The sequence below is a fragment of the Ambystoma mexicanum genome, chromosome 4q, assembly GCF_040938575.1.
Source record: "Ambystoma mexicanum isolate Mex_15411 chromosome 4q, UKY_AmexF1_1, whole genome shotgun sequence".
Classification (NCBI taxonomy): Eukaryota; Metazoa; Chordata; class Amphibia; order Caudata; family Ambystomatidae; genus Ambystoma; species Ambystoma mexicanum.
The window spans coordinates 419,636,932-419,709,020 of record NC_090928.1 but is presented as its reverse complement, the minus strand read 5'-3'; positions in this window follow the sequence as shown (position 1 = coordinate 419,709,020).

The following is a 72,089-nucleotide window of genomic DNA, read 5'->3' as shown; positions in this document are numbered from 1 at the left end:
GAACAAGGATTATTTTTTTGCGATATGGAGTAAAATGATGTGCCCCTTTAGCCAGTGAGTGCTCCCAAGCTTGATTGCCTTTTTACCTTCCACCAAGCCCAATCATTTCCTACTGGAAATTTCGAGTTTTTTCAGTTTCTGCCTTGGTTCCCTTTTCCAGGCTTGAATCAGCGGGTCCGAGGGTTTTACATGTTTCAGTGAAAAGGGGTTTAGAGGAGTCACCCTTTGATCAGGGCCCTTACTCACTAGTTTGGCCAAAATAGATGCGAAATTCGTTGTAAGGGTGAATTCACTCCTTAGGTTTTCCGACAAAAGAGACCACCATATATTCAGTTTATAGTTAGCTTTATGGACTTTCCCAGGACTGCACAGTGTTCGTTTTCTGCTTGAAATCATCAAGTTGATGGGGCCTGCAGAGCTGATTGAAGTCACCAGTCCTGCTCTCAACCAGAGGCATGACATGGCATGATCGCTTCTGGGAGATTGCACAATCTTGAATGCTTCAATTTATCCTTGTCAACGTTTTTAAGAAAGATGTCATCGATTATGGATTCAGTTCCAAAATGTTGCCACGTTTTTGACCAGGTCACACCAAACAATAAATTGGTCTGGGTAAAACCCTACCAAGACAGAAATAGAGACCATTTTAATCCTTGAGCTGCGTTCTTTCCAAAGCTCTCAGCGTCGTTGGAAGTGATTGACAGGTCCACTTCGGCGTTTGCCGCTCATTCTTTATCCACTCTGCACTCACAGTTAAAATCACCTGCGATAATTATGCCTGCACCTAAATACAAATCGTTCCACTTAATCAGAAGATTGCACTATTGCTCCAAGACCTCCTCCACTGGAGGATAAAGACATATTCATGGTTTTAACGCCAGAATAGAGAACAATGGCTTGTTTTAAACTTTCATTTAAGGGCACAATTATCGAAAAAATAGGTTATACAACAGTAATAAATGCTTTTCAGCAGCATCATTTAGCAAAGTTGACTTTAGACAATGAGAATAATAATAATTACATTGAATGCTTCTAAAATGCCTAAATTGCTGGGTCTGCTTAATATTTGTAAGTACTTTAATTATAAGTTAATAAAACCAGCTTTTGCTATATTGCTATGATTTTATAATGTTGAGGTGGGGTTTGCAACATGGTTCTAATGAGCAATGGACGTATTGTCCAGAAATTGCTTGCTCCCACTTGTCTTTTTACCTTTTGTCATTCTATTGATTTGTCATTGTGCCATTCAGGCAGCCGAGTAGTTCTTCAGACACACAACACTGAAATGTGTCATTAAAACAAATGTGCAGGAATAAAGTTGTCACAACAGCTGAACACAAGAAAAATAGTTCTGCAAAATTGAGAACTGTGTCTTTGTGGGTCTTCCATCACTGAAGTCAAGGTTATATCAACAATCATCGTCATTTAAGTGGTATGTCTTCTCAGGTTAAGGCGACATAAATAGTAGCCCCGGAAAACTGACGAACGGAGCCAAGAACAACCAACCAATCTCAGTCAAGGAAGTGATTTGACAAGTCACATTCTACTATTCATTCAAAATCACTTACATAGCAGATTTAAGAAAACAGCAGCGTGTGTGGTAGTATTATTTGGTGAACTGACCCATGTGATTTGCAAGCTACTAGGATGCCTAGAAATAATAGTTTTTAGTCGAGCAGATGGTTTACATCCAAAACACCACGACTGCCAGCATTTCATGACATAAAGACCCCCAGTTTTGTACACGTAAAATGGCCGCTGCAGCAAAGTAATGAAATGTGGCTTTCTATAGGACATTTGAAACATTATTGGAAAATAATATACCTGACATATAACGCTCTTTGAAATCATTCAATTTCCACAAGCGTTTCGTTCCTTCCACTTAATACCGAGGAAAACAAATGCAAAAACAAAATAACACGTATTTGCATTTGTGACGAATTGGCTTCATCAGGGCATGGCCCAAAAAATTGCCAAAAGAGAAAACCAGCACAATCCCATCAGAGAAGCCATACTGTATGTCAATTCTTCCATGCGTCATCCCCCACTCCTGCTGGTAATAGCACAGCAACGCTCATTCTGGTTCATTGCACACACTTCATCGTTTTTTTTTCTGAAATGGAGCTCCGAGCCTCCCATGTCTTTTACTTTGAGCTGATTAAATAATCTTTTGTCAACTCTCAGACAATGACTAAGACAGGCTCTCGGAAGACCATGACACCAGTACCAAAAACCACGAAGTTCTGTAAGATCACACAGTGACACAAATGACAGTGTGTAACAGCAGCCAAACCTCAAAATCACAAGTCTGCATTGTGTGCCTGACATCACCGCGGGTACCTTGTCTCTATAATGCCATTCTAACTCAAAAATCAATGAATACTTTTGCGGTGGTGACCAGTGGAGCAGGGATCAGCTCTAATAGAAAGTGCTGGGAGAAAGTCGATTGTGCTCGGACAGAGGTCATGCAGAGACCATAACTTTCAACGGGGGCTGTTATGGGGCGCTTAAGCATCTTCAGCAGAGCATGGCGGAAGCAAAGCCTTTCTCCTTATTGATTCCTGGTGGGGCAATCAATATGACAGTGGTCATCATGAACTCTGACTCGCGAGATAGATGTGTTGGCGCCTTCAGGTTAACAGGCCACAAATAATAAGGTAGAAAAAAACGGGTACTTCCCAAATAATGTTAAATGTAATGCATTTGTGAAAGCCAAAATAATATGTTCGTCACTCATTCGTGTTTCGCTGCAACCCTCCTTATGTGATGCTGTCGTTTAGACCACTGGTTTACAGGCACTGGTTTGGATCAGGCCCATAATCAGTTCAAAATAGTGAAGTAAACTCGTGATGTGCGGCCATTTTAAGAAAACCTGCGTTGGTAGAAGTGCCATTAGCACTAATTATCTTACTGCAAAAAAACGCATCATTTCAAGCCATTTCAGCAGCAGGACAATGCCGTATTTCTAGCAGTGCGGTGGAATTTGCCCTGCTGCAAAAATGCATTGAAAGAATACATTTTTTGGGCAGGTTGCACTGGCACCAATGCAAAGTCACTTAAGTCCGACCCCACCAATCCCACACTGGGCTGTCAGTGCACTGGTGCAAAATCACTGACCAACTACTGTTTCAAAATCTTTATATTTTTCATCTGTTGTTTTCTGGACGTTTTTTAAGAGTGGGAGGCGTAACATAATAATAGAGGGCATATATGCTTAATGAAAAATGTGTTGCACGGCAAAGAACAGTGGCACGCAAAGAAGTGTTCGTCATAGGCAAAGAGCAAAATGTCTGGAATTTTTTCAGTGAAAAGCTTTTGTATGTTGATCATGGAGATATTTTTTTCTGCATAATGTATAAAGTGCTGTGCGGGAAGAGGGGTGTACACTTACTTAAAGTGAGTTATTTGATGGGCAAAGGCGTCACGAGTGCAACATTTTTTTGGTCAAGGCAAGTTTTACCCTTGTTCTGTGTTTGATTGTATTGGCCAAGAGGGACAGTGCATCAAGTATGAATATTATTTTTAAGTTATCAACCTGTCCCCCGCCCCTACAATAGACCCAATATTTTTTATTTATTTAATGTTCTATTGTTTAAACCGTGGAACAAGCTGGAGAGTAGCGGAGTGCTCTACAGGGTGTGGGAAGCCAGGCATCTTTTAACAGTTGCTCAGTAATGTGAGTTATGGTCTGTGCGTCGATCTGTACATCTATGGTCAGGTGTTGTTGAAAAGCCACCTTTTGAGTGAATCTCCAGATGAGCCTCATAGAAGTGGACTCAATTCTCCAGATGAACCCCCCACCCCCCAGAACCATACATAAGAGTCGAGGAGAGGCACCTGCAAAGGGACACAATTGTTCTACAAGGCCTCATAGGACTGGATACAACGGTTGAAGTATATTTTTATAAAAGTTCATAGCACGAACCTTGTATTTGTGTGCAAGTTCATGGTTTTGGTTTGGTGGATTTTATAGAGATGCAATGGTTTGTGTTCAAAATAAGAAAGTGCTTTTGTGTAAAGGTTTGTGGTTGCAGATTGTCTGTGCATGGGATGGTCTGAGTGGGAGTAGTTTTGTGTAGAGTGGTGTGGTTAATAGCATGTTGTTGTCAGTCACTCTCTCGAACTCGCCCTATAACATTTATCACACCCATTGCAGCAACATATACAGGCTTATCAAACGCCACATATAACTTACATTTCAGGAGGGCCAGGACTAAAAACTTGCACTCTCCCAGTTTAGAGGAACTGCGCTCTCAGGTAGCAATCTCCCCTCGCTGTATGGCTCTGCTTAGGGCATGACTTGCTTTTTCAAAAGGAAAAGTAAGTTAAGTGTGCTTATGTGGCACAGAGGCACACAAGCTCCAGAATTCACCCACATAGCAGATGCAGCTGTCATATGTGGGAAGACTAGCATAAAAAGTGGTCACCAAAACAAGGAACAATGGAAACTGTGGCCTCGCCAACTTGGCCACAATACTTCAGATCTGACCGGGAGAACTAATACGCCAGGTCGACCTGCAAGAATAGACAAAATACTCCAACAAGGGCATGAGAAGTAGAATGAATGCTCGAAGTATATCCTCCAGATCTTAGCACAACAGTCCACGTGGTCTCTAAATTATTGTAATTGATTTGTTTATACCTCCTTATTGAAACCAGAAAAAAGCCCTGGTACTTGGCATGTCTGTAGGTGTGTGTTGTTCCATGTATGCATGCCTACATGAATGAAGGAATGTGTGCACGGCTGGATGGATGGGTATGTCTTCTGTGTGAGTGGGTGGATAACATGAATTGCCATAGCTGGGCCAGGAACACCCACTACTTGCCAGAAACTGACATCACCTGGCTATGTACTCCTGACATATGTCAACTACTGCCATCAAATGGTCAAGTACTTTTATCAAACACCCACCAACTCTCACAACGTGCCAGATGTTGGCATCTAAGAACAAAAAAGCTCTCACCTCTGGTAAAGCCACAGGCCCAGATAGTCTGCATTCAGACATTTGTAAATGGTTTGCGAGTTGGGGGCCTCCTATTTTACGCATTTTTTTAAATCAATGTATCAATCTGGGGTTTTGCCCCACTTGTGTCCTAGGAGTCAGTTAGTACCTATTTTAAAAAAAAGTCTCCATCTGTAACCCTAATTGCTATCAGGCAATTTCGCTCTTGGGCATATCATGCAACATGTTTACTAAATGTGTGTTGGCAAGAGTAGAGGCGAGGGCTGCCTCACTGAATGTTTTGAAGCCCTGCCAAGTAGGATTCTTCACAGTGGACCACTATTTCCTCCTAATGGTTTTAATTGATACATATTTTCCAATTGGAGGGGGTACCTACATGTGGCTTTTATTGGTCTTGAGAAAGCCTTTGACTCTCTTCCTAGGAATCGGCTATGGCGAAGTTAGCCGCATTAAACATGCCTAAGGGGTTTCTAAATATAAATAATAAAACTTTGTTACTCGAACATGCATGCAGCTTTACGAACCACGAGTTCTGGTGATATGTCAGAAAATGTTTTAACATATAAAGGGGGGAAGCAAGGCTGCAATTAGCCCCAGTATTATTTATACTTTTTCTTTCAGCTTTCGATCCCCCCAATGGAACCATAAAAGTTAGCCCACCCCACCCCCACCTTCGTTGCATGGTACTTGTTTCTGGGGCTCCTATACGCAGATGATACTCGCTTACTAGATCTGACCCCTGGGGGACTACATGAAGGTCTCATTTATACATACGACGTACCTCAGTGCCCATGGCCTGAAGTTCAACATGGCTCATACCAAAGTGGTGGTGTTTGGAAAGCACAGAAAGCGTTTTTCATGGTTTCTAAAGGGAGTGCACATTGCAGAGGTTGACTCGCATTGCTAGCTGGGTCTGCTCTTCATAAAACATGGAAAATGGACAAGGCACATGAAAATGATTGCTGTGAAAGCAGCGGCTAGATTAAGGGGTCCCCTCAGATTTTACCGCATGTGTGCTGCTCGCCCGTTTGGCAAATGTCTTTCTGTTTACAAGCATCAACATGAACACATCTAGCTAATCAGTGAGCAGCAGTTACACATTCATCACACCTATCCTAATACAGTCCGGGCCTGATTCACAGAACGTTTTCCTATGGGATTGCGCCATTATAAAAACGCTGCAGTGAATCACGCCCATAATCTATAAACTCAAAGCTCTCCTTACATTGTCACAAACTACAAAACAAAAAGACACAATCACATGTAGTATATAGCCCCCCTGTGTGCATCAGGGCTTAGGATTGACAACAATCATTGACTTTTTCCCCCACCAATATCTGTTTCACAGTGTGTATATGTCTTCTGTTTTGTATTTTGGAAACTTTGTAATGAGAGTTTTGTGTTTATAGATTAACTGTATTAGGATAGGTGTGATGAATGTGTAACTGCTGTTACCTGATTAGCTAGATGTGTTCAATTTGAAGGTAGCATAAACTGATTAAATGAAAATTGTATTTTTATGATTTATAATGGAAAGTGTGTGGCTGGAAATATTGCTCAGTCGCTCTGTACGCCATCATTGGTCTCAACCCCCTTTTTGTCTATAGAACTGCTGTTGTGGCCTGGATGATCAAGACCATACCAGGCGCCCTAGATTGTGTCTGATTTCTGTTTCCAAGGCCAAACTTTGCACAATCTTGCTATGTGGAAGTGAGGTATGTGGCTACTCCAACTGCTACCAAAATAAACAGCCTCATCACGAGTTTAGAGGTAACCCTTAAATGCAGCAGTAATGCTATTACCGCTGCAATTAAGGGTCTGCCAAATCACAGGTTTAGCTGCATTTACCCGCAACTCTGAGCTAGGGGTAAAAGTGCCGGGAATTTGCTGATTTTTAGTGCAATTACAGCACGGTAATACCACCACCGGTAGTTGCGCCGAAAATTCTCCATTGGGCCCAATGGAGAATGGGGAATTCCCGAATGGGCCCGATGGGGAATGGAGAATTACTGTTCCGCCAAACCCGTGATCTGGTGCTAATAGCGACGGGGGGTTTGGCAGTAACGTTATTACCCCGGTGGTACAGCAGTAATACTGCTGCGATACCGCCCAACTCATGATGAAGCCCTAAGTCTTTCACAAAACACCCCTGTGTGATTCGCTTAGAGTTGGGAATTCCAAGCATTCCAAGCATAGTATCTCAGGCAAGTGTAATGTGCGAGTGTTCTTATTTTGAAGCTGTATCTGGGTCTCTCAGAAAACCCCAATATGAACATGGTGATGGGGGATATAGAATGGCCCCCCACGGTCAATAAGTATGCTTGGTGTAGGGAAGGACATAAACTATTGGCTACATGGGGGATTCAAAATCCGGATGTTATTAAGTACCCTTGCCGTACCCATTTGAAAAAAAAGGTGAAACAGAGAACATTTTGGGCATGATAAGGAGTTGATTAGACAAAAAGTGAGAACATCATCGTCACTGAAAATGTGTGCCAGCCTTCACATAAATACTATGCAGGGAGGCAAAATATGCATCCTAAAATCTGCAGCGTGAAGAAGACGGGTGTGAATGACCCTGCTCAATCGGCTCCCTTCAAAAGATCGGAGAGAAGGGGACAGGACCATGCTTGATAAGAGCTGTATTTAATACAGGAGCTGTTGAGTATGCCTAACGTTATTTTTTTTTTACTGTTTTGTAAAAAAAAAATCTGACCTGTGTAAAAAATGTTTAAACTCTTATTTTAGGAGATTTAATATAAAGTTTTATCAGGATGCACTATTTTTCATAATGAATTGTATTGATATAAATGTTATGTGCTGTATACACATTTGTGAAGAAGGCTCTTTCAAGACGGTTACACTTATTGCACTGTGCTCTATCTTACATTTTTGTATAGTTATGAACTCATAAGGTCGCCTTTTTCAGGACGGCTACACTTCTGGCATTGTGTACTGTTACCTTCATGTGGGTTTGTAGCGTGGGCGTTTATGTCTTTATTTTTTATCTGTTCAATTTCATGTGTTTATCTTTTGTTAACGGAGAAATCCAATATAATAAAGTTTGATGATTGGCATCATGTGCCCAGTTACTCAGGTACTTTACTCACTCTTTAGTTATTGCATTAATATGCCATAGTACTCTGTTTATATACCTGGTATTGCTCCTGTGTTCCTAGGAAGAGCCATAATATGCCCAATAGCTACCTGACATGCCAGCATGCAAACATCATGCCACACGTATTGGCAGCATAACCCAAAAACTCCACCCATGTACCAGGTGTTGCTTTCTATGGTCAGCTAGCCCAACTCCTTTACTTACGCACACACACACACACACAATATATACACTCATTCTCTACCAGTGTACACTCACACACATACAGGTGCGCATCCAATGAAATGCACACATAAGAACCTTGAGTCACCCAAATGCACACACCCTAATACTACATCTACTCACATATTTACACACCCATGTGCATTCATAGGCAAGCTAATTTACACTTACACACAAACTAATGCATACAACAGACACAAATAATAATAATTTCTATTGTGAATTAGTCCAAAATCTGAACCTTACACAAATAATACAAATACATCCATTAACTTAATACATACAATCTCAACTTCAAGTAGAATCATATATACAAGACAAAATAAGAATACGCAGAAGCCTAAAAGCATACAAACATGAAACATAAAGGTATGGCACAATTAATCCAATCAAATAATAATGATACTAGGAGGTGCTAAGCCAACCACTCCTCCGACCCTCCGAATGGCATCCATTACTGGGAATAACATTCCTAATGTTGTTCCACTCCAGGCTCTATGACATGTGGCTGCTTCAATAGCAAACTTTTAACGTTGGTCCATACCCTGTATAGTGCCAGCTGTGTCCCAATAGAGTCTGAATTTAAGCAGTAGTCCCAAAAGGACTCTCCCATGATAGAATCGTAATTGCATACCAGTCTACCCAACAGGCACATATACAGTGGGCCCAGTCGGGGGCCCTGTGTTAAACATGCCTAGTTGTCTCCAAATTATCCCCTGTCCCACAGATGCGACAACACCCATCTTTAGACAACCGACACAAAGGAACACCATGAGTACCCATCATCGATGCATTGACAGTCTTAGATCACACCCAGTCACACATCCGCACACCGATTAACACTCATACACACACACACATCTACCATTGCAAGCAATAACATACACATGCATCCATAAATACCCAGAGACAAAACACAGAAAGTCAACTGTGAATACAGTCAAACTGTATGCAGGCACCCATGCACTGACTGACACATACACACATGCAGCACAGGCACATATACATTAGTATGTTTGTACAAAATACCCAGACATGTACATGGAGTCAAACATACAAACACACAGATAGCAAGGCAAATTTGACTAGGAACTGGATACAATCTCCCATAGCCTCACTTATGAGGGGAGGTGGAGGAAGTGAAGCACCTTCTATGCCATACCCAGCAGAGGAACCAGCTTTAGGGGATAGTGGCAGTGCTTACATGACAGATGATCACATGCTAAGAAAAGGTGGTGGAAAGCTATTTAATGTCAAAGCATGAGGTGCATGTGGGATGAGTAGCCATGATGGGATTAAACTAATCCCACGTGTAGGTAGGGATTTCACAAGCTGACTAATGCAAACTCCTCTTCAGAACTCCACTGGCAGGGCTGTGGATGTAAAAAGGCTCAGTCTTAACTTTGATGCAGTTGAGTGTGGCTCTGATAGAGGCTTTAACATATTGGCTGCTCTTCCTTGACTCAATATGAGATAACTGCAACCTGTGTGGGGATCGTGACGCCCCAACGTGTGTGTCCTGGGAAGGACATTCAAATCTGGCTGTGATTCCAGAATCTATGTTAATTTATCAAGTGTATTTCATCTAGAAATCATCTGTGAAATGCATTTTTGGGGCATTTTGACAAAATTCCTATGCCTAAAATTGAAAGAATCATGTGTTTATAGTTAATTTCCTTCACTGCTATTCTGCGCCTGTAATTGAACAATAAAGGCAACGATAAATCGCAATGCATTACAGCTTTGCGCTCCTTTAAATGCTCCTTTAAATGCATAACTGAATGCAAAAATTAAAAAGAACACTGGATCAATTATAAGCACTAGCTTTTAAGAATGGCATTCACAAGCATCACTTTCAAATATGCCCATTTCCAGTACCCATTTTTGAAATTAAGCTTTTCTACATATTGAGGGACGAACCCCAAACCTCTACAACATGTTGCTAAATTAAAAAAGCATAGCCGTCCTTCTCCTGCCTCCACACCTACTCCTCTACTCCCCTTCCCCAACGGAACCCGGCCACATTTCTACCCGAGTCAACAAGAGAAGGACTCCAACATACTTCCAGCCCCCATCCAAAACAAGTAAGTATCCCATCAACAGCTTAAAATAAGAAGCCTTCGGCCCTCCCTCAATTCTCTCATGCTAAGTCCACACTTTTCATTCACCTTTCAAAGCCCACCTTTTTCCAACATTGATTCTTCTATGAAAAAGGTTCTTAAAGAAATTGTCAAAGAACAGATGTCTTTAAGTAACAGAGTCAATCAGTTACCTCAAGGAGAAAGTCATTTAGGAAATGAATGCCTCCTGGAATTCTCCTCTTGTCACTAAAAGCAGGTGGCCCCTCAACAGAGTATGGAGTGCAGCAGTCTGTCTTAAAAACAAGTGCAGCTAATGCATAGACTAAGGACTATCGCAAAGGTAGAGGGAAAAGAACCTTTAGGCTATTTAGCTACTTCAACAGGGTGAGGGTCTTTTCCTTGAATAACTTGCATTTATATAGGATTTGATCAGTTTGTTGTTATATAAATGAGCCGATTATATGGGTATATCGAGACTTATCAGTGTTTCTGTTCAACCACTGAAAAGTAGAGGTCATCCACTGAGGTTCAAAGGAAGAAACTGCAATAACAATCACAAAAAAACATTGGCAAATGTGACAAAGCCAGTGCCGTGGCCACGTCAAGAGGGGTGGGAATCCCTCTCAGCCGCTAGTTGGAGGCCTACCAGGGAGAAATCCAGAGACAGTCCTACCCATGAGGTAGATGCCTGCAGTTGAGAGGGCCCCAATTCCTGTCCCCTCCCCCACTTATGGCAGCCTGTTTCTTAGCAGTACACCTCTATCTCACATCATTCCTCTATTGAAAGATATTAAAGAAGTTAAGAAGAAACATAAAAGGATGAAAACATATGCTGTCCCCCACATTCCTGAAGATCGAGCTGAAGCCTGGTCACTACCCACTTGACTCTGCAGACAGAACAACAAACAAAAAGACCCTGAGCGAGAAGCCGCAACAACCCTACAAACGTGCCATGTTGGCTTAATTGATTTTCACAAAGGAAGGAGAGTGGCCCATAGAGAAGCTGTGTTCCCACGTTGTCAGTCAAACATCATTGTGGGGCTTCTGAAAAACGCTGGTATGCCTGCATAAGCAAACCATAAGCCCTCTCGACCACCATAAACTAAGAGAGGAGAAGGGTCTGGCCCACCCTCCCACATTGAAGTTACCTCAGGGACGGCATGAACAGGGCCCATGAATACAAACACGAACCCTTACCTTCCAGGCCCACCATTACCATTCACTATGGACCAGCTGAGGAAAAATGGGTTAACCCACTTAACCCACTACTTATGACTTTTTACTTCTTCAGCTTTCCGCAGGTGGGAAACATAGGGCTAGATAGCGGCAGAAGGAGTGGGATTTAAGTTAGCAACAGGAAGCAGGAAGTGTGGGTTATTTTAGTGAGGTCCGAGGTGGAGGCAAGGATGACAAAGAGATCAGCAGGAGGAAGCACAAAGCAGCGGCGAAGTGTGGACGTGAATGCCTGGAGAAGGTGAGGCATTGGTTAAGGAGTGGAAGTGGTACTGCAGTGTGAGTGAGCATGTTAGTGTGGTTATAAACATGAGTTTAAGGAGCCAATGTGAAGTGTTTATTACTGAGTGAAAGTTGGGTATTTTAGTAGAGTGGAGGAGAGAGTAGTAGTGTTGACAATGGAGTAGTCAGAGAGGGAGAGGATGAAATAGGGTGGGAAGGAAATGGTAGAGTGGAGGGCAGGTTAGAAGTGTGGAGGTGGGGATTGTAGTTTGAAGGAGGGAGTAGTAGTGCGGAACATGCAGTAGAAGAGCGGAGAAAGCCGTAGTAGGGTGAGGGAGAGTGGTTGTGTGAAGGAGTGAGTAGTAGTGGGGAGAGAAGAGAAGTAGGTATAGTTTATGGGGGCGCATAGTGCGATGTTCAGAAAGGAGAGAGGAGAGGAAAGCATGAGCATGACAGACTCAAGAGTAAATTGACCAGAGTATATGGAAGGCCTCTTGCCTATCACTACAGAACACACATCACTGGATAGAGTAGGGAAAGTCTTAGGGAGTCCCTGAGGGAGTCCAGTTAGAAAATGACCTTGCATTTAGGTCTTCTCATCAAGTATAAGGCAAAGATTAGACATTAACGGTTACAATTCTCTATCTGCTAAACCAGGACCATCGATGCCTGGGTTAGGGAAGAGGTACTTTTCAAAATGAGAGCGAGAGAGAGAGAGAGAGAGAGAGAGAGAGACGGACAGCCACTGAACAGACAATAAAAACCCTTGCACCTTATCTGAATACATCAAGTGTAAATGTTAATGTCGCAGTAATGCCTTTATATGCATGGTAAAGTCACCATATGATAAGGAAAACTCACCTATGTCAAGGTATTGTCATTGTATTCTATGTCCAGCCTTGAAAGCCCCAAAAATATCTTGGCAAATACCCATATGTTAGATAGTGCCTCACAATTTCTGTCATCATATTTCAAACACAGTTTTACAAAGGTAGCGGGCGCCCCTCTCTCGCAAGAACAGACATGATAACCTGTTCAGTGGTTATTAACCACTTGAGAGTTTGCAGCCACTGCTTTTACTCACTGCGCCTTTCACAGATGGGAAATATCCATTTGCATATCAGTCTTTGTCCTGCCCAGGGGCAGTCCAGCACCGAAATACAATGGCAATTCCAATTTGAACGAGAGTACCACCAGCAACCCCATACACGTGTTTCACCCTTGTTGGGGATCATCAGTGAGGTGAAGCTGATGCCTCTCTAAGCACAGTGAGAGGGAGACCACATCTGGTTGCCCCCAGGAGACCTAGGGTTACCAATCCCAGGTTCCTTAAAAAATAGTTTTACAAAGGTAGCGGGCGCCCCTCTCTCGCAAGAACAGACATGATAACCTGTTCAGTGGTTATTAACCACTTGAGAGTTCGCAGCCACTGCTTTTACTCACTGTGCCTTTCACAGATAGGAAATATCCATTTGCACATCAGTCTTTGTCCTGCCCAGGGGCAGTCAGCACCGAAATACAATGGCAATTCCAATTTGAACGAGAGTACCACCAGCAACCCCATACACGTGTTTCACCCTTGTTGGGGATCATCAGTGAGGTGAAGCTGATGCCTCTCTAAGCACAGTGAGAGGGAGACCACGTCTGGTTGCCCCCAGAAGACCTAGGGTTAAAAAATCCCAGATTCCTTAAAAAATAGTTTTACAAAGGTAGCGGGCGCCCCTCTCTCGCAAGAACAGACATGATAACCTGTTCAGTGGTTATTAACCACTTGAGAGTTCACAGCCACAGCTTTTACTCACTGTGCCTTTCACAGATGGGAAATATCCATTTGCATATCAGTCTTTGTCCTGCCCAGGGGCAGTCCAGCACCGAAATACAATAGCAATTCCAATTTGAACGAGAGTACCACCAGCAACCCCATACACGTGTTTCACCCTTGTTGGGGATCATCAGTGAGGTGAAGCTGATGCCTCTCTAAGCACAGTGAGAGGGAGACCACGTCTGGTTGCCCCCAGGAGACCTAGGGTTACCAATCCCAGGTTCCTTAAAAAATAGTTTTACAAAGGTAGCGGGCGCCCCTCTCTCGCAAGAATAGACAAGATAACCTGTTCAGTGGTTATTAACCACTTGAGAGTTCGCAGCCACTGCTTTTACTCACTGTGCCTTTCACAGATGGGAAATATCCATTTGCATATCAGTCTTTGTCCTGCCCAGGGGCAGTCCAGCACCGAAATACAATGGCAATTCCAATTTGAACGAGAGTACCACCAGCAACCCCATACACGTGTTTCACCCTTGTTGGGGATCATCAGTGAGGTGAAGCTGATGCCTCTCTAAGCACAGTGAGAGGGAGACCACGTCTGGTTGCCCCCAGGAGACCTAGGGTTACCAATCCCAGGTTCCTTAAAAAATAGTTTTAGTGTATGGGGTTGCTGGTGGTACTCTCGTTCAGATTGGAATTGCCATTGTATTTCGGTGCTGGACTGCCCCTGGGCAGGACAAATACTGATATGCAAATGGATATTTCCCATCTGTGAAAGGCACAGTGAGTAAAAGCAGTGGCTGCGAACTCTCAAGTGGTTAATAACCACTGAACAGGTTATCATGTCTGTTCTTGCGAGAGAGGGGCGCCCGCTACCTTTGTAAAAATATTTCAAACACAGCCTGAACTGCCTCAATAATCCCATTACAAACCCGGAACAAACCGCCTTTGTAAGGGATAGGTCACATCTCCGAATGTCCATATGCCAAGCGCACCATTAAATAGCCCAATAGCACCACCATAAACCTGATATAGAAGCCATATGTAAGAATGGGTTTATTATTAAACTTGTTATTCATAACAGTGTTTTCTATTGGCTCCTAAAAACCTTTCTAATAGAATCCTTACAACAACAATAAGCTTTAGACGTCAGACTTGGTTAACTGGTGACATTAGCAGATCAGGCCCAATAACTTTCAATGCTGTGTCAGGAGGGCACTCGCAGATAACATTCCAGTAAGCAGTCACCAATAAACTTCATGCCATAACGAAAGAACGGTAATATAGTGCACATGGCTGCAAGTGAACACACACATTTAAGTAGTTGAAACAAAACAGGGACTCACTTTAGTCAATAAAGTAGCGCAAAACCCTCTGACACCTGGAACTCCTTAATACAGAATGTTCAACTTTCATCACATTGTGAGAAACACACAGTTTAAAAGGAGGGAATGATGACCCAACTCTAAAATGGATGTGAATTCAAACACATTTTGCATCTATCACGTCCACTACCAATAGCAAGTACCTAAAGTTGTTTGTGGTTAATTACACAATGGAATAAGCTCCAAGTTTCGATGGATGATGCAAGCATGGCATTGGTCAATTCTATGCTTTTGCATAATTTACGTACAGACACATTCAGGTATCGGCATAAAAGTGTAAAAAACATGTGTAAATCTAATTTCTGCATGTTTTTACAACATATGCCTATCCCATGTATGAAAATGAAATATGCAGAGAAAACGTGCATGTGGATTATCCATGCATAAAGCCTGGCAGCTTGATTTTTCAAGTAGTCACAAAACCACACACCATATCCACGTGTAAGATCTGACTGTATGAGTGGGTGGTCTGAATTTACATCCATATTTTCCACGTGTCGTTATACTGAGGCATGTGGAAAGTATAGAAACACAGTTTGTGGGTTAGGTGGTATTGGTACCCGTGGAAGGAGCGGATGGGCAATGATGGGAGCGGAGATTGCTGCTTCGCCCTGGGCAGTTAGGCTAGGATTGCTTGCCCCCCTGGGCGATGCTGTCTTCTTCGCCCTCCTCTGAGGCATCCCACTTGACACCTGTAAGTGGTAGGAAATGTCAGTATATTTGTGTTCAATTTTCAGACTTGTTCAGGCATAAGGAATTTGTTGCTAAGGTTCCTCTCTCTAGCATCAATGCCTGCCCCCACCAGACTCCCACATCCATTTATAGCATCATCCTAGATGGGGTGGTCACTGAGAAATAGCATGGAGAAAACATTCTTTGCCTTTCTCTGTGTGTGCCCCTTTCTCATTGATTACCAGCATGTTGCAGGGAAGCTTAAAACCCGTTTGTGGGGGTATTGTGATCAGTAAAGAACATATTGATTGCTGCGGACAGTGGCTGTTTTCTAATTGCTTATGAAGGGTAGACATAGTCCCGGAAACAAAGACTCAATGAGAGGATTGCATTACTGCTCCCCTGGGTGGTCATCCTATGGGTTCCCCACACATGCAGGGACTCTTGACATTGACTCCGGTTCAGGGACCACACTTTGTGGGGGGCATCTGAGGATAATGGGGGGATGCAGTGATAGCCACTGAATTACTTTTTGCACTGTTTCTTTCACCCCCCTCCTTCTGATACGTAATAAAGCGTTCTGAAAGAAATCTTTTTATGGTTTGTGTCACATTCACTAAAGCCAAATCTATTCATCTATACAGGTGGTTACATGTAGGATTTTAGGAATTGTGTGTGATTTCTTTGTTTCTGACTTTCACCTCCTGCCTAAACCCCTCCAACTTCATCTATGCCCAGGCGGGTCAATCACAGTCATAACGTCCCACCAGAGCTGCAGCTTCAGCCATGGTAGTGGTGCTCTATCTCCTGTGGCAAGGCACTCATCTTGATGGTTATTGACCAAGCTGTGCATCTGCCTATTCAGGTCTTGACAGCCCTTCTTGAGGTCGACTACTGCGACTCGATGCTATTACTGCTACTATTTACTCTCTCCTTCCATTCACACATTCCCATTGAACTCTCTCCCCATGCCTATTCTGCTCATCTCTTCCTCCTCATTCTCCACCTCTTCCTAGCATGTACTTACCCTTTGCCTCACCCAAAACAGGCTACCAGGTCATTCAACATTTTCTAATCGCATGTACCCTTTCTCCCTCCACTACACACATGATCTGAAAATATCCAATCAATTTGTAATGAAAACTCGTCCACCACTCTTCACTTTGATTCTCATAACCGCCCTCTTGCAAGCATTGGTGTCACCAAGACATAAATCACCCTTCATGACTCTTCCACTCCAGTTGCCTTTCAGTGACTATGCTACTTTTTTGCACAACTCCTTCTCTTCTGAAATAAGTGGTGGGGTCGTCCTAATGATGAATAATTCTCATTTAGCAACCTCCATACTCACTCCAAAGGGAACTCTCTTAGCCTTATCTTCCTTTCCACCTAACTGTAAATATAATCTCACAATTAACCATTCCCCCTTCTGACCACTGTATCTTTGACTTCAGCATGACAGCATCAGGAGGCTGACCGGAGAGCACAGGGCAAAGGCTATACCTCAGAGTATGCACTGTAGATAAGGGGAGATTCATGAGGTAATGTTGCATATAACATACATAGAGTACATACCAAGCGGAACTGAGTTGGAACAGGTATCCACAGGAACTTCAGGGGCAGGAGCTCGCTGTCAGCAAAGAGGCACAGAGAAAGCAAAAGCAAGCAAATATACTGGGCAGCATGGATTGATCAGAATAAAAGGTGTACTCAAATATGATAAGGGGTCTCCAAGGATTAGAGAAAGCCCTTGGGATCAGCACCAGCAGATTACTGTCATACAGCAGCGTCATGAGCTAGGCGTGATGAAGAGACGGTTCTACTCAGTGTAAGGGTAAAACTGTAAACCATATACGGAGGCATGTTCGACTCCAACGGACTGGATGAAAGAACACAAGTCTTTCCCTTATCTTATCTGAGCGAAGACCAACCCAGGGGTCACACTCTAAACGGATTCAGAGTGAAGGCACAACAGTGGACTAAGATGTAATACAGGTGGAAAGCAGCGTTGAGAGAAATATCCAGGTACAGGACAGGGAGAGAAACAAAGTACAAGTCAGAGACTGGAATATCAGGACACACAAAGCAATGGGCTCAGACAAGACATGTTGCTGCCAACTCAGTGAATATGAGGGTTTCAGGAAACTCAGCGTGCTAAGAACAGGCACTAGAACTATGGTCTGAAGTCTAGTATTTAGGCAAGCAAGGAACAAACAGGAAAACTAAATACTGGAGGTAGCTACTAACTCAGCAAATTTGTGGCACAGAATAACAGAAACGAACGTCAGGAATTCAAGAGACTGGGATTCCAGAGAGAAAGAGAGAAGATGGCTAAGGCAGAAACAGGACAAGTCTGTGAATCAGAAATGCTTACAGAAAAAAGAAGGTTTGCAGAAAGTCAGAAAGGCAGAAAAGATATCAGTATAGAACTAGATGTCCTTAACAGAAAAACAGTACACAGTAGCTACAGCAAGCAGGGTTCAGAAGTCAAAAGCAGGATTTCAAGGAAAGGTTCAATAACAGGCAGGCAGCAAAAGCAGACTGGAAAAGGCACTGCAAGGCAGCAACAATCAACAGGATTCAGAAGCCACAATCAGGATAGAAAAGGTTCAGTGGAAGCAGTTGACAGAACAACTGTTTCTGTTCAAGTGAGAATATAAAGGCCCTCCAAGCGCACAGTCCAACAGGGTGGAGCTCATTTCAGTCTCAGGCAGCTCTGTTCAATCAAGCCCAGCCCCGGCTTCAGTAGCCTGCAGCAGTGGATTGTAATTAAGGTCTCTCTAGCTCTCTGCAGCTTAGCCTGCATTAGCTTGGAACAGGTGAATGCAATCAGGGCCTCTCTAGCTCTTAGTAGTTTGCTGCAAACAAAGGTACTTCGTAAGCCTCCTCCCACCTTCTGCCTCCCGGGCAGCATACATATACCAGAATGCATCTGCTGGTTTAACCCAAAGCCCAAATTTGAATATGAAATTGCATTGGTACGAAACTGCAACAATAAAACAAGCAAATTAATTCAGGGTCAGTTTTTACGTTTTAACTTCGTAATTATGCCATAAACAGAGTCTCTGAATGTGCGCATCTAGCAGTGCTAGGTGGCAGGTGGGTAGAACCGGGACACACACCATCCCCCTCTCAAAGGGCACCCCCAGGTGTCCCAAAAGAAAGCAACACCCATTATAAGTTCCAAGCAGCAGTAGCCAGAGTAAAGGTTTAAGCACTAAAGTCAAAAACAATGCCCATGGAAAGATTCGATACTCCCTCAATATAGTACTTTGATCAAAAAATGCAAAGGGATGCTTGATCATTACAGCCCACTTAACTGACTCACAAGGTGCATCAGAACGTAAGGCGGGTGCACAGGAAAAAAAGAACTTTAGACTGGGGCTTCTTAGTAGCTACCTAGCTACCGCAATAGAGACTCACATAGACACAGGAATTGCTGGTTTAAGTTTCTTCTCAGGATGCAGCGGTTGTGAATCTGGCTCCAAATGCAAAGAAACAGTGTTACTTTCAGACAGCTGGAGCTGGAATAAATCTGAACTATCTTGATGGCTTTCAGGAAAGGCAAGTATTCTCTTTGGCACAGAAAGCTGGTTTGCCGAAGCTATTACTGCAATTGGCATGGGGATACCTATAGGAATGAGGCATTGCAGTGTGAGTACCACTCTCATGAAGTTGGGGACAGGCTCAGAATATCCATGTACTGTGGCAGGAGAGGCTGCCAAGGCTAGAGGATGCTCAGCCGAAGTGCTTTCACAAACAGGGAGTGCAGGCACCTCATTCCACTGGTTCAAATGTTCAAGCAGCATAACACTAATAATGGTACTGATCATAAGATCTCGAAACACTGAATCCACTACCAACTCTTCCATTACACTGAAGGGTATGCTTTTGCTTTCAAGGTCATCCTCATTCATTTCTTGTGGTTTCATTTCAGGCATAGGTATTTGGATTACTTTGCGTGTTGAAGTGGACTCAGGGGTAAGCAGGGATGCATATTCCAGATTCAGGTCACAAACTGGAGCAAACATAGAAACACAGTCACTGACAAAAAGAGTTGTTGGAATGGCTATTGTTTCAAATACTGTCACAACGGTTGTGCTGCAATCACCATAAAAGTCAGTTGTATTGCTGGCTGTGTGCAAGGCAGAGCTGGATACTGGCACTGGAACCAATAGAGGAGTTAGGGAAGAGGGCAGAATTGGAGCTAGAGTAGGATTAGGCGCCTGACAAAGACCTAGTACAGAGTATGCAAAAGGGGCAGAAGGAAGAATAAAGGAAGACTCAGCAGGAGACAGAAGAAGCATTTCAAATGAGCCACCAGATGGGGTACAGGTAAGGTCTTCACCAAGTAGATCATATTTAGGTGAACCCTGCTGGCATCTTCGGCAGAAAGAGAAGAATATTTCAAGTTAGCCTGCAACTGGTAAGCTTTGTCTTGCTTCAATACTTCAATTCGTTCCAACGTTCTTTCTTTTAACTTACACAACTTTTTAGGAATCCTAATGTCATCAATAAGTAGGGAGAGAATGTCTGGTGCAGGGTGACATGGGTTATCTGAATATGAAATGTACCCCTCTCTTACGTTTAGCCAATACAGGATGATATAGTCATCATTTAAATCCATGGAGTGCCTCTTTAGAGCAAATAGCTGTTTCAGGATGTTTTTCTGATCAAGATCGTCCTCAGAGGACTTAGCTGGTTCTTGTTTAACATAATCTTTATTGGCATAAAGCCCATGTTCTGCTGTTGTATTAGCATAAACCTTAAAAGAGTCCGAGTATATATGTGGTACAGAGCAAGGTCTAGAGACATGGGTGGCATTGTTGCGACTACAGGCTTGTTTATCTGGATAATGTATAGCACCAACATAAAGCGTCTTGGAATCTTGATTCATGATGTCAACCCCAACACACTAAACAGAGACAGGGCAGTTATTTATAAATTCATTGGGACAGTGCATAGTAGGAAGACTATTCACAGGGGTATACGCTGATGCCTCTCAACCGGCCATTGTGTATGAGGGGCATTACAATGACTGAGTCAAATACCTATTTTCTTCCTGGAACTGTTCTTCAGACATCAAATCAGGATTAGCAGTCCCATCCCACCATACTGGGTTTGGCAGAAAACAGAGAAAAATATTTGGCACAGAGATATCCATTCTCTCCACGAAGGGTGTCTTTATTACGGCTAACAGACTCATGTAACTGGGCTTTCTATTTTTCTTCAGATGCATCTTGGATCGAGCTATGCCAAGCATTACCCTAAGAATCCAGTTTTGTGTTTATGCCAATCTGTCACGAGCCTGGCCTGAGAGCACAGGGCAAAGATACACCTCGATTATGCACTGTAGATAAGGGGAGATTCACAAGGTAATGCTAGCATATAACATAAACAGGGTACATACCAAGTTGAACTGAGCTGAATCAGGTATTCACAGTAATGGCAGGGTCGGAAGCTGTCTGTCAGCAAAAAGACACCCTGAAAGCAAAGTAAAGCAAATATACTGGGCAGCACGGATCAATCAGAACAAAAGGTGCACTGGGATATGATACTGAGTCTCCATGGATTAGTGAAATCACTTGGGATTGGTACTAGCAGATTACTCTTTACAACTCTCATATAACAGCATCATGAGTGAGGCTTGCTGAAGAGACTGTTGTACTCAGTGTAAGGGTAAAACTGGAGACCATATATTGAGGCAGGTAAAACTCCAACATACTGGACAAAAGCAACAGAAGTATTTCCGTTATACAATATGAACAGAGACAACCCCAGGGGTCACACTGTAAACAGATACCGAGCGGAGGTACAACAGTGGACCAAGATGCAATACAGGCAGAAAGCAGCATTGAACCCCAAGAATTTAGGCAAGCAAGGCACAAACATGAAAACTAAATACTGGAGGTAGCTACTAACTCAGCAAATTCGGGGCATAGAATGACAGGAACGAATTACAGGAAAGCAAGAGACTGTGATTTCAGTGGGCAAGAAAATATAGCTGTGCAGAATGCTTACAGAAAACAGGATGTTTTCAGAAAGTCAGATCGGCATAAATGATATCAGTATAGAACTGAATGTCCTTAACAGCAAAACAGGACTGCAAAAAAAGGTTTTTCCTATGCCTCCTCCACCCCTCTGCCTCTTGGACAGTATACATATACCAGCATGCACCTACTGGTTTAACCCAAAACCCAATATGGTCCATGAAATTAGATTGGTCCAAAACTGCAGCAATAAACATGTAAATGAATGCATGGTCAGTTTGTAGGCTTTAACGTTGTAATTATGCCTTAAAAAGAGTCTCTGAATGTGCGCATGTAGTGGTTCTGGGTGGAAGTTGGTTCAGATCATAACACACAAGTGCCCCTGCTGTCTCTCCCTTCCATCACAGCCTTCTCTAAACGTAAATTCAAACTTGCTCCTTAGCTGCCAAAGTCAGATCCTTTCAACTCTCATCTATTGGACAGGCTTATCATATTTTAACCATGCTCGTCCGTTCAACTCTAATCACCACTATCCTTCTCATACTGTCATTCTACTAATCAAGTTCATCCCTGGATAATCCTTCAGATCCACCTCAAAATGGACACGTTATAACAACCTTTCAAGCAGCGCAAGGACTGGACCACCCCTCTTCTCCTCACCTATAACAATGCCCTTTTCTCCACTATGGTGATTGCTTTTGCCACATCATCTAAAATAATAACTACTGTGTGTTCAAAGTCTTATAAATTCTACTCCACACTAAAAGGCATGGTGTTTCTCTCACATTCCCTATCCACTAACAAATTGGGCCACTACTTCAAATCTAAGATTTTTTTAAAACATTTGTGTAACCCTTACCACCCCCCTGTCATTTCCTCCCTCTGCTCATTTCTCTCTCCAACCACCTATCTACACCACATCCTACTGATGCTCCTTCCTCTCCTCAACTTCTCCTTGTGAACTACCATTCATACTTAGGACTTGTAAGAAGATTCAATTCAACACTACTGCTAAGTCAATGCCTAGTCTGGGATACTGAATGGAAACCCTTATTGATATATCTTTATGTCCAGTTCATGAGTTCTGGATGACTACCCCTATATAACACCCCTCTCTTAGAATCCCCCTGACCCCACTGAGCCAAGAAGTAGTTCTGTTTTGCAAGTTTAAAAGGTTTATTTGAGAAATAAGACAAAATATAGATACCACGCTTTTATAATAAATTAATAATCAATATCGCCCTTATAAATATAATGTTAATCAACAATGGGTAATCTGACACTAGCACACTTCTTTATAATCAATGAGGAGTTAGTATAGGATGGATCAAGTAGCAAAAATACTTTTATGATTTCAAGGGAAAAGCAATGAGGAATAAAACGCAGTACAGAAATACTTGAGATGATTTTAGCATAAGATAATATAATCACTTTTTCTCTGGCAATTCACCCCCCTCCCTTATGCAATGTAAGACATGGAAGTAGATGGAAAAAGGAGCACACAGTTCTCAGGAATGCAATCAAATACAATACGAAATTCAGTTCCCCCCAGCAAGCTTAGAGGAAACAGGTAGGAGTTCAAAACACAGGCCCAAGTGCTTTGAATGTGGTGGCAGTGAAGTGAGAAATATGCTGAAAATGCTTTTAATTCCCTTTAGGAGGTTCAGGGTGAGTGAGAGATACTTGGGATGAGTTCAGGCTCACTTTAGCAATGATTCAGAGATGGTGATTAAGAGGCAAACAAATTCTTAGCAAGGAAAGAAATGACTGCTGATGGTTACACGTGGCTGGATTTTTAAACAAATCGCAAATCGCGGTAAAATTTGCGAGTGCGTGAATCGTGATTACGGCAAAAGTATAAGGAGTAGCAAGTCGGTTCTAGGTCCGTTGGAAAGCTGAGATTCTAAGCTTTCAGAGGAATTTCGTTCCTATCCCAAACGGTTCCATAGATACGGACGATTAAATAAAGGTAGTTTTTCGGATTTAAAGTAAACTCAAAATGACAGGTGACAGCTTGCATCTGCAGAATTGACAAGTGACAGTGGTGCAGCTTTACAAAATGACAAGTGACAACTTCTAGGAGGCAGTTCTGGTTAGATTAAAATAGTTTGGATTAGATTATTTTAACTAAGAGATTTGTTCTGCTCAGTTCTGCTAGGTACTCACAATATAAATCTGAAATAGGCCTCGCCACGGATTTGGTCAGGTTTTGGACTGGACTCCGGTTCTGGTCTCAGCACTTCACAGTGATCTGGGTCAGCTCTCTGGTTCTGCTCACAGCGGTCTGGGTCACTCTGGATCTCTGGTCTGGTCTGTCCGGATACAGCGGTCTCTGCACAGCTCCTGGATCTCTGCACTGGTCCTGGCAAAAGTTCTTGGCAAGGGATTCAAGCAGCTCGCCCGGCTGTGAGTAGCTTGCAATGATTTGAGGCCTGCTGCAGAGAACTCAGCTTGTGGTTTTAGGCCTCTGATTTAGGTTCTAAAGTATAAGTTCTAGGTTCTGGAGTATGTAGCTGGAGTCAGTCTGGAACTGGTATCTTCTGGATGTTGTGTGGTCCGGCAAAACGCTCCGCAGCAACTGGATTTGAATGTCTCTACCTGTCCCAGCAGCCTCTTTTTATGTGTTTTGAAAATGGGTGTGTGCCTGGGCCTAGCTAAGCCTGCCCCTCTCTACTTGTCATTGGCCCAATTCTCCCCTCTCCCATGATTGGGGGAAGGAAATGTGAGTCAGAGTGATGCTGTAGGTTTTATGGGTCAGAGGATCCTCCCCTGGTCAGTTTACCCACAAATCTATATTTGATTCAAATACATCCTTCCCAGATATACAATTTGTTGAAATTACATGTGCACATTATATATTCCTGGTCCATGCTTGTCCGCCTCTGATCTTCCTGGGGGCTTGCATTCAAAAATGACAACATTTTGCGCTTTTTAACTGGTTTTGCAATATCGGACATTTACCCAAATTTACACACATGTGCGCAAGGAGTATGGACATTAATTGCTGAAGTGTCAGATTTTTAACATGCAGACATTTGGAGTGAGACCCTATTTTCCGCTAGCAACCCCCCAAAATACACCACAGGGTCCTAACGCATCTCAAAATGTTCACAGAAAAATCACAAAAATAATGATATTACTTATATAATTCTGACAAGTCTGCACTTTGAGTTATCTATCTTTTTAAAATTATGCCCTGGTCAAAAAGGGGTGTGGCTTCCCACATCACAGTGTGAAATAACTGGTTTATCCACTTCCCCCAAGCTCAGCTGCTAGCAGAGGCACTGCCCCTCCCAGTTTCTCCTAAGAGGAAGCCACTTTTACGACGCCCCCAATATAACATTTGCCTGAGTCCAGGACAGGCCTTTGTTCACCTCCCTGTAGTCCCCAGCTGCTCCACCCCTAATCTAATCAGAGAGGTGACAACTCCTTTTGGCAAGGGGAAGAGTGGCTGAGCAGGTTTTAACTCCTGTGGGGGTAGATGTCAGGCAGAATTCAGTTTCACTAAGCCAGGTTTCAGCTAAATGTCACTTTTCGTTCCCAGTTTAAATCACTTACAATTTTTACATATACATTAAATAATTACTTCCTTCAAGTCATTTCAGAATATAGTTTTACATTGTATCCACCTCTTAGCAAGTCTTTCCTTGGTCTGGTTTTGTTTCATTTGTTCAGTTTTACACAAAAGTCTGGTGGATTTAAAACGCCGGCTTTCTGATAGTGGTGAGTACTGGTAATGCAACCATTTTTGGGATTAAGAAAATGAATTCCCCACAAGAAGGTTGCATCTTTGGAGTGGTCTCGTGCCAACTGCGCAGTTCTCCTATTCTGGCGTGAATGTGGGCGGCGATAGCTCATCCCCACATCCATCCAGTCTATTAATTTAGTTTGTTCTGGGATAGAATAATGGGCGGCGACAGCTCATCCCCACATCTACCCAGTCTATTGATTCAACATGGGTCAAAACCCATGACAGACTGCAAACCCCTGCTATAACCCACCAACCCGTTTGACCTGCTGTGAAAGATTTTATAACAAAACTGAGTGCTAGAATAAATAAAATTAGAAAGGCCTTCCTGGCAGAGCAACAGAAGCGGTATATATAGAATCTGTCAATTATTGGAGATTCTTGGCTCTTGCTTGCTGTCACAATTAAAAGGACAGCTGTCAGACCGCTCATTTTGCTCACTGCCATATTTAGATATGAAGCCATTATAGAAGTCTAAGAAATCTGTCTGTGCCCACATTTTGGATTATGGTGAAAGTAACTGTTGGACTACCTTTATTTTCGAAGATGGATTTCACATGAATATCACTGTGTAGATGCATATTTTCTTTCAGCCATTGTGAGAATCCAAAAGGATAAATGTCATGTCGCAGCAAGGCCGACCACATGGGACACTTACCCGCTGCAAAACAGCTCTAGTCTGCCGCCTCTGCGGTCGCTCCTCATCGGTTCTACATCCCGCACTGCATGTGGGAGGGAATGGTTGCCGGCTGCAGAGGTCGCGGTTTCTGCTGCACAAGTTGCTGCCACACTGGAGGTTACCATGGCGCCTGTAGTCGCTCGCACTCAACGTGGTCAGTCACGTGAGGCATCACCACGGCAACAGCCGTAAAACCTGTCCGGAAACAGAGAACGCCGCTTCTCAGCTGTTTGTTTCACAGCCTGCGCAGCGTTCTACCTGGTCTTGCATTTACTTCGTTGCTACGGACTTCTGGCCTGTTTTTCCTCAGACTGTCATTTGGATTGCCCTTCTGTTTTGGTTCAAAGGATTTGGACAGCTTCCTCTGGCTATTACGATGCCTGGCTCTTGGATTACTCCCTTTGTCTTTGGCTGACCCATTTCAACGGTTTTCTGGACCTGTTTTCCTGGGCCCTTGCAATTGATTGCCCCTGGTATTGCACTCTTCTGGGGGTTTGCTGTCTGGATTGCTTTTGGCATTTAGGCATCCTTGACAATCTCAGCACCATTGGAAACTCCCACAGGTTTTTTTTCTGGAATCCTGTTATCTAAGCAGCTTTTGGGTGAGGAGTTACCTTCGGGCTTCCTGAAGACTGGCACCTCTCCTTACCCATACAGTTCCTGTCGAACCCCTCTTAGGTCAGTGCAATAGTTGATTTCCTGGTTTTCTCACAGTTGGTTCCACCGTACATTGCTTAACCTTGCCATTTCCTCCTTTCTAGCCATCTGGGAGTCCTGCTGCTGCCGTTCCAGTTAACCTGTGGCCTCATTAACTGGCCAATGAGTGATTTACTGTCTCCCTGGCTGGTACTTGGGGATGGAGGTATTCCATATCTTCGCTGCAACCACTGCTTTTGACAGACTGAGAAGCTGCTTGCAGCATGGATATGGAAGCAGCTGCGGGAGACCTGGTGGCTGCGTTGGTTCAAGCTATTTCGGTGCTAAAATCGGATATGTCCGCTGCTACGGCTGAAATACACCAACGGTTGGATGCCCTATATAGTGAATGCCATGCCCTTCCTCCTGACCCTGAATTCAGGGATGCCCCATCCCAACCTGCCCCTTCTGGTCCTCCGCAGTCTCAGAATCCCATTTACGTCCCTACCCCTTTTCCTTTAGCCGCCCCCGAAAAGTTTCAGGGAGACCCAAGAAAATTCTGTACTTTCATCAATCAATGCAAATTGCATTTTTTGTGTCAACCTCAAGCTTTTCCGGATTCTACAACCAAGGCAGCTTTCACACTCTCTCATCTCAGTGGGATTACTGCTGCCTGGGCTAATTCCCTCTTGGAAACTGATAGCCCTGCCTTGTACGATTTCGATCAGTTAGTGGCAGAAATGACCCGGGTATTTGACACTCGTTACAAAGCTCAGTCCCAAGACTTATTAGACCTGATACAGGGGAAGAGTAGTCTCATTGACTACATTACTAGGTTCAACCAGTTAGCTGTAAAAACCTCATGGCCCGAAAACAAGAAGGCTGTGGTTTTCTACAGAGGACTCAGTGCCCCAATTAAAGATGCCCTTGCTGTAGTTCCAACTTTGGCAGTTACATTTCCTCGAACTAGTGGATCTGGCTCCGCAGGGCCGAACGTAAAACCAAATTCAGTAGAGGCGCCACCCTCTCTTTTTCAGCCCGTTCCCCTACCCTGGAAGGATCAGGAGAACCCATGCAAATTGGGGGGTTCGAGGTCCACTGTCTCCTGCTGAAAGGGACCGGCATCGTCTGTCCAATGCTTGTTTCTATTGCGGATTGAACTGCCATTTCCGTCAAAGTGTGTCCCAAATGCCCCAAGAAGCCTGTGGGTTTTCAGAAGGCTCATCCCTGATTGAGGGGACATGGATGAGCCCACCCGTGACATCCTCGACCCATATTACCATGCCTACCTCTACCGCTCCCATGGTGTTGTAAGCCCTTTTATGTTCCCCCGATGGTGTTCAGCACAGTGTGCATCTGGTTTTCGATTCAGGGGCCACTGGGAACTATATATACACCGCCCTTGCCACTGCATTAAACCTGCCTTTTTTGAATAAGAGGAAGCCCGAAACAGTTCAGGCAGTTGACGGTTCCTTGCTCATTTCGGGTCCTATCAAACAGCAGACTACGCTCCTCACATTGGTTATTTGTAATACACACCAGGAAGAGTTGTCATTTGATTTGATTACTACCCCTCAATTCGGTATAATCCTAGGTGTGCCTTGGTTACGGGAACATAATCCTAACATTGATTGGTCCCAGGGACATATTTCCTTCGAGTCTGCCTACTGTCAAGCACACTGTATGAAGATAGGCAGCGAGATACACACTCCCTGTCAGGCCCTGATCGCTATTGCACAGCTTGACCAGAATCAGAGTACAGAATCGCTCGATTCAACCATATCCCATACAGCCATCATCCCGGACATTCCTGCTGAGTACCAACATTTCGCCAGCGTATTTGACAAGGGGTGCACTGAACTCTTACCTCCTCATCGTCCCTTTGACTGCCCACTTGAGTTGGTCCCTGGGGCTGATATACCGCGTGGACGCATCTATTCATTGTCCCCTACTGAAGACCTGGCCCTGAAAGAGTACATAGAACGATCCCTGAAACAGTGTTATATCAAACCCTCACAGTCCCCCACTGCTAGCCCCATATTCTTTGTCTCCAAATGGGAGGGTGATCTCCGTCCATGTGTGGACTACAGACGGTTGAATCAAATAACTGTAAAGGACAGGTACCCGATCCTGCTTATAACACCACTGCTTGAACAGGTGGGTCAGGCCACCATCTACACCAAACTAGACCTCCGGGGGGCTTAAAATCTTGTCAGAATCAGGAACGGGGACGAATGGAAAACATCCTTTTGTACACGCCATGGTCTCTTTGAATATACAGTCATGCTGTTTGGCCTTTGTAATGCTCCTGCTACTTTTCAGCATTTCATGAACAGCATATTTCACGACATCATAGACGTCTATGTCATAGTGTATCTGGATGACATTTTGATTTACTCCCCCAACTACCAAACCCATGTACAACACGTCACAGAGGTCCTGACTCGCCTCAAGGCCAAAGCTTTGTTCGCAAAGCCTGAGAAGTGCTTGTTCCACGTAACCGAAGTGGAATTCCTGGGTTTCCATATATCTTCCCATGGTCTCTCCATGAACACTGCCAAGATTAAGGCAGTGCTTGAATGGCCCGTTCCACAAAGCCTTACAATCATTTCTAGGTTTCGCCAACTTTTATCGGTGCTTTATCCCTGGTTTCTCGGCTGTTGCAGCCCCATTGACCGAACTCACCAGTCCCAAGCATCCCTTTGTGTGGACTTCGACACAGCAGGAGGCTTTCAAATCTCTTAAGGCTGCTTTTACCACAGCTCCACTTCTGCAGCACCCAAATACAGCCTACCCTTTATCGTGGAAGCTGCTGCCTCTTCTTTTGCTTTAGAGGCAGTCCTGTCACAAACATGCCCTATGACGGGGTTGTTGCACCCCGTGGCTTATCATTCACGAAAATTCACCACCGCTGAATTGCATTACACAGTGACCAAAAAGGAACTGTTGCCCATTAAAGATGCTTTTCGGGTTTGGAGGCACCACTTATTTGGAGCCAAGTGGCCCTTTACCGTTTACACTGGCCATCGTAACCTACAGAATTTAGCCGCCCTGAAATGTATCAACAGCCGACAAGTCAGTTGACACTTGTTCTTCTCGCCTTTTATTTCGTCATGCGCCATCGATCAGGCACTGCCCACGGCAAGGCGGATGCATTGTCACGCATGGTGGGTGGAGAGACGCTCCCTATATACCCTGACTCATTGTTACACAAATCTCACTTTGCCTGCCTATGTACCCCCCTTCTCCTTTGTTAGAGGACATCCGGCTATGGGTTGTCAAACATCCTGATCTAGTACAGGATTGGAATGTGGTTGTGTTGAAGGGCCTTCCCTTCGTTCAGGACCGGCTATTCCTCCCCACAACAGGAATGCGTTTACAAGCGTTAGAGTGGTCACATGGTGCAGCCATAAACGTCCATCCAGGACGAAGTCGAACTCTCTCTCTCCTTAAGCGATGGTGTTGGAGGCCTGCTATGAGGCGAGATGTCGCCGAATATATCACCAATTGTTCCATTTGTGCTCAATGTAAGAATCAGAAGGGCAAACCACTGGGCCTCCTCCAACCCATACCATTGCCACAAAAACCTGGCATACTGTGTCAATGGAATTTATTACGGACCTGCCCAAGTTCCAGGGATTTGACACCATATGAGTGGTGGTTGACAGCTTCACCAAATTAGCTCATTTCATTCCCTGCTCTGGCTTACCTTCTGCCCCTACCCTGCCTAAGTTGTTCTTTCATCAGGTGTTTTGTCTCTTTGGCCTCCCTTCTGTCTTAATCTCAGCTAGGGGTACACAGTTCACGTCCCGTTTTGGAGGTCCCTTACTTCTCTTTTAGGTATAGACTCACGCTTCTCGTCCTCCTATCATCCCGAAACGGATGGACAGACAGAACACGTGAGCCAGACCTTGGAGCAGTACCTTTGCTGCCTTTGCTTGCAATATCAACAAACATGGTTACAGGTTCTGCACTTAGCCAAATTCGCTTACAATAATGCACCACACTCCTCTACGGGTACTTCTCCTTTCTACTCATTGTATGGCCAACATCCCAGCGTCCTGCCCTTATCCGACCTACCCCTCTCTTACACGCCTGCTGCCAATGCTTGTTTTAGGGACCTTACAGTCATTCACGAACAAACCCTGTCCCACCTGCAGGAAGCCCAAAAGGCTATGTGCCACTCAGCAGATAGGAAACACAGCCCAGCACCTCCCTATGCGATAGGAGACATGGTTTGGTTGTCCACAAAACACCTTATCATCCCTGGTTGCAGGAAACTATTGCCTAGATATGTAGGTCCCTATAAAATCCTTAAGGTGATCAATGCAATGTCCTACTGTATCGCTCTGCCCATGTCTTAGCGGATCCACTCAGTATTCCACACTTCGCTCCTGAAGCCCTGCCTCTCTTCTACCCGACTGGTACTTCCTCCTATATGAGTATGAGGTGCATGCCATTCTTGATTCACATATCTGCCGACGCCAGCTGCAGTTTCTCGTTGAAGGGTTACGGGCCTGAGGACAGGTCTTGGGAACCTGCTTGCAATGTTCAGGCCCCTACGCTTGTCACTTGTTTTCATCACACCCATCCTTGACGCCCACGTGGGACATTGAGGGGGGACTCTATCATGTTGCAGCAAGGCTGACCACATGGGACACTGATCCGCTGCAAAACAGCTCGGGTCCGCCACCTCTGCGGTCGCTCCTCAGCGGTTCTACGTCCCGCAGTGCATGCGGGAGGGGACGGTACCGGCTGCGGAGGTCGCGGTTTCTGCGGCGCAGGTTGCTGCCACACTGGAGGTTACCTAGGCAACTACAGGATGCTAGGATGGCGCCTGTAGTCGCTCACACTCAACCTGGTCAGTCACGTGAGGCGTCACCACGGCAACGGCTGTAAAACCTATCCGGAAACAGAGAACGCTGCTTCTCAGCTGTTTGTTTCACAGCCTGCGTAGCGTTCTACCTGGTTTTGCATTTCCTTTGTTGCTACAGACTTCTGGCCTGTTTTTCCTCGGACTCTCATTTGGATTGCCCTTCTGTTTTGGTTCAAAGGATTTAGACTGCTTCCTCCGGCTATTACGATGCCTGGCTCTGTTTATTTGGACTGCTCTTGGATTACTCCCTTTGTCTTTGGCTGACCCATTTCAACTGTTTTTGGACCTGTTTTCCCGGACCCTTGCAATTGATTGCCCCTGGTATTGCACTCTTCTGGCGGTTTGCTGTCTGGATTGCTTTTGGCATTTATGCATCCTTGACAATCTCAGCACCATTGGAAACTCCCACAGGTTTTTTTCTGGAATCCTGTTATCTAAGCAGCTTTTGGGCGAGGAGTTACCTTCGGGCTTCCTGAAGACTGGCACCTCTCCTTACCCATACAGTTCCTGCAGAACCCCTCTTAGGTAGGTGCAATAGTTGATTTCCTGGTTTTCCCACAGTTGGTTCCACCGTACATTGCTTAACCTTGCCATTTCTTCCTTCTGAGCCATCCTGGGGTCCTGCTGCTGCCGTTCCAGTTAACCTGTGGCCTCAATGACTGGCCAGTGAGTGATTTACTTTCTCCCTGGCTGGTACTTGGGGAATGAGGTATTCCATATCTTTGCTGCAACCACTGCTTTTGACAATAAAGCTGGGAATCCAACAGAGACTATCACACATCTAACAGTGTGCATTCATTTCACAAGAAATACAGCAGGCCAGAATATATTGAAGTTATAAGAATCTATGTTTGCAACTTTGTAAATGTAAAGGACTGTTTTGTTTCTCACTTGTCATGCATGTTGGAAAAGGGGGCAGTCTGCAAACTGCTGAGAACAGAACTCAAGACCTACCCGGCAAAGGGGTGTGAATTAATAACACATGAAGAATCGATACTAAGTGCCTTGGCAATCCAGTACGGGTTGGATGTCTTTTATGTGATTTCGGCTTCAAAGAGTTGCCTTCATCAAAGCTCAAAGAATATCATAAAGCTGCATTAGCCCCAAAAGGTCAAGGGAAAAGGTGACTGAACTCCAGATGCAAAGCACACAGATATTGCTGCTCTGAACAAAACCTAAAGGTGAAATGTATGGAATTGTTGTAGGCAGACAGAAATACTTGTTCTAGGAAATACATGGATGCCATAGAGGAGGGAGCATTTAGGCAATGTACTGCTGCCACCCGGTGGAAAACATCCAGAATTTCACAAAAGAAAACTTAATTTAAAATTAATGGAAAAATCACATTAAATGTGTAATCATGACATTGATTGATGCATCGTAACGGAACCGCTGATTGACTTCAAATTTTGATATGCTGCAGCTACAGGTAGTATCTATCGGATTATAATATATATATATATATATTGTTCAATTCAACAACGAAAAAACCACTGTTGCGGCGAGCAGCACTCCCATGTTTTGTCTTGAACTCATTATGATCCAAGGAGCCACAGCATTCGTTTCATTCAAATATCCACCTTTATTATTCCAAACACATTATGTTAAAATTGCCGCTAAACCATCCAAGCATATTATTTCTCCCCATAGAGAGTTCTATAACCAGCAGGGAATGGCAGGCTGACGCGTTTCGCCACTTACATGTGGCTTGCTCACAGTAATTCACCGATCACAACACCTGGTTTAAAAAACACATTAACACGTGATCACCATATGATAAAAGCAAAGTGACTTCTTCTTCAGCTTATCATGTTATCCATGCTAATACCACCATTTTGGTTTGGGATAGCTAGTTCCTATATACATTTTGGTCTTTGAGACACGTATTACTGATGCAAACGTTGCTGGAGGTGATTTCTGCTAAAAACATCATTAATTAAGCACATGATTGTTTGTAATTTACGAAGTGCTATGATATTAGACGAAATGCATATCATTATGCCTATCAGCTCTAATATTAAGGGTCCAGATTGTCATCTGTATCACTATACTGATCACCAATGTAATGCAGACAATGCACAATATTCTGTTGCAATTATAACCTGAAATCAATTGCTAGTGAACTTTTATAAAGTGCTTAATGCACACTGCAACGACTTGTAAAGTGCCTGGTGCATGATGCAACAACTTAATACAAGAACAGTTACTGCTTTCACAGACTGTGGTAAAGTGTCTTATGCAGAATAACCTTTTGTAGCATGCTTAGTGCATAATGCAATGACTTGTAAAGTGCCTGGTGTGTAATGCATCAACTTGCTCCAAAGACAGTTACTGTTTCACCCGCAGGTTGTGAAACAAATACACAATGGGGGTAATTCATGGAATCAAGTGCAGAAAAGGAGCACGTGGCTAGCGCACACAGTGCGTGTGCGCCAGCCTGCACCAGCCGCGTGCGTCAAAACCCATTTTCACACACAACGTATTCATGGATACTTACATCCATAACCAGCCGTGTCAGAGTGGCGCAGAGTGGCGCAGCCACCCTGTGCCAGTCACGCCATCAACCCCACCCTGTGCACCAAAAACATTGCACAAATCCCCTACATGGCGCAAAGGCCAGTGGACCAGCATACAGCCCCCCAACAACAAAAACGCGCTAATTATGCCACACAGCCCACACGCGAGAACCCAATCACGTGTAAAACTCCCTGCGCACCCCTCGGAATACGCATATACTGCTCGCTCCAGGCCAATCGCGTGTAAAACTCCCTGTGCACCCTTCGGAATATGCATACCCCGCTCGCGTTTTACAATTGCGTGTAAAACTCACTCTGCACCCCTCGGAATACGCGTACCCCGCTCGCGCCAGGCCAATCACATGTAAAACTCCCTGCGCACCCCTCGGAATATGTGTACTCCGTTTGCGCCAGGCCAATCGCGTGTAAAACTCCCTGCCAATTGCGTGTAAAACTCACTCCGCACCCCTCGGAATATGCGTACACCACTCGCGCCAGGCCAATCACATGTAAAACTCCCTGCGCACCCCTCGGAATACGTGTACTCCGTTTGCGCCAGGCCAATCGCGTGTAAAACTCCCTGCGCACCCCTCGGAATACGCGTACCCTGCTCGCGCCAGGTCAATCACATGTAAAACTCCCTGCGCACCCCTCGGAATACGTGTACCCCACTCGCGCCAGCGAAATTGCATGTAAAACTACACACGCACCCCTTAGAATACGCGTACCCCGTTCGTGCCAGGCTAATCACGTGTAGAACTCCCCGCGAACCCCTCGGAATACAGATACCCCGCTCGCACCAGGCTAATCGCGTGTAAAACTCCCCGCGCACTCCGCGGAATATGCGTACCCCGCTCGCGCAAGGCAAATAGTGTGGACAAAGCCCCCTCTGTGGTGTGTGCTGGCTGTGGGGATTGTGCAGGGGTGATGGACTGCCTGTGGTGCATGTGTAGGGGCTGCCTGTGGTGCATGTGTAGGGGCTGCCTGTGGTGCATGTGTAGGGGTGATGGGCTGACTGCAGGGCATGGGGAGAGTGGATGGGTTGCCTGCGCATATTCCGGGGGTAGGCATGGAGTTTCACATGCAATTTGGCAGTATGGGCCCTCCCGGTTGTGCCCCCTCCCCATGCCCCACAGGCAACCCAAACCACAGGGAATCACCCTACACCCCTGGGCATGCCACGCAGGCAGCCCATCACCCCTGCACATGCACCACAGGCAGCCCATTACCTTTGCACATGCTCCACAGGCAGCCCATCACCAGTGCACATGCCCCACAAGCAGCCCATCACCCCAGACCATGCCCCGCAGGCAGCCCATCACTCCAGACTATGCCCCGCAGATAGTCCATCACCCCAGACCATGCCCCGCAGGCAGGCTACATGGCACCATGCACTTGGGAGCCCTGACACATGTCCCCCCACCCCACCCCCAGTGACGGCAACCTGCCAGCAGGCCCCGACTCATGTCCCCCTACCCAACACATCATGACAATCCAGACCCATGGCCCTTATGCCCACCCAAATCCCACCCCACCCCAGTCCAAACACCCAACCAAGCATTCTATCCACTCCACATTGAATTCCCCATGTCATGATAGATACCAAATAACTAGCATGCCCATGAATACATGTCCGTCAGACCCACACAATGGCAACACATGACTGAGAAAACCCACATTGTGGCATGGCCGAAACCAATGAGAGAAGACCACACAAATAAAGTAGAAAATAAAAATGTATTAAATACCAAACTGAATGAATAAAACGAATGCACACAAGAAAACAAAAAATAAATCCAAGTCCGGATGTCTGAAATTAAGCAACAAAAATGAAGGCTGAAAACAATATAATCTAAAGTAAAATGGCCCCAAAGCGTCACTCCATAAAAAAAAATAAAGTTCCAAAAAAAGGAAAGAATTCCTCCATGGGTCAAAAAATAAATTAAATCCGGATGCATAACTATATACACATGAATATTCAAGGGTCCATGAGCCCAACAATCCAAAGGAAACCTAACCAAAAACCTACCTAATAAATAACTATTTACAAAAAAGCAGGGCATAGCCATGCACCCCTAAGAAAAATCAATAAGAAAGGAAACCTACACCTGCATAACTATTTACAAAGGTGGTGGGCCAGTCCCACGGCTCATTTAGCGATGTTCCTGGCCAGGGCATCATCGAACTCCACGTCGATGTTCCAGAGGCGGGCCTGTTCCCTGGCCTCGAGGTCTCGCCTCAAAGCCTGGTGCATGGAGTTCTCCACCCTGACCATCCTGAGCCGTGCCCTCTCCACCTGCCGCCTCTCCGCATCTATTTGCTGGCCCAACCGCTGCCACACAGAAGACACTCCCAGTCCGGGGTCCTCCTGCCCCTCAGCCGATGCCTGCCCCTGGGGTGTTGATGGCCCCGAGCCATGATGCCTCCCACGCTGGGCCTGCTGCTTCCTCCGACGCAACTGCCTCTGCCACCACGACGGCCTCCGGGCTGATGGAATCCCCCAGCGCCGTCATGCATGTGCCCTGCCCGATGATGCTGGCACATCCTCCATCTGCCTGGGTCCAGTTGGTGGGGTGGCCACCCCTGCTGGAACTCTGACTCCCGACTGTGGCAGGCTGGCTGCATTGGTTGGGGCAGGTCCACAGGGGGCCCTGGAGGCATCTGGGCCAGAAGACGGCACGGAGAACGACTGGCATATAGTGTGCACAGAGGAGGAGAGGGCCGCAAGACTGGCTGACACATGGAGAAAACCCCCAACCATGATCCCTCCCAACTGGGCCACATTGCCACAGAGCTTTTTGTGATGACGTGCGTGGTCCCCCCAGGGACCACGTACATCATCACGAATGTCATGTGTGCGCAATGCGACACCAATCAGGACGACTCAATCCTGTCACGGGTCCCCACGTCCCAATCCTGTCACGGGTCCCCACGTCCACAGGTAGAGGAGTGCCAGATGATGTGGACCTCCCCCCTACCTGCAGATGGGCCTGGGACGGAGCATCCCTGCTGGTGCATGGTGATGCAGTCACAGTGTCAGGGAAAGTGACATGCACAGGCCCCTCTGCAGTGACCTGTGCTGCCTCCTGCCCCTGCCCCTAGACTGCACCACTTGCACCAGTGGTACCACCCCCACCCGGCCCCATGTGCGGCTCTGAAGCAGCTTCCTCCTCCTCTGTACACACCACCAACCTGGATGCCTCTGCACCATCTTCCGCCGTCGCAAGCCCCTGTGGGGGCTCACCCGCCCCTTCCGCTGCAGCCGTAGTAGTGGACGCCGCACCAGTCCCCTCACTCCCGGATGATGGAATTTCCTGGGAGGGTGACTGGGCCTTGCATCGCCGGCCGGTGGAGGCATCCCTGCCGCTTTCCTCCACAGCGCCGTCTCCGCCCTCTTCTTCACTCGCCGCTGTGTAAAGGGAAACATTGAACACAAGTTTGGCCGACATATGGAGGAAACCCACGACCATGATCCCTCCCAACTGGGCCATGTTGCCACACAGCTCTTCGTGATGACGTGCATGGTCCCCCCAGGAACCACGTACGGCATCATGAATGTCACGTGTGCACAACAAGACACCAATCAGGACGGACTCAATCCTGTCACGGGTCCCCACGTCCGCAGGTAGAGGAGTGCCAGATGACATGGACCTCCCCCCTACCTGCGGACGGACCTGGGACGGGGCATCCCTGCTGGTGCATGGTGATGCAATCACAATGTCAGGGACATTGACATACACAGGCCCCTCCCCATGTGCGGCTCTGAAGTAGCCTCCTGCTCCTCCGTACACACCACCAACCTGGATGCCTCTGCACCGTCTTCCACCATCGCAAGCCCCTGTGGGGGCTCACCCGCCCCTTGCGCTGCAGCTGTAGTGGTGGACGTGGCACCAATCCCCTCGCTCCCGGATGATGGAATTTCCTGAGAGGATGACTGGGCCTTGAATCACCGGCCGCTGGAGGCATCCATTCCGCTTTCCTCCACAGCGCTGTCTCCGCCCTCTTTTTCACTCGCCACTGTGTAAAGGGAGAGATTGAACACAAGCATCAGGGTACTGTACAATAATCCCCTAGACAGAAACCAATAGCACATGAGTGCCACTGTCAAACGTCACTTCCATCATGTCCCTACACAACACATGGGTCAGTGCAGGCAACACACATGCAGGAACAGGCATGGCACATGCAACAAACTTTTGCATCCATGTCCAAGGTACCGTAGAAACATCCAATGGTGGGCTGAAACTCACATGCATCATGGGACATGCTGGTCACATGCACACACATCACCGGAGGGTGAAGCAGCTGGCCCTGTATACCCCCAGACACAATGGATACAGGGATGACTAGGCTGTATCAGTGAATCAGCACATCGTCACGGACATGTGTCATGCATCCGTGGCGTTGACCAGTCACTCCACACTACTCAGACACACAGACATGTACACCATGCATGTCCATGACAGCAGCACCCGTCTCTCACATCCCAAACATGTCCAAGTACAGACACAGGCATGCATACATGTGTGCATTCCGCATGCTGCTCCACATGATGCATTGTAACACATACATCGTTCATGTGGCTCACGCCTGACTGGACTCACATGCAGCACCATCATGTCCCTGCACACACACACATCCATACATGAACCATGTCACACATACAGCCAAGTAGCTAACTACCACCACACTGCAACATGCACTGTTTAAAACGGGATTGCATGGGCACTTACCATTCGAATCCAGACGGGCCTGCATCCTGAGGATCTGGTGATGAAGCACTGGGCGAATGCGCTCCAGGACCCTCGTCTGCTGGGTGGTAAGGTGGACCCGGTGCCCCACTGCATCCGCTGCGTCCAAGAGGCGCCGGGCCTTCTTGAGGGTCCTGGACTTGTAGTCCTCCCAGCGCTTCTGGATGTGTTTGATGTCGTGGGGTGCCACCCCCCCCCCGCGTTGTTGGCACCCACTATGTCCTTCCAGATCCTCTTCCGTCCTTCCTTGTCAGTGTGCGATGGTGTGAAGAGGGCATCATAATGCCCCAGGACTTGCTCCACTAGGATGCCAACTTCATTAGCACTGAAGCTGGCAGCCCTCTGCATCCCTGCTGAGGGGTTGCCACTGGTGCCGGATGGTGTTGGGTTCGATATGACAACCCCTGAGGCAGGTGTGGGTTGGCAACTGAGTCCTGGAGCTGGTCTGTGGAGTGATAGGATACCAGTCGGGAGTCTTCTGTTCCAGCAGGGGTGGTCACAGCAACTGTACCCCTGCAGATGGCTAATGTTCAGGCACCAAATGGCAGCGCACTGTTGGCAGCAGGCAGGCAGGCAGACAGGCAGCAGCAGATGGCTTGTAGGAGGCTCCCCGGGGCTCCGGGAGGCAGGAAAATGGCCTTCTGGGCAGGAGCCTGGTCTTCTGTGTATTGTTGCGTGGCCAGCTTGATGCAGAGTGAATTGGCACGTGAAAAAACAGCACGTCAGCGTGTAATTCGAGGAAAGGGCCTTAGCGCATTTGCGCGTCAGTGACGTAATGCACGCAGCCGTCTCCTTCTGCACATGTTAATGGTCCGCGCGGGTCTGCAGCGCGCTGCACATGCTTTCAGTGGAGACCGACGCGTGTGTTTTTCCTACTTTGGGGTTCACACGTGATTACTTCACAGCGGATACAGTGCCTACGTGTATTTCTTTTCCACGCAGTTGGTGAGTCGCGCACGCTATTGCACGCTATTTTTCCCACTGCGGGTGCCCCTGTTTGTCACGTACCCCATTTATTGGTGTCATACTAGCCCGTGTGTTAATCGCATATGCTTTTTTGTGTTCCTGGGTGCCACAGCGTACTGTGTGAGTTTTTTTTACACGCATGTGGGCTACAGGGGGTGCGTATACGTTTTTCTTGTATTTTTGGGGTGCCTGAACATTGTGTGAACGTCATTTATCCCCAGAGTCCACAGGCAGTCTTGCAGGAGGACAGGGGTGTGTTTACCATCACGTACCCTGCCCCCCTTCACCCCAATTGACCAGGACAATTGTTCAGTGCACCTCCCATTGGCAGTAGTACATCCGTGCCATGGTTGAGAGGCCACCAAAGGTTATGGGGGGCTCAGCTGGGTGTCCTGCCAGTGTTGGGAGTGGTCGGGCACATGGCCGGGGTGACCAGGGAGTACGTGGAGTCCAGGGTGGCCAGGGTCCAGGGTGGCCAGGGTGGCCGTAGAGCACGAAGAGGCAGGGGTGCATCACAGGGGCAGGATGTCCAGCCACATCTTGGTGCAGCCATGCCACCCCCCCTGCGGCTCCAGGTGATGCTGCTGTTGCATCAGACCCTGGCACCCTTGCGACCCAACATAAGTAAGTAACATGTGCTGACACGGGCACACCGGTTGAGGTAGCTCCAGGTGCAGCTGTGGTGACAACCACACAGCCCTCCACACGCCAGGGTTACTCGTAATATGGTGGTATGGTATGAACGTTGCCAGTGACGTACCGGCAAGAGCAGTCAAGGGAGCGCAGGCGTGACTTGAGCACTCTGAATGTTCGCTCCACGTCATCATGTGTGTGCTGAGAGGGTAGGCACTGTCCCCTGGGGAGGTCATGATGGTTGTCATTAGTTGGGTTTGTGTATTTGTCTGTGTGTGACATGCATGCATGTGCACAGGCATTTGTACTAACCTATGAGCCATGTGTCGCCATGCTTCCCAGCTTCCAGGGTCCAGATCAGGGTGGACATTCTGTATATGAAACTGTCATGGGTGGACCCTGGATAGTTTGCATGGACAGAGGTGATGATTCCCTTGGCATCACATACAACCTGCACGTTCATGGAATGCCAGTGCTTGCGGTTGAGGTAGATGTTTTCAGTTGGCCTAGGTGGACGTAGGGCCACATGGGTGCAATCTATGGCACCAAGCACTTTAGGGAAGTATGCCATCCTGTAGAAGTCCAGGACCACGGCCTGCCTTTCTGCAGGTGTTCTGGGCATGTATATGTGCCTGCAGACTAAGGGGCACGCAGTGATGATTGCCAACACCTGGTGTAGACAACGTGAATGCGTGGGCTGTGAGACACCCCCCATTATGGCAGTTGTCCGCTGTAATGACCCAGTGTCCAAAAAATGCAGTACATTGAGCATCTTCTCCAAGGGGCTCAATGCTTGGGAGCACAGAGTGGGTGATGTGAGTTCATTCTCCCACTCAGTGACCAGGTCTAGGATGATATGATATGAGGTGGATACCTATACCTGCCATAGACCTGGTCATCAGGCATCCCAAAAAGGCTGGTCCTGGTTTAAAAAATGTGGGGCCTGACTATTCTCCTCCTTCTGAGATGTCCCGCGATAAGTGCTGCAAGAAATGGGACATTCATCGTAGCTGTATATATCTGTTTGTTGTTTGCGTGCACTTTTATACTGCGCGGGGATGCTTCTGCCTGCTTTCGTGTGGCGGACATATTTGTGCATGTACGTGTGTTTTGACTTGCGCAGATTTTCCCTATTCGATTCCATGAATACGTGTTGTTCACTAGCATGTGGGCATTGCGTGTTTCCCAGCGGTACTTCCCCAGTTATTCCCTCATTTTCACACGTTGTTCCCGATTCTGTGTGTTCCGCCCCCTTTTTGGTGTGTGCACTACACGTTGTGTGCTTTCGCTGTGCGCGTCGTGCACAGCATTTGGGATGTCGCAGAGACTTGTGTGCCACGCACGATTTTGGCGCCCATCCCGGGAAAAACACGCGCAGGGCCTTCCATGAATCACACACGTGCGCTAGCTTTTTCACGCTTGCGCCACAAATTTCGGCGCACTTTTAGTCCATGAATTACCCCCAATATCCAGATTTCGTATCTATAATACTGCTGTGTAATTCAATACTCAATGACACATTCCGTTAAGATCATGGATACATCGTATCCACAAACATGACACTTAAGCATATAATCCACTAGCTAAAATGGTATATATGTATCATGTGTAAAATATATAGTACCTCCTGAGCATACATGAAAGAAATTATATTGTGGAAACAAATATTTGTTTTGTTAAAAATCAAGACTCTCAAAAAATGATAATGCTCAGACCTACATAAGGCATGTTCAATGTTTCTATTTCTAGCCTAGTAGTGAACCTCTGAGAGTCACAACATAAATGCAAAATGACTAAAATCTACTATCCACTTTACCTTTTGTGTACCCAGAGACACACATTGGGCCTCATCACGAGTCTGGCGGTAACCCTTAAATGCGGCGGTAGCGCTATAACCGCCGTTTTTAAGGGTCCGCCAGATCATGGCTTTGGCGGATTTCCCCCCAGCTCTGAGCTGGGGGGAAATCCGCTGCAAAATTGCCGATTTTTGGCGCGATTACCGCCGGCGGGAAATCAGCCAGCAGTACTAGCGTGAATTTTCCCCATTGGGCCCAATGGGGAATGAGGAATTCCCAAATGGGCCCAATGGGGAATGGGCAATAACCCTTCCACCAAACCCGTGATCCGGTGCAAATAGCGCCGGGGGTTTGGCGGTAGGGCTATTAGCGTCGGTGCTAATAGCGCCGGTGTTACCGCCCAACTCGTAATGAGGCCCATTGTCTGTTCACATTTTTCAAAAATCATACATGTATACATATTCTCTGGTGTCAGTTGATATAATATTGATAAACAACCGCAGAAGTATGCTAAAAAAGTGCTAATGATCCTTTGAATGGGTGAGAGACACGTTATCAAGGAAACAAAAGAGCAAAAAGAACCAACATAGAAAGAGTATAGAGAAATAGAGAAGAAAGCAAGAAAGAAAAAAATCTATATATTAAGAAAACATGTATTTCAAGGAAAAAAGGTATTTCAAGGAAATTATAAAATCAAGACAGAGAAACCAACAAACAAGCCTCCCAATCTTCATTGGGGATTATACAATAAGACACTTTCCAAGGTATTCCAAATGAAAGGATCAAGACCTGAAACCATTGAACAGAACCTTTCAATTAACTATACTGATGTTTGACATTGTTCATTTATACCCCTAAGAATGTTTTTCATCTATATTGTGACCTCCAGGTTGTTTACTTTCATATTCTATAATAAACCTGGTTTCTTCTTGTCGTAATGAACGCTCGATGTCTCCGCCTCTTGGTCCCTCTTGAACCTTATATATGCCAAAGAAAATTAGATCTTTTGGATTGCCCGCATTGTCTTCTGCAAAGTGTTTGGCCATTGGATATGAGCTATCTTGATATTTTTATGGCTCTAACTAGTTGTAAAATGCATATTTTTTATTTGCACTTGGTGCTTCCAATGTACCACTTCAAGCATGGACATTCCGAAATATACACAACATATTCAGATTCACAAGTAATTTTGCCTTTTATGTTGATCAGATTGCCCACAATCAGGTGGGAATAGGTAGTGCAATTGTGTGCATGTTCGCATATTTTGCAGTGCATACACTGAAAGAAACCATCACCACTTTTGGTCAGCCACTGACTATTAAATCCTGTTATGTCTGATGTCATGAAACTGTTTATCAAAGTTTCTTTAATGGAGGTACTTTTGCGAAACGTTAGATTTGCATGCTGCTTACAGATCTTCCCCAGATCTTTATCTGTTTTCAACAATTTCCAATATCTGTTTACAATCCGTTTTATTGTCGGTGCATGGTTGCCAAACGTTAAAATGAGTCTGGTGACACTCTCATCTGTGTCCCGGTTGGCTGTTTTACTGATTGATTGAGCAACTTTTGTCTATCAGGAGCCCATGCTTTAAGAAAGGCTCTCTCAATGATTTGTTTTGGATATTGTCGCTGATGGAATGCCATTGCATGGATTTTACTGACAGAATCATAATCAATTATATTGGTGCATATTCTCCATATGCTGATGAACTCCCCATAAGGAATGCTCCAAATTAGGTTTTAGGACGTCCACTGGTGGCATGTAACGGAAAATTGACATCCGTAACTTTTCTGTGCAATTCACAGACCATTTTTTGTGCTATTATTATGACATTCACATCTAGGAAAATGATAGAATTAACACTGTGTTGTTCTGTAAATTGAAGATTACAGTTGTTATTTAGATGTTTCACGAATTCCAGCTAGTTGTTCGTGCTGCCGTTCCAAATAATAAACAGATCATCTATATAATGCAACCCTAAAATGATCCTTTCAATGAAGATCTCATTTTCCTCTGTCCAAACTATGAATTTCTCCCAATAGCCCATTGATAGGTTTGCATAAAGGGGTGCAAACGTACTGCCCATGGCAGTACCTTGTATTTACTGAAAAAACACAATGTTGAACAATAAAACGTTGTTCTTGAGACATAAATCTATCATGCCCATGATCATTTTGGTGTGCTGTAGGAAATTCAGAGATATGGTGTTCAAGAAGAACACACATGCCTGCATGCCAAGATGATGTTGTATCGACATGTGCAATGACACGACATCCATTGTCACTAGCAAATATGAAGGTTCCCAGGGAATGCTGTCAATTTTAGATAAAAAATCTGAAGTATCTCTGATATATGAGGGTAGAGATGGGATGAAAGTAAACAGGACTTCATCCACAAATTTGGACATGTTCTCTAGGAGTGATCCGGTTAGTGTCACGATGGGTCTCCCTGGAGGTTTCTTTAGATTTGTATGCACCTTCTGAAGGAACTATATAGTGGGTATTATCAAATGTTTAACATATAAGAACTTGACCATATCTTCATCAAGAATACCCACTTTCTCCCATTCCGTGTCGAAGGCCCATACTTTACATTCCAATTTTTATCCAATCGTTCGTAACATTTGACATCATATAGTTACTTTTAGGTCTCTTTTATATAGTCCTGTTTGTTTTGTAAGATGATGTTACAGCCTTTATCGGCCGATTTAATAATACAATTTGGGCAGTTGACTTAGTTCTGTCAGCACTTTCTTGTATTTGTTAGATATATTGCTTCTCTGTTGGAAGCATGCCGTTCTTCTTCTGCCTTTTAAATCATCTATGACTACATCATGGAAGGCTTCAATATAACTATTGGGGATGCCACCAGGGTTGAATTTAGTTTTGGACTTTAGTTTGATGGATGATGGTCATTCAGTGCTGATTCCCATATTAGCTAGGTTTACCAGATCATCAACCTGTTCAATGTCCTCGCCATGCTCCAAATTGAACAAGATTGTAAGAGTACCCAATTCTGCAATAGTTATTTTCATGTGGCCAGTTAACTTCATCCTTGGTTTCTTTTTGTAGAGATTGTTCATGAAGAATTTCTTGAGACGTAATTTCCATACAAAGCTATCAAGCTCTATCCTGGTCTGTACGTAATCATAACCTGCTAAGGGGCAAAAATGTAATCCCAATTTCAGCACTTCAGTTTGATCAGCTGTGAGTCTGTTATCAGACAAATGTATGATTTGTTGTTCTTTCATGTCTTCCATCATAAGTTCATTCATTTGCCAGAGCGCAGTAATCTCGCTGAGGGGTTGGTGCTTGTTTTTATTGCCCCTCTGCTCCCTCCTCATTTTTTTCTTCCTTCGCGGCCACGTCCTATTGTGTGGAAGTATTTCCTTGTGTTTTTTTGTTTGCTCTCTCATACTGGCATAATAGCTGCATCTCTTCTAAAACATTCAGGCGTACTGGTGGTTCATCACTTTCACTGCCTGTGATATCTGATTCTAAAATTGGGGCTGCTGTATCAACACTGCTTTCAATATGGCTTACTAATGTCGTAGGTACGTTTTTGATATTTTGTCTCATTTGATAAAATCTGCGTGCAAACGTATAGACACAACCATTTTCATAATCTTCCTTGCCTCGCAAGAATTTGCGTTGTTTTCTCAACTTTATTTCCTCTTCATATGCCTTCAGACTTTCCTCTATACTTATCTTGAGCTTCTTGCCCTCATCACTTTCTTTTATCGCCACCAGTTTTCAACCTCAGTCATTAATGTCAAGGTTTTAGCTCGATCACTTCCAGGATATCTGATCAATAGCCTCAAAACAAAAAGTATTGGAACAACAGTCTGTGTCATCATCCCAATCTCTCATCATGGTGGGATCCTGATCTTCGAATGAGGGTATGGTGAGGATTCTCAGTCCTCTAGAGATGCAACCTACATATATATATATAAAATAGGGGTCACTGTGTTTTGAAATGCCCATAAATAGTACACACGTCTAAACTTGTCAACTTTCATTGCACAATGTCCATCTAGGTCTTTAAATGTTCATACTGACTTGCAGAATCTTAAACTATAAGCTTAATTATTCTGCCACATCTTTGGAAATAGTCATGCCTAAAACAAAATTAACATCGCTTCATGAAGAGCGTTTTCCCTCCCACTTTTTCTAGTCATATGGCTAAGAAACAACACCTTTGTTACACGGCAGGGGTGAAGTAAGAGGGCCATAAGAATCGAATTCACACTTGTAGAGAGGATGATTATAGAATATGGGGAGATGACGATTAAAAAACCAGCTGGCCGTAGCGAGCTGATAACAGTACATAAAGGATTGACCACAGGGGGGGAGAAGGAGACCAGTCCAGTAAGGGAAGAGTGACCAGTCCACAGGATATTTATTTCCAAATAAGCCACCAGAATAGAGTGTTTGCTGAAGGTATGATCCCAGACTGATTACGTTTTCAGCTGTCTCTTCAAAATCAGGTGCAACATTCTCAGGGCAAATCAAAAACCCAATCAATTCCAAACTGTTCATAGATTAAATTAATCAGGGTAAATCCTGCGATGAGAAAGGTAAAGGAAACACGAGGGAATGCAAATTGAAAACATGAGCACACGTGCTAATATTTCGATGTACTGTGTTGCCTCAATTACATTGAAAACAAAGTGGGATGTGGGTTCTTTAAGGCCCAGTGTATTTGTACTGAAAAACAAAATGTGAAATTGATTGCATTGTTAGTGCTACTTTAAAGCAGAATAGTTTATGTAAAAGTAGATTCATTTAAAATATAAGCAGTGGATTAAGCTGGTTTTGTGTACCTTGGACAATGCACAGTGAGTCACGGCATACTATTATCGGAGGGATACCATGTCTCTGTGCAGCCGGGGGATGACCACTGGTGTAGACCAGATGTTTGCGCAAAAACATACATGTTGAGAGAATTCTATTTATTAAGAACCGGACAAAATGCAAACCCATGCATTCCATTCTCTTTCAATTTCCTGGTAGATTGATGTGTAACATGGAAGGATGGTTTTTTAATTTATTTTTTACATGTTACAGGGAATAATATATTTTCAGCCCGGGAAATACAGGAAGGCTGGAACCCATATACAGATGCATTAAAGTTATGCAGGCATACATAGATTGAAAGCTGCACTCGCAAGTAGATTGAAAACAGGGAACACCCACAAGCAAATTTAAAGTTGCATATACAGCTATATTAAAAGTCACACACACACACGTATAAACTGAAAGTATTACAACCATTTTATAGTTAAAGTAATTTATACCATATTTAGAGAAAGCCGTGCCCATGTGTATTAAGAACATAGTATGCATGTGGGTTCAGAGCAGAATAAATATATCACTGAGAGAAATTTCGAATTGAAACCTGTAGGCTCCAATGTATGCTGACCATAGTCTACATGTATAGTTCCCACACAGCCAATACATTCACTACCTCACAGATGTAGAGGGGAGTTCAGTTGAATATAGAACTAAATGTCACTGATTAAGTGTCTTTTCTCCGATACCATCCATGTCATGATACTGGAGAAAATCAAATGTTTGAAATGCACTTGCTTTATGCTGAAATGTTATATCTATAGCACTTGTTGATACTTAGGCCCTTATTCACAGAGCGTTTTCCAATGGGGTTACGCCATTACAAAATGCTTCTGAGAATTAGGCCCTTAGACTGAAGGCAATGAAGAGTATAAATGTTTAGAATGCCTAGTATATTTTATAATACAATATATTAATAAATGCAATAAATTCATAAAGAAATTGTTTGAATCAAGAATGAATGCGTGTATGGCCTGATAATAGTGAGAATCATACAGGGAGGCAATTTGGTTTGATTTTGTTGATTATTGGCTTGGTTTTCCTATAGCTTGGTGTTGATCTTCAAGTTACAAAGCTGGAGACCAAACTGGTTGAAGCATTAGTCTTTCAAATAAATGTCGGTTTTTCAGTACCACACTATCTGTTCTTTACACTGAATTCTGAGGGTGGGATTTATAAATGGGAATGTTAGATGGCATGTTACACCTGTGTGAGCCAATATGAAAAAACACACAAATATTTCTACACTACAGATGGTCAAGGAATGTGCACCTCTCACCTACCTCTCATCCCTCACTATCTTCCCTCTTTCTTTAGAACCTTTTCAGTCACCTTCAAGGTAGAAACTAGCCTTCCAATACTTTAAAAGCCATCAGCTGATCCAAATAATTCCTCCAACTAGCAGCCTTTACCTCTTCTCCCTCAATATTCTAAAATTCCTGAACAACCTGCCTCTAACAGGATCTCCTCCTACTGGGACACTCCCACCTAATACTGTATATGATGATGCCAGAATCAAATAGAATTGCATGAAGCAAAATTCTTATGAGTGCAAATTGAGGGAAATCAATATACTTACTAGCAAGGTATGGGGTAAGGATGGAGAGAGGGGACCCCATCATTACAGAGGTCAAACTAAAGGTCAAGGAGAGTTAGCCTTCCACAAAGAGAGTTGACCTTGACATTAAGCTGTATGCCCTAGTAGCAGAGGACATTAGCGTGGATAATGGTGTGCTATGGAAAGGGAAATTGATCTTTCTCCCTGAAAGCATGAGGGCCAAGATCTTGCTCAATGGGCATGATGGGCATCTGGGTATCTTAGTGACGAAAAGCTGGTTTAAGGAACACATTTGTTGGCTGGGCCTACTCTGGCATTCAGACACATGTCAAGATATATGTCAGTATAGTAACACAGTTGTCTACCCATGTCCCATCCCTTGCACTCGCCCATGGGGATACCAACAAGATCACTGAAGAAGGGAGCTTTGGAATTTATTGGGTCACTTTACGTACTCCAGAGTGAAATGAGATTTGGGGTGGTGAATATTGATTATTTTAAACATTGGCCTGAAGCAAGGTTGGTAAAAGAGATCACAGCATATAGCACGATCTGTTTTCTAGTTCGCTAGGGAAGGGGCCAAAACATGCTTGTAACAGACAATGAGAAAAAACTGGTCTCATGGGAAATAGGTTCCTTCTTAAGCAGACCTGAGGTAGAACACCACACCAAGTAACCACCCCGCCCCTCCCCCCTTCCCCCCAGGGCAGCAGCCTCATAGAGAGTGTTAACAGAGGTATAAGAGGCACACTTCAGCTGTTAGTTAAGATCAGGTACCCAATCAAACAAGGGATATGTGAGATGTTACAGGATAAGATGTGGAAACATAGCATGAATGGTTCAAACTCGTTCAAACTCATAGGATGCTCCAACTAATGCCAGACAAATGCCTTACACCTTGCTTGATGGTCAGGCCACTGGGCAAAGCACCTGAGCATGTTATAGTGAGGTCTGAGGCATCTCTTAGCCTGTGAACCAACATACTAAGGAAGGTGAAATGGGTTACTGCAGTCCTCTCAAGAAAACTGCCTCTGTACCTAATGCATAGCAGATAGCTCATGGTTATGTATGAGGAGAGAGAGAGTGAGAGAGAGATTGAGAGAGAGAAATTATTTGGAGCTAGAGAAATAGGACATGTCTGCAAATGGCCAGGGATACTAGTGCAGGAATGCAGGCCCTACCACCTTAAACTACACACAAAAACCCCTCACAAATAGCCACCAAAGGCCTAGCCATTAGCATATCAACACTAACTGTGCCACGACAAAGCTCTCCGCTTTAGCCCTACTGCACCCTCCACATCAGCGGCTAAACAGACCCAAAGCACAGTAGTCTATCAGATATTGGTCTCTTCCCTATGGATAGTGTGGAGGAGATGAGCTGCGTGCCCGCCACGGAGACCTGTGTGCAGTTCAGCAAAGTGCAGAACCATTACAGTTGCTTAAGATGTTTGGGAAAGCAGACTTCTACCATCAGGAGCCCAACAAAATGGTGTGCAATGAGTCTGAGCATTACACCAGCTTCACTCTGGTGGGCTGTGGTGCCTATGGCTCTGCCTATGGCAGGAATCGGCTTCCGTAAGAGCAGTGAAGTGACCCGTTGGTGTGGCAGAAGAAATGCCATGTCTCAGAGCATGAAATGTCCAGTGATGGGAGATGAATATGGCAGTCTGAAGCTGAAAGAAAGGTAAGGTGTGCTGCAACAGTGCTGCATAGTCATGGTAAGAGATCTGTTCAACATGTATTTCATGAGGCTGCATATCATTCACTGTGCACGTATGCTGCATTTATAACTGATGAACCCATATGCATGCATCATTATAGGCCAACCCCGACCCTCACCCGAAATAATTTGTCTCACAACGTTTTGTCAAGTGTTGGCAATAAAAGGCTGTAGGATTTTATTGTACAAATATGGTTATACAAATAACAATAATCACATATCGTAATAATATCATACTTTTGGGCACTGGGTCCTGAGGTTACCCCCTCTGACCCTGCCACCACACACGGGCAGGTTACCAGCTGACCGTGTTCCCCCGAAAGTATCTCCTAAAAAAAGCCCCTGGAGGCGAGAGTTGCCGAAATTTCCCGAAAGAAATGTTGCATGCCTTGGTTTGATAAATGAGTGCCGTCCTTGTGAAAAAGATCCGGGTCACCCAGGGTAACCGCCGGGTGTTTTATGAAGTCCAACCCTCTTGCTGTGCAGAATTTCTCTAGCCCCCTGTTAAGTTTTCTTCTAGCAATGTCTACGGATTTGTAACAGTGGGCCCCCTGCCATTTCTTTCTGGGTAGGATGGCCGAGAAATATATTTCTGTTCCCCTCCAGTTGTGGGAAATGCCCGCAAGGGAGGAGCAGATTTCCTCGAATAAATGTCTCCTTCCTGAGTTAACCAGGTCATTGCCCCCTAAATGCATTATAAGGAATTCAGGCGGGTCACTGTATGCGACCAAATCTGCTAGTGTTTCATGGATGTTGGGCTACCGGAGGCCCCTGTAAACCCACCATGATGCAATGGTGTTTCTGAAGGGCGGACCCTCTTCGTTTTCTTCCGCCCATCAGACTGTTCTGAAGACGAATGAGTGGTCGACAATCCATGCTGAATTGAATGAGGTCTTCCCTTCCCCTGTTGGTTCTGCGGGGGGGGGGAGAAAGAGAAAACGGGGATGGCTATATCAGCTGTGGTCTATGTATCTTTTGTAGCAATTTGACTTCCATCCCCCTATGTTTTTTAGCTGTAGTGGTGCCAGGCCTCCTTGCCACGCTGAGGTGGCGGCATCTATTCTAAAGGAGTGGGTGCCAAAGCCCTTGGGGTCCCACCCCGCGTTGCTCATTGCTTTCATCAGCACCCCTTTAAATTGCTAGTGGCTTAGTGCTGAGGCATCCTTGTGGATTAAAAACCTCCCCCGCTACCTTGGGCCTTTGTGCGTAATAAAGGTTGGTAATACATACTGGGCAGTTTATTACCTCATCAATACAGGAAATGTTAATGTTTCTTTTGGCCCCAGTTTTTGACTGTTGGATTTCTATGTTGACACTGTCTTGTCTGACCCTGACCTCCATAACGCCTATAACTTTTGTGGCCTTGGTGCTGGAGGCGATGAGCTCTCCCACCCGGAAAGCCCCGAAGTAGGCCAGAAAAAATGCTGTTTTGAATAATATGATCTCGTAAGGGTGCTAGCATATGGCTTCTAACTGGTCTGCTATTTTTACCAGTTTGCTGAAATCAAGAGGGCGGCGGGTGTCTACCTGGGGCCCTTCCACTCTGGCCCATCCTTTCATAGCGTATCAAATGTGGACGTTTCTGAGTGGGATCTTTTCACCCCGTATTTTTGAAAAATATGAGATTGCTACTAGGTGTCTTTTTGCCCAGTCTCTCTTAAAGCCCTGCTCATGCGCCCATTTTAAGAATTTTTCTATGTCTTTAATCGTTATTAACTTGACGTGGTTTAAACTTGTGGCTCTAAACACTGTTTGCAAACACTTACTGTACTGAGCTGCTGTAGTGCTTGCCAGGGCTTTCTCTGCCATCTCTATTAAGAACCCTGAGCCAAGGTTTGTATTTTCTATGGGCAGAGAGTTGTTGGCACCCGTTTTAAAGGTGCCTGTATCATGTTGGACATCCCGGCCTGGGCTCTCTGGCGCTGGCGTTGATGTCGGTATTTTGTTGGCACCCGTTTTTGAGGTGCCTGGTTCTTGTTGGTCATCTCGGACCGGGCTCTCTGGTGCAGGCGTTGATGCCGTTGTTTTGTTAGCACCCGTTTTTGAGGTGCCTGGTTCTTGTTGGGCATCCCGGCCATTGCTCTTTGGCGCTGGCGTTGATGCCATTATTTTTTAGGTCCCATTATTGCCCAGCATTCTGCTGGCATTGGCGCCATCTGTTTGTGGGCGTGCGGCGCTAGCACCCGGAATCTTGGCCACTGAAAGCGAGATAAAGCATCTGCAATATTATTGTCTGCTCCAGCAATGTGCTTTGCTTTGACCACAATGTTTTCTTGTAGTGTGACTGCTGTTATGGCTCATAGGACTTTCAGCACTAAAGGTCATTTAGTGAATCTTCTGTTTATGGAGCCTACCACAGCCATGTTTTCGCACCAGACCAAGAGTTCCGTGTTCACTAGCTGCCTGCCCCAGATATGTAAAGTAAGCCAGATGGGAAGTATTTCTAGGAGGGTGATATTTTTTGTCCACCCTGCAGCTTGCTATGTTATGGGCCAGTGTTCTGCCACCCATTCTGAGTCTAGTATGGCTCCAAACCCCCTGCTCCCGGCTGCATCGGTGAAAAGGACCCTTTTTGTCAAAGTGTTCAATGGCGTACGCCAAAGTGATGTCCCGTTAAAATCTTTAAGGAAATTCCCCCAAATTTCCAGGTCTTGTTTCACCTCTGTGCCTAGTCGGATGTGCAGGTGGGGTTTGGTGTAAGATTTGATTTTTAGTTCCAGACTTCTGGAGAATACCCTCCCCTGAGGGATAATTCTGGCTGCGAAGTTAAGACTTTCCGCTAATTACTGAATTTCTTTTACTGTGCCTTTGTCTTTTGTTGTTAGGCTTTGTATTTTCTCCAGCAGTTCTGCTATTTTTTTTTTCGGAATTTTGCATAGGCCCCTTGCGGAGTCTATTTTGATACCAGCAAATTAATGTTGGTGGCTGGTTTGGTTGTTTTTCCTGCTGCCAGGGGGATGCCCCACTGTGCGGCCATTTCTTCTAACACCGCCAGGGCTCTGCTGCATTCTGGAGAATTTGCTGGCCCAATTACCATGAAATCATCGAGGTAGTGAACTATCCTGGTCCCTGGTCTCTGTCGTTGGAAAGCCCATTGAAAAAAGGAGCTGAATTGTTCAAATAGGGCGCAGATACTGCGCATCACATGGGAAGGCATCTGTCCACATAGAATTTGTAAAGCCTAGCCATTGCTGGGAGTCTGGGTGAACTGGCAGTAATCTGAAGGCGGATTCAATGTCCAGCTTGGCCATCAGAGCGTTCGTGCCACATTCCTGTATGATTCTTACTGCCTCCTGTAAGTGCGTCAATGATACCGCGGATTCCGTGTGCGGAATGCCATCATTTAGCGATTGGCCTTTGGGATAGGATAGGTGATGATGAGCCTCATTTTCCTGCGCTCTTTTTTGGGGACCAGTCCTAGGGGCAATATTATGTACTCTCTGAGAGGCATGTGGTCCCAAGGTCCCGCAATACCGCCCAGCAGTAATTCCTTCTTAATTTTGCTTTCTACCATTTGCGGGTTGTCCCTGGCTGGGTTGTCCAGGTTATTTGGAACCATCTGAGACCCTCTGCCCTTGAATGGGATAACAAAACCCTTGGTGAAACCCTGTCGGATATCTTCGCTGGTTTCTCTGTCTGGGTAATTCATGAGAGCCTCTCTAAAATTGTCTGGATTGATGGGGGAGCTGCCCGGTGCCAAATGTAGGGTTGGCGGGGTGCATTTAATGCTATTCTTTTGTATTTTTGGCTGACAGTCTGGTGCAGTTGCTCAACGCATGGTCACCGTTGTAGTTTGTGCACGTGTGTTTGTACCAGCATTCTTTTCCCCATGTGCACAGGTTTTTTCCAAAGTTCTTACATGGATGTTGGCTTTTTGAGCATGGTTTTTGTTCTGCCTGTGGGTGTTAGACTTAGCCGCCCATGGCTGATTCTTCTGAAAGGGCTGCTCCCCTTTTTTTTGGTTTTCATTGTCTTTGGATCTGGGGCCCTGTGCATTTTTGCTATTTTTGGGGGTTGTCTGCGTAGTCTCTTCTTCTGAAGGAGGCTCTGCATTCAACATGTATAAGTCGTTGTGGACCTCGTCCCATTCTCTGGCTGGTCTCTCTGACATGCTTCTCCTGAATCTAATATCACACGCTAGCCAGGTCTTCCTTTTTTGAGCGATTTTTACTTCTCTGATTTTATCCACGTATGCCCATAATTTTCTGCCATCATTGGGGAATTTTTCTTCATAAATAGTTGCCAAGATGGCGAAAGCCTGTAGCCAGTTGTCCCAATTCTGTTCTACCTGGGCGTTTCTGGCTATGGCTTTCTCCTCTATCTTTTTGGGATCCCTAAAAGCATCTTTCCCTTTGCGTTGGGCTTCTATAAGTGAAAAGATTTCGATGAACTCTTTCGCCCATATGGCTTCTTTGATTGTAATGTCAATGTTCCATGCTAAACACCTTTTGTATCTGTTCAATATTTCTGTTTGAAAGGATTTAAGTTTTAGGTCTAATTGGGTACTACTAATCATTACCGTGCCTGGTGGGTTGTTGTTGCTTGCTCCTGACTGTCCTGGGGTATTTGTATTGGGGAGTGACCATGCTTTTAAATCACCCGTTGTGTCAGGAGCTGCCATTGTTGGCGTAGATAAAACTGTGACGGCTGCTGTTGGTGCTGCTGGCCTTTGTATTATCGGTGTTGCTGGGACTGGTGCTGCTGTGGCTGTTGCTGTTGGGGGGGTGGTAACCGTGGTGTCCGGTACTAGCGGTATGGTGGGGATTGCATGCCTGGACTCGGCTGTGGGAAGTGCTTGTTTGCCCTTAATTTCTAGAAATAATTGCTGCATCTCACTCATGTTCTCGTATAATTTAGACAGTTTTTTGTTACCTTTCCCCATGCCTTCTGTAGACTTCCTTCTCTTTGATGGTGTAGTCTCATCCTCTTGACTGGTTGGTATGGTGACCCCCTTCTTTTGTTAATCCGTACATATTTTCTCTGACTCCAGGCCCAGCCGTAGTGCTCTGCTGCCTCCATGGCTGCTAGCAAGTGTGGTGATTTTGGTTTCAGAGACGGTGTTGGAGGTTCCCGTGATTTTTGCTTGGGACCCATGATTTTTTGGTCTGTAAAGCTGAAAAATGACTGCGTCTGGGCGCTTTGTCTGTTTTTCCTCCCCGCTCACTCGTGCCGACCTTGGATCATGCTTCTACACGCGTACTCCCCAGGGTTTCTTCTGTTTCAATGAGGTTTTCGCCACTCGCCTGCAGCTAAAGTTTTCTGAACAGTGCAATGTTCAAAGAGGGGAGAAAAGACGCTGCGTAAGCAGTGAACTTTTAAAGACTGCTAAAGAAGCAAAGTGTGGAAGACTCTGAGTGAACAGCGAACCTCTTGTTAGTTTGGGTCCCCATTCAGGGTCCACAAACAGATTGTGTTTTCTTAGAGCATTCTGCTCTTATTAATAAGACCCAAGGGAGCCCTGGGTCTTTGATGTGTATAGTAGTGGGGGCTGTGTGCCAGCCCCTGGCCGGATAGCCAACATGTCTGGCCCCCTGAGGAGGGGGCAGGTCTTTGAACCTGGGCCCTGCGTGACTGTTGGTTTTCCTTAGGTGCTTAGCACCTTGTTGCTTGGAGGAAGGGTGAGACGCTTGTTCACACTTCACCCTTCCTCGGCTTTGTGTGACAGAGACTGCGTGTCTCTGTGCTTGTGGGGAGAGGAGCAGGCGTGGGGGCAGGAGCTGCCCCTCTCCTAGCCTGCCGAATGGTAACATCAGTTACCCTGCCTCGCCTTGGGTGGCCCTGCAGCATTGCCCAGCACTGCATCATATCATTCACTGTGCATGTATGATACATGTAGCACTGTACCTCATAGAACACAGCTGAGTCCCAAGAAAAATTTTGTCTAACTGTCGCATAGTCTCTCCAATATGAATTTACATTCCATGTAATGTATAGCAGAGCCCGCAACTGTACACGGTTGCCATAGGGTTTCATGCACTTGTCATTCCCACTACTTTCCTCTTTTAGTGCTATGCCCCATAGCTCTACATCGGAGTCCCACAAAACAATAATTTGGTCCAACTGTCACAAGGTCTCTATCATCTTCAATACAGTCTTTGCCTCTTCCCTATCCACTCTTTGGCTTCAAATGTCTCCAAAAAAGACAATGTTGCTTTCCGTCCAGTGACTAAACTACAATTTCTGGTGCATGCATTCTGTTGCTCCTCTCTCTCATCTTTTCAGACCATGGATTGCCAAAGGGTTGTACATCCTACAGACTTCAACACCATTACATATTGCAGGAGATGCTACACAAACATATGATAGGATAACATCTGAAGGATGTGATACTCAAGATGTTTGATCGGACCAATAAGCAGCAATACGTAGTTTCACAAGAAGCATTAAGAAAGAACTTCAAAGGTAGGGTGGTAAATAAGAAAAGCTACAAAAAAACACACAATATGGGTAGGAGCCAAAATATGCATTACGTTGCGCTAGCAAGTGCCCAAGCCGATGTCCAGATGCAGTGATCCACAAAGGTTTATCAAAGTGGGTTCTTCCTCCGTTGTCACAGAGGATGGTAGAGAATATAATGTAGGATGAGTCAAAAGGGTAGCCTTGGCGGGTGCCAGAGTTGGGTACTCCTTGACATGCATGCTTTCCAGCAAGAAACAGCCATTTTCGAGCAGGGTCAAGGGGAGGGAGCATAACTGTGGAAGGCTCTGAAGATACACGAGCTAGGCCTGCAGGCCCAGGAGCTTGCCTGACCATCTGAAGAAAGAGGGGGGTATCCGGCCATATTTTCAAGTACATATTTTCGAAACACCATTATGTTGAATACATTTTGCGGGAATGTTTTATTCGAATATATTTTTTTAAATTTCATATGTTATTTTTGTTTGTGAAGTAAAAAAAGGGTTAAAAAAACAGAGGTTTAGGGGGGAACCCCCCCATTTTCAAAATAAAATTTAAAAAAATGATTTTTTCCCCCCAAAATTGCATTGACATAATGGCATTCGAAAATATGCCATTCGAAAATATCACTATAAACCGGGTGAGGGATGTGTTATATCCCATGCATGTCCAAGCAGCACTATTATTGTCATCAAGACTATTGGTGGGAATCTTGCCAACCTCAGGTAAAAAGTGCTCTAAGTAAAGAGAGTTGACACTGGGGAAGTGATTTGACATACTGCTGAAATAATACATCTTAAACTCAAATATCTGCTCGGATCCGCCTGAATTGCTACATAATGATCTCTCTGTATTTTTGACCGACCAGACCAAGCCATCGAATCGACCCTCCCTGTGTCTCAAAAGTTTGTATCTCTGCTCACTGTTGTCAACTGTCTTCTATCCCAATCGCACTGGACTTATCATCAACCTTTGACCTGGTGAACCACTTTTCACCACTTTGGACCCTCCCTAACCTTTCCATTCAGAACACTATTCTTGTTTGTGTTGCTGCCCATCTTTCTCATTGGTCCTTAACTTATTGTGAAAGATGGACAGCTCTGATCCAACCACCTTCCCTCTTGGAGTCCACCATCGCTCTGCTCTGGGTGCCTTCTTGTACACCCACTATACCTCCTGCCTCAGTCTAATGATCTCTTTTAGGTTCTCCCACCACCTCTTTAGGGGCAACAACAAAGTCATCTTCTCCTTACCTAGTTTTGCTCCCAACCTCTCAGTGTGCATATCTGCTTGTCTCTCTGTGATGGGGCACTGGATGGCATATTTTGTCTAATGCTTAACTCTTCCAAGACTGAATAAATCTCCCTTCCTGTCTCAATGAAACCTTTCCTTCCTTCGCCCATACCATGTCCTCCTGACTTCCTCTCCCATCCCATACGGTATGCAACCTTGGGTTTCTTTTTGAAAGTTACCTTAACCTTCACTACTTTATTACTTCTACATTTGACTGTGGTTAGAACTAACCTGTTAAATAGTTTAAACAATAAACCCCTCTATCTACAATACTACCAACACCGTCAAACTGATGCTGCAAATCAGCCACATTCACTAACATGTCAGCCTTCTCCTTTGGCTCCCTTCTCTACTCCTTCCACCCACTGCATACAGTACTCAACTTCATCACCCGTCTCCTCTATAATCTTCACTGCTCTTCTTCCACCCGTAGGCACCACCTATTTGCTAAATGACTTTGTATGAAGACTGATCCTTTTCAATTCCTACTGATTGTTTTAAAATTCCTGCATGTGCTTGCCCCCCATAACTAGCAAACAATATTTCATGGTACTCTCCTTCTCACATCTACACTCTAATACACTCCATAATCTCTCCAATCCCCTATTACCCCAGACGTCCTCCTGATTCCACTCCTTTTCTCTTCTTGCCTCACACCACTGCGACTCCTTTCTCCTATGGCAAAGACGCTACTGCCAACCAATCCTTCAAATTGGCAATAAAGTTAGAAGCACCCTCTTCTTAGTCCCACATTACTCCCCCCCCGACAACCCTGCCCATTACTCCATTTTCCATCCCATCATATTTATCTTTATTTCATTCCGACTGCTATCTGTCTTTTGTCTTCACCTATCCATTGCTTCTGTACCAGGTATTCCCATCATCCACGGGTCAGTAGCTCTGTACCTTTCCTTCTAATATAAGACACATCATTCAGGATTGGTCTGCTGATTGCTGCTTTTATTGTAAGTGTTTCTGGGTGAAACAACATGTACCCTCAACTGATTGAATAAAAAAAGGTCTCATCCACAGCTGCGGCAGGTGGCAGCCACAGTACTGACATTGTTGACAATGCACTGCCACACCTTAAGGAGGTGTGCAGTAGGGTTTGAGTAATCTCAAACCCAAATAATTTGGCAATTCCATCTACCAGGACACTGAGCTTGTCTTTGTTAATCCTGGTCTACGTACACTTTCCAGACATGTTCCTGGTGGATCCCAACTGAAGGGGGTGGTAAAGTGGGGCTGCTATCATAGAAATCCCACTCCCAGTCCTTAATAATAACCATCCACGGCCTGGATATTATTCAACTTATTAGCAGTCAACAACGTGTTGACCATAATATTTTACTCCACCACCTTAAGTGTTCAGGTTGTGGTAAATCAAGGGAATTTGTCCCTTCTCCCCAAGGGGTAGTCCCTTCCTGTGAGGGTAGGTAGATGAGCTTGCTCCGCAATACCCTCCCTTGGGGTAGAGGCAAGTGAGACCTCACCAGTAGAGACTCTCCTTAGGGGATAAGGACTCACATTCCCATGAGGAACTCTCCCATGCTGGTCGTACCAGGGCCTGCAAGGGATGTGTTAAAACACAAGAAAATATGAATCACCAAAACTGGGATGAAGAAACTCTTAAGCAATATCATTATTTTTTCGAGAAAAGGTTGCATCCTGTTAAATCAGTACGTGATTCGAGAGAGGAAGGGTTAAGAATCAAGGCACGAGAGAGAGGATCATAGTTGCATACTGTGGGAGTCTCCAAGCTGCAGTACACCGTACGATTGATCGTTCATACTCAGTATCCTGGGCTGGTGTTAGTTCAGATTCCCTTCCTCTTCTACATGGTGTCCCAAAAGGGTCTGTCCTTGGTCCATTTCTCTTCTCTTTCTATACTTCTCCTTTAGTTAAGATTATCTCTTCTTTGGGTTGTCTTATCACTTTTATGCCAATGACACCCAACTTTTTCTATCCTTCTCTTATTTCACGTCTGATATTCACTCAAATCTTTCCTCCTGTCTTTCTGTGATCAGAACTTGAATGTTGGACCATTTTCTCGTCCTTAATCCATCTAAGACTGAAGTTCTCTTTTTCCCGCCAATCCTATCCCCCCTTCATTTGTTCTTTTTCCCCCTTCGCATCTGCCCTTTTCCCTGACTGCCCCCAACCTTGGTCTTCATCTTGATACTAATCTTTCCCTTGCTCATCATATCTCAATTACATCTCGTTCCTGCCGCTTTCATCTTTTTAACATCCGGAAAGTTAGACCTCTCCTTATCTTCAGTGCTACGAAGCTTCTCATTTCATCCTTAATTTTCTCTCGATTATTCTACTGTTCTGTTCTTCTTTTTGATTTTCCCGCCTCCCGTCTAGCTCCTCTTAAATCTTTTTTCAATTCCTCTATCCGTCTCTTGTATTACCTACCAATTTGTGAATCCGTTTCCCCATCCTTGGCCGCTCTCCACTGGCTACCTTTTCACTCTGAGCTTAAATTCAATATTCTCTGCATCATGTTTAAATCTCTTTATGGGCTTGCTCCTATTTACCTTACCTCTCTTGTTTCCTTCTATGTCCCCGCTCGTACTCTTTGTTCCCAAACCCACTTTCTTTTAACTGTTCCTCCTCCCCCTTGTGCTTCCTCTCGTTTCCGTTCTTTTTCGCTACTGGGCCCTCTTTACCGGAATGCTCTCATTCTTTCTCCACCTTCTTTCTGCCTTAAAAACCTTCTTACTTCTGCCTTAATTGTATTGTAAGCTTTAGTGTAAACTATATTGTTTTATTAGCTCATTTTTATTGTACTGTAAAATTGGTTTTGTACAGCGCCTTGGCGTAAGTCGCTATATAAATAACAAATAAATACAAATATAAATACGAAAGAGTAGAGGAAGAAACCCGCGAGTTTCAATCTTGCTTGCAGCTGCTTTCCGGGATGCCAAAGTCACAGCAATCCCAGGACGCGAGAAACCAATACGGGCAGGAAACCAAGCAGAGGCGGTGGTGAGACCATAGACATGGACCTGTGGTGGACCATCGGCCCGTAGACCATCACAGAGACCGCCAACAGCTTAGAAGAACCATGTATCCGTGAGTTCAATCAAGTACAACCGTGCTGTGAGAAGGAGAGATTGAGCAACAATGTGAGCGCCAGAGAGGAGACGGCGTCCACGATGTCCAGCAGGATGGAGAGATTCTAGTACTGAAACCCTTCGACAAGATTCCCCACCATGAAAAAGGTAACCTGGCGAACGGGATGTGTAGGAGACTCCAAAGAAACAATATGACGTACAGCCAACTTGTCATAGTAGAAGGCATGAAATAAAGTTAACTTTGAAACGAAACAGATATAAAGATTGTCCACCAAGAGAAAATCATTATAATACATAGTCAACTAGTCACATGAGAAGATATAAAATCGATTTAACTTTGAAAGCCAATGCAGATATAATGTGTAAACCAATAGAAAATCATTATAAACCACAGTTAACTCATCACAGTGGAAGATATTAAATAGAGTTCACTTCAGAAACGAATAGTCACGATTATTATGGAACAAGAGAGAACACTGAGGAGAAACTGGATGATAAGAGAAAGAACCAGTGGAAAAAATATCTTTGGTAAGGGGAGAAACAAATTGCTATCCTGCACAAGAACAGAATAGTATTGAAGAGAGAGAAAAGCAAGGTTAAGAGCCTACAGACATACACCATCTGCAAACCAGATTGACTGAAGAAAACTATATTCCCTCTGAAGGACACAAGCAGGTTTATGACCAAAAGTATAAAGCAACTAAGAGAGAGTCAAACGGGATTCGAGCTGAAGAAAGAAAGCACACCATTACGCTTGGGGAATTAAACAGATTAATAAAAGATGTCATGAGCAACTATTTGCAAATTGTATATTAAAGACTGGTAGTAGCAGTACCCTTATGAGAAGGGCATCATTCTCCTGACCTAAGTTAGTGTTCTCTTAATGGTAGGGTCTAAGTGGTGCTAAGTGAAAGTGGTGCTAAGTGTTTGGAGGTGTTCGGCTGCTTTCATTCTTGGCTTCTAACTGTTGTTGCAGCATTAAAACCAGTGTGCTGTATCTTTAATTGGATTACCCAGCGTGCAGGCATAAAAAGCACTGCTCTGCAAAGCAAAGCGAAGTGGTGCTAAGTGTTTGGAGGTGTTTGGCTGGGGTTTTTTGGGGACTCAGTTGTTTGCAGCAGACTCAGCCTTCTGGAACCCATTGCGTTTGGAGCTCTGGCACGTCCCGCCTATTTGCCCACTTGCTGCCTCGTTCCCTTCTGTTTTTACTGGAAAAACTTGATGCAGTAAAATGCTGATTGCATTGCCACAACTAAGAAGGACATTTTGAAGGCACTACAAATCTCCACTTGTTTTTGTGCCCGTACTGACACTGTCATTGATTAAGTTCCATGGCGTGGCCGTGACTATTGAAACTTCTGGGAACACGCTGTGTGCGTGTTGTGGGGGCTTCTTCTGGCGAGCATCTGTGCGAGTGATTGTTTTTTCCTTTCTCTTTACCAGTGGCTGTAAGTTACGCCTAAGCACGTTTCACGGTCCTGGTCTTGGCGAGAGCGTTACTCGCTTAGTCTGGATGTGCAGAGGGGCCAGGCTCATTACCCGGACTCGTATCCCAGCCTAGTAACTACTATGTAAGCTTCTGTATTGCTTGGAACATTGGGGGAGTGTGCTGTCACCGAGCGCTTGTCTGCCAGTGCTGAATAGCTTACCATAGACCATAGCTCAACCCTAGTTGCTGGCCTTCTTTTGTCTACTGGTGAATCTATTGGTTGGTGCTGCCTTCCATCCGCGCATGTTGTCTGCGGGGCGTGCACTTTGAGCTGTGCGTATTTTGGTCTGCAATACTTGGGAGCGAACACTGTTGAGTGTGGAATTTACCGTGCAATCAGATATCAGGTGTTCTGTTAACTATTTCTTGTTTTATTATGGTGGGAATTCTGAGCAGCATAAGGGGACAGAACTTGCTAAATATGACCACATTTATACCTCACCTGTAAATGAAGGGGCATCTACTTCGGCAAATTCCAATGATCTGTCTTGGTTAATGGCTAAAGGAGTGAAATTGGATCCAGCTGATCCACCTGCAAGTCCAATACAAAAGCAGAATCTCGAGGGGGAATTATTATCAATATCTACCATGGCCCCGAGGAGTGGAAACCACTGTTGGGGGATTTTGGCTTGGAGATTGAGCAAAAAGAGGGAATGTGAAACAATTAAGACTTATACTGGCAAACTGGATCAAGTACTGACTAGACTGGAGGAAAATATCCAGGACATGGTGTCGGGAAACTTGTGTGTTTTGGAGAGGACTTGGTGTCCGACGTATCTATGTTGGCCCTGGTGCTCTCACATGAACTGGGTACGCAAGTCAGGCTCTTGTTGGACTTTAAATCTAATCAATGGAAAATCCCTGAATCCCTGATGAACTCTTATGCTTTTACTGAAATCATGTTGCATCAGCCAGAAATTAAACATACTGGGTTCATTGAGGTGGCCTGTTCTCCCATGCAAAGGCCATTCAGTGGTGGTAGGCTTTGGGGGCTCCGGATGACGTATCACCTAAAAAGGTTTGTTCTGCACACAGTGTGCAGGAAGTGGCAGATGGTGCCCCTGGGGTGCCGTAATTGATGAATTATCTTTGCCAGTGCTGACTAGGTTATTGGACTCCATGGATAGGGGCTATGAGTCCTTAAATTCTGAAATGCGTGAGGTAAGACAAGTGCTAAAAGCTCTCTGAGGTAAGGTACATTTCCTTGAGGGATTTATAATAGCATCCTCAAGGCCTCAGTGCCAACACGGCTGCTGTGGGATATTAATGCGTAGACTCGCCCCCGTAGCTTAGGTGAACCTACTCCTCATGTTCAAGAGAATTTGGTGTTGCACTCAAATCAAAACTAGATTGCCCTAATGTGGAATGCCTCCCCCCAGGATCCAGGATATCCTTAGTAGTAGCCACATGGAGGCTCAGTCCCCTGAACATAGGGCAAATCCTTCCCCATTCAAGGGAAAGGCTGTAAAGAAATCTTAGAACTGCATGATGTCCAGTAAGCAAAACAACAAGGGGTCTCGTAAATGTATAAATCATCTACATTTACAGCCTCACTCCACTCATGCAGCTCAGGTGGTTGCTGAGCAAAAAGGGCAACTGAATAAGAGGAAAGGAGCCAAGGGGTCACAGGGTCCTGTAACTCCCAGTATAAGAGTACCCTCTCAGGGGGTATGTCAGAGTTCTCTTTGCGAGATCCCTGTGGGCCAAAAGAAATTGGAGATGAAGTGTCACTGGACCTTAGTAATATCTCTGTTTATCCATGTGACAACAGTATTGACATAAACCCCGGGGTGGGGGGAGGCCCATGCGTGTGAGTTAAACCAGGCACTGATTCTAGAAACAGGGTCCAGGAGCTGTAAATATTGCATCTTAAGGGACCTAAATGGTGTAACACTGAAGGGGAGCAATTCACACTCAATTCCAGCTACGAGTAAGAGTAAAGAAGAAGAGCGAGTGCCCCAAAATAATCCAATTCTTTATCCAATATCTTTCAAAGCTCAGGGTACCAAAGATCCCATCAAGATTCCTGACACACCACAGATAGCGTTGAAGAAGGCGTTTCCCTTGTTCGACACTATTGATGAAAATAGAGAGTGGGTTTCTCTCCATAGGATTTGATGTGGTTGATTGGGGGCATTTGGTTACTCCTAATGTATCAACGCAGAGGGGGAGGGCTCAAATGGTCCTCTAAGGGACTCCTCCTATTATAAGCATGAAAAGGGAGGGTTGAGACATCATGCATATGGGGTTCGGGATTCGAGTCAATCCATGACCGCCCCCTCCGCAGACAGAGGAAGAAATGCTTGGGATGAGTGACAGACGGTGGGTCGGATTCTATCTTGGGGTTTGATCTGAAGTTTGTGAAAGACCAGTGAGGCCCAAGGGGTCGGCCCTATGGGGGACTTTTAATAGCAGTTGAAAATGTGTCAAATAGATCCCAATAGAAATGACATGCTTGCAGTCCTCTTGAAGTGGCCTGCCCATGAACCTAAGGTACCACGGAAATGTCTCCTGGTAAATGTCCATTTAAACCCAAAGCGTGACCAGATGGTGGAGGCACTCGCTGCACTCTCATTTTTCTTGTTAGGTGAAATTCCGGAGGAAGGAGCCTCATTAATGGTGTTGGATGACTTCAACTCAGGGTGCCTGCAAAATCACTGGTACCAGACCCCAGATAGGACAGAAACATCCATTGTAGCCTGAGTCAGACAGGAATTGGAGGCATGGGACCTTGCACTATTAAATTGCAATTGCACAGGCGATGTGCCCCCAAGCTTTACCTGGCATAATTCTACTTGGCTCTCTACACTGGACTACTTCTTTGTCTCCACAGACTTTGTTGAGGCTCCTTTATGGCTAGAGGTAGCCCAGACAGAATTAAGTGACCATTGTATGATTTGTGAAATCCCTATGGTTCACTTGGTGGGCACGAGACTTCCTGGGTTGACCTTGGAGGTAAATCCCTGCAACTCTGAAGTAAAATGGACACATAGGATATCTAAGGTTTTTGATGACCGTATTTCCAATTCATGGGTGTGTAACGACAGGAACATAGCTTCACCAAGGGGTTGTGGGTCCCTTATTTTTACTACCCTGGGAGCCCTGGTTCCAGGCAAAAAATTGGCACAAAGATCGAGAATTGTGGGTAATACTCCGCCTTAGATGCCGAAGTGCAGGACTGTAAAAAAAAAAAATGCGTGCCTCAATTGAAACATCAGTAGGAGTAGGTCTGTGAACATGCAAAAGGATGTTGCGTCCTTGAAAAGGAGTTTTAAGAACTGGTTGAGAGGTCATACATTCGTGATAGCCATCAATGATGCAGAGCGAATTCTTGGTTGTATATCTGAAACTAACACAAATAGGTTCTTGCAACTTATCAAGCCTAACGGGTTAAACCAGTATTTACAGCTTCAAGGTATCCCGGAAAAGGTCTGGATAAAACATTTTAAGGAGCTGAATGTGAAAGGTGGCATTTCTCAGCAACCCCTTTTCCCATATGTGGCTGGCAGGGGCCTCTCTCCTGGGATCTAGATGATATCATCCTCTTGATTAAATCTAGTAAAAAATCTAATGCCCCTGGCCCGGACGGTTTAACAAGCCTAACTGTTAAATTCAACCTGATCCTCTCGGCTGTCGTACTGTCAAGACTGTTCGGAAACATTCTGGAAAATAGTGCAGACTAACCCCCCTGTGCTGGGATCAGTAAAATTATAATACCTAAATAATGCAGATGATATTGTAATTAGCGACATTACCCCAAATGGTTCGCAACAGGCCCTACATAGCATTGCTGTTTTGTTTGGGAACTTGGAACTCACAGTCAACTCTGTGAAATCAAAAGTATTGGTTTTGAATGTTGTATGATCTAAGTAAAAAACATGCAAATGTTTCCTGAATGGGCAGAATATAGAAACAGTGAACTCTTTCAAATAGCTAGGCTCTATAATTTATTCCAAAGGAGATAAAACGGCCATAGTTAGGGACCTGAACACTAAATGCCTAGCAATCACTTCTCAGTTGACGGAATTCGATTATAAATTTGGGAGATACTCGCCACTTCCACTAATTAAACTATATAGGCAAAAAATCCTCCCTGGGTTAATTTATGGTGCCCAAACCTACGATAGGAATATTCCCTGGGATAAGTTGGAAGAGTTAATGTGGAAGAAGGTCTTGCATCTCCCTCAAGCGGTTCCCTTGTCGGGTATTCTCCATGAATTGGGACAACTACCAATGCAGACCTATATTGAGTGGGGACAAATACAAATGTTTGCTAACATCTTGTTTCCCCCACCAGATCCTTCTTTGTCCTACTTAACTCTATGCTGGGCAAAGCCACTTGTAGAGCATTGGAACAATGGGGACAAATATGAAGAGACCTGCTAGTAAGAATTGAGTCATCAACTGAGGCGCTGGTTGGAAATTCAAACAAAACTAAAGTAAAGCTGTATAGGTATGCATGGATCGAGCTAAGGGCCGAGTTGTTGACTTATCGGTGCTTTAATGATCACTTTAGGTGGTCATTTAAAAAACGTTAATCTAGTCTCTCCAGACCTGAGGAAACATCTGTCTCGGGATTTCCGATTAAAAATCCTAAAGCTAAAATTAAACCGATTCCCGACAATTGAGATTTTGGGGATCAGGGAAAATGTCCAAAGGGGTTTGCGTCTCTGTCGATTCTGCAAGAGTGAGGATGAAACCTTGTATCATCTATACATAATCTACCCAGTATTGTCTATATGTATGTGGAAAATGTTTTGCCTTATCTGCAGCTGGGGATGGAGGAGCTCTGAATTGGGATTTTAAATACTAACGAAATCGCAATTTTTGTAAGAGTTTTAGACTTTTTGGAAACTGTTTGTGTTTTGATAATTTTATTGGGAAAATGTTACTCTGTTTTATCAAATGTATTTATGAAATGTTTTTCTTATCCTAAATTGTGTGAAAAATCCAACTTTATGAATTTTAACACACAATAAATAAAATAAATAAATTAGTGGTAGGGTCAGTTAGGGTGGTTTTGGACAGCAGACACTGACAAATGAGCACCTTAGTTAGTAATATAGGCAGGGACCACCCAAAGACATAGGGAAAGTCAGGCCTTTTACTTTTACTTTTGTAAAGCAGAGTATGCATTGTTCTCTGAGACTCTGGCTCCTTCTTCTGACCCGAAACAAGGCTCATGCACTCATGTGGTTTGAATGATTCTTGAAAGACAGCAATGACAAGACTAAACTCTGTGAATTCTAGCCTTGCCCACCGCTCCGCCCTGCAGCCCTCCCCAAGAATCAGCAAAATCCCTGTGGTCATTTAATGCCTGCATGAAACCACTGACAACTCTACTAGGCTCATTCAATTGTGTCTTTAAATGATAAGCTTGCAATAGCCAGATCCTCTTTCTCTTGGACCCATATCCAACCCAACTCAGCTGCATCACACAAAACATTAAACTAATCAATGAATTCATGTCTGAGAACTGTCAATTATTAAAAAGGGATAATATTAAAGTAATAGACTTCTACCACAAGAACTGCTCATCCGTGCCATTCCCCCTGTCCCAAGTGCTCAGGCCACCTCCCAAACCCCACCGTTGGCATAAAACCTGGATGCCATGTTCAAAATGCAATCTCTCCTTTAAAACAAAAGCCTACATCGTGCTCCACCTCTGAAAAGACATCACTCCCGAATTGAAATTCTCACCAATTAGTAACTTGTCAAAGCACCGATACTGCCACACCTGGAGAAGTGCAAAGGCATGCTGACAGGTGCACCCAAGTACTTCATAATAAAACTGCAGCTGCCTCAGAACCATCCTACCAGATTGATTTTCAAGATGAAAAGGTGAGGCCACATATCCCAAGCATAGAGCCCCTTAGATGTCTCTCCCACAAGATCCTGAGTCATCAGTCCCTGCACAACACTGGCCCAGACTATTGTAATGAGTTGCTCCGGCCTTGTGCACCTTATAGACCCTGAAGATCCTCTAAGAAAGGCCTGACTAGCAGTAAAAGGTACTAGAAAGCCCACTTTAGAGGGAAAAGACTGGTCAGCAAAGCCCGGGAAACAAGAATCAACCTCCTGTACTGCCACTGTACCTACAGCAGAAAATTTGCAGAAAATATGAAAGAGATCCTAAAGGATGGCTTCTTGGCAAAACATGTGATCACTGACCCCAATGAGTCACCCTGTAATGAAGCAAGAACACTTAAGAAGCGTTTGGTACAAAATGAATATGATATATTGTGTATAATATCCCCGAAGGCCAACTACGAGGGAGTCCTGATCAGTATAATGCATCCCTTGTCCTGCTCCTCCTTGTCCTCTTTCTTCTCTCCTCCAGCACCTGCCCAATGAAATAAATCAAAATAAAGAGTGCAGCAGGTGAAGGAAAGAGTAGGCCACAGGTATTTGCTGCAGGAGCTGGGATTTGAAGAGCCAGAGGAGGCAGGAAAGGACACAATTTGACAGGTGCAGTGGGCATGCTGGCTGCTTCGCAGCAGCAGGGACTACATTTCATGCCACGAGGAGCAGGGCGGGGGGGAGTGGGAAGTGTGTCGCAGATGTATGGCTTACTTGTGCATATGGCAGGGGTTTTGCAGGGTTTTGAAGAGTGGCCATAGCTCCAGTGATTTTGATTTGCATGGAAACTTGCACAGACTGATTATATGCACAGAGTATCCGTGTATTTTCCTCACCGTGGGTGGACTTTCAACGTGTAGCCTTGTGAATGCCGACACTCCATGTGTCCCAGAATGCAACTTTGCGCTGTGAGACATCAGAATCCACCAGAAATAGCTCTCGTGACCTAATGCAGAAACAGGTGTGCTATTTCCTGTGGATTGCCATCAGGACGAGGGTGTAAGTGGACATTGTGCCTTTGTGGTTTGGCACAAGATTAGCACTTGAAATCTGCACTAATTATAGCAATTCAAAGAATGCTGAATGCATCATTTTTAAATCATACTAAGTAGGACTGGCTGAAGATCTGTGTGCGCATCTAGGGGCCCATTTCAAAATTATGTTTCGGTGCCATCTTGCCCAGGGCTGGCAAACGCCATCTGAGGCAATTGTGTGAGTCATAGATTATAATGGGGATGTTGCTTAATGCAAACTGCCATGTGTGATGTCCCTAGTTTTATCATTGAGGGGGCATAAAATACGACCTGACTTGAATTTCATTAATCTCCAAGGATATTCTCAACCCCACACCAAAGAGATGAAAGTAGGGTGAAGCATGTCTGTGATAAGTTAATACTATACCTTATATAAAGGCTTGTCTTTTGTCAGCAAATACACATTTAAAGTGGCATAGGCTCTAGCTTGTGAAGAATGGTGTGTCTGTGGGGAATACTGGCATAAAAACGCCCCTGCCTTGCTGCTTCCTTCTGTGGCCAAGTCCTTTATAAAGCAGGAGGGAGCGGGTGCAGATTATCACAGGAAAGGGCTATTTCACTCTGAACAGCAGGATGAAGAAAGCCACTCAGCAGGGAGCTGAAACCCCAAATGGCCACTTAAGAAAAGCAATGAAGCATTCTCTGTCAGTGGCACACCGGTTCCCGCAGGCATAGTGGCCCCTTTCAATGAAAAGGTTGAAAGGTCATGACACAAGGGCTGATGCTAAATATGCAGTTTTCTCCCAGGGTAGGGCCAAGTTTAGTTCTATGGTTCTGACTAACTAAATGTGATTCTCTTCACACCTTACATATCAACCTACCCGAAGAAACACTCACTACTCACGCCCAATCCTCCATCAGCTTGGAGCGGCACCGAGAAGACTCGCTGATAAAGACCAGAAATGGAGACAAGGCGAAGTCAGAAGGTCATAATGCTACAGTGTTATATCCTTCACAAACCAATCAACACTCGGAACCACCGGAGGCTTGGCATCATGAAGATTCCTCCTAGAGTTGCAAGTGTTCCAAAGTCACCTGGAACCGACCATTCTTGGCATTTTAGCCAATGCTTTGTATGCCCAGATGTGTAATTTCCTTTTCTTCATTATTATCATAGGCCAGGAAGTTGCAGCATACACTGGGTGTTGGCTAAGGTCTGACAAAAGATGCTCCTAATCACATGCGGCCAGTTCGCAACTCCTATTGGACCTTAAATATTAAACAATTCTCTGGAAATATGGATTGGTCGCTACACTCTGGGGATGTCACAAGGCTTAGGGGAGTTAGACCCGAGACACTCTGCCAGTTAATGAAAGGTGTATGTCATCAAACCCATTATATGCAGCAGTAGCACCACGAGGTCACCACGGCCCTGTGCACATACACACACACGCACTTTTTAAGTCCTCTCTGGGACTTAAAAAGAAAGCAGGTCCCTCAAATACTTGAGTGCCAACCCTCAGAGGTTTGAAGTATCAAAAGCAAGATTTCAAATTGGTCTATGTACAATACAAAGCACAAAAGGCACGTCTAATAGACTCCCAAAGGCCTTTGAAGAGGAGCCACCAAACACACCGCACCGAGGCACCGTTCAAAGTCAGGCCTGCCTGGAGCTCATTAAAAGTAGTCGGAGTACAAGGCGACCACTGCATGGTTGACGATTTGTCACCAGCCAGTTTACATTCAACCCCATAAGTCAGAACAGCAGAAACATTGAGGCCACTTGCAGAAAGGGAAGTCAGTGGGGACATGCGCGTAGGTGGCAGTGTTTATTTAATGATATTAATTATAGCCGCTGCTTCTGACGCCTGATCCAGGAGCCCGTGACACGCAGAAGCGTGCATCGGACTAGCAGCCTTTGAAAGGCACCTGACTGCACAATACAGAAAAACAATTAGCGCCATTGGAAATTTCAAACAGTGAGACTCGGCAATTAAATCCACAAAGAGCTTTACAAAATGGCGTGCTGCCGTGTATTGAATATTCTAGAAAAGCGGCAGCATGTAGCGAACCAGCTTAAAAAAACACGGAATGATTTCCTAGAAATGGCGACGATGAAATTCATTTCATTGGCAGTGATTACAAATCAGCGGCAGCTGTTGAATTTGTTTTATTGGAGGGGCGTAAATGTTTCCCTGAAGATAGAGGACCACCCGAGCGCAGCAAGTGAGCCCAAAACAACATGGGGAGGTTCAGGGTTCTTCCCAGGAAGAGAATACTAATATTGGGTTAAAATGGTGCATCTTACAGCACCTTTACTGGGTAAAAACCGCACAGTTTGCAATCAGTTTTGTCGGTTAACAAATGAAAAAAATCCAAAACATGCAATCACCAACAGTGCACAGGAGAGTTTTCCAACTCACTTTCATGATGCCTTTGCCCACAATATATGTCAGTATGCAAAACATGTTCATGCTAACCGTGCCCATACATGTTCATGCAGGCCACACCAATATATGCCAGCATTACCATGTAAGAACATAATAACATGTTCCTTTTGGCACTACCAGTAAAGAAATCCCACGTCAAAATAGGAAAACATGCCCAGACCG